At 35.5% G+C, this 72089-nt stretch overlaps 4 protein-coding genes across 4 annotated transcripts in view; 1 reads left to right on the forward strand and 3 right to left on the reverse strand.

The window, feature by feature from the left end:
* Positions 1 to 654: 654 nt before the first annotated feature.
* On the reverse strand, positions 655 to 31452 carry LOC118273472 (uncharacterized). Its single transcript, XM_035590452.2, has 5 exons — positions 31287 to 31452; positions 14212 to 14320; positions 2914 to 3093; positions 2473 to 2609; positions 655 to 1457 (listed from the first exon to the last, which is right to left on the reverse strand). The coding sequence occupies exons 2-5, from the start codon at positions 14318 to 14320 to the stop codon at positions 1212 to 1214; spliced, it is 672 nt and encodes a 223-aa protein (XP_035446345.1). The 5' UTR covers positions 31287 to 31452; the 3' UTR covers positions 655 to 1211.
* A 22829-nt stretch (positions 31453 to 54281) lies between these two features.
* LOC118273320 (NHL repeat-containing protein 2) lies at positions 54282 to 61966 on the reverse strand. The gene is made up of 11 exons (XM_035590221.2): positions 61691 to 61966; positions 61287 to 61453; positions 60247 to 60406; positions 58889 to 59067; positions 58344 to 58491; positions 57630 to 57797; positions 57111 to 57281; positions 56592 to 56711; positions 56227 to 56331; positions 55749 to 55858; positions 54282 to 55309 (listed from the first exon to the last, which is right to left on the reverse strand). Exons 1-11 carry the CDS (start codon positions 61845 to 61847, stop codon positions 54482 to 54484), a joined length of 2313 nt encoding a protein of 770 aa, XP_035446114.2. The 5' UTR covers positions 61848 to 61966; the 3' UTR covers positions 54282 to 54481.
* Positions 61967 to 62217: 251 nt separating this feature from the next.
* On the forward strand, positions 62218 to 69399 carry LOC118273321 (cysteine protease ATG4B). Its single transcript, XM_035590222.2, has 9 exons — positions 62218 to 62483; positions 62649 to 62844; positions 63600 to 63746; positions 65105 to 65184; positions 65589 to 65734; positions 66309 to 66443; positions 67048 to 67146; positions 67527 to 67692; positions 68274 to 69399. The coding sequence occupies exons 1-9, from the start codon at positions 62363 to 62365 to the stop codon at positions 68330 to 68332; spliced, it is 1149 nt and encodes a 382-aa protein (XP_035446115.2). The 5' UTR covers positions 62218 to 62362; the 3' UTR covers positions 68333 to 69399.
* A 1942-nt stretch (positions 69400 to 71341) lies between these two features.
* Positions 71342 to 72089, reverse strand: part of LOC118273250 (protein phosphatase 1L) — a 3779-nt gene continuing 3031 nt past the window's right edge. The window contains exon 2 of the mRNA XM_035590118.2: positions 71342 to 72089. This exon is cut by the window's right edge and continues 1617 nt beyond it. The gene's annotated coding sequence lies outside the window, so the exon portion shown is untranslated.

The raw sequence follows: 72089 nt of genomic DNA on the forward strand, positions 1-72089 counted from the left end.
AGTAGATACCGTACCAAAGATGTACCAAGCTGCAGTACGGTAAAACGGGGTGAATAGAATTCAAGGGCTGAATAGATACAGAAGAGGGGTAAATAAATGTTGGGAAATTGTTCTTACATCTATTCACCCCATTCCTTTATCTATTCACCCTATGAATTCTAGTCACCCCGTTTTACGGTACGGGACAGTATACTTTGCCACCATCCTTGCTCTTCTCGTGGATGTAGTAAGAGCCGACGGAGCCGACTCAGGGACTACACATGTCTGAGAGTGACCACCAAGCAGCATTCACTCATAAACCTGAAGCTTTTAAACTGCGATCTCTTACTTACTTGCTTGCCAGGTCTAAAAGAGGACGTGACGACTGTGATAGCAGCTTGCTGACTAACTTCTTTGGTTAGGATAAACTACGTAATCACAGCTATTGATTGATAGTGTTTGCAGTTATAGTAGGTATACAGGTAGGTTATAGTTTGTTAGCTAATACACTTAAAAGGGGGATGAGTCATATTGTTGACCAGTTCTTACATTTCTCTGAAAACTGTCTCAGCTTTTCTGCGAGCCTGAATATTGTGTATAGTAATGAGTAAATAGTTCGAAGGAAGGATATATAATAAAGGATATAAAAAAGGATAAATAATGAAGGCAACACGATATTTTTTTCTTAATTTTTATTTATTATGTACAAATAGAAATTCCCTTAGGTAAAATAAACTTACTTAAGTCTTAAACTATGATACTGTACAGAGTTTGTACGACGGAATACGGGCAGTGGTAGAGAGATCCCGATGTAGGAGTTATGGCAAGTCCTTATATGTGCTGGTGCTTAATAAATACGATGTAGTACGATGTGCAACCTCTATGGAGTGTAGCTTGTTAAAACCGAACGCTATATCTAAGTGTGTAGAACTTAAATTCGTTTGAAAGAACACTAACGATACGTTAGCCAATGGCATCTGGACATCATTGTGACGTCAGATGGAGAATTTTGATATGATCACTGTAATGCAGTGCTTTACTATCGGTAGAGAATTTACCGTTGATATTGACATTTTATACCAAAGAATCAGTAGAAAAATCTAGTGACAATATTAATTGAATACCAATAGTGTCTAATACTGTCGATGACATCGACAATACAGAAACTATTGATACAATACCGATAGTTAGTACTGCGGTACTGCAATGTTTGGTATGTAAAGTTAGGGGGATCACAGACGGAGACCGGGGTTGGTGCTAGCTACGTAGTTGAGGAGCTCGTCAGAGTCCTCGCAGACGATGGGCTTCTCATGGTAGCAAGCGACATCGTGCCACGCAATACCGTCATTGTACACATTGTTGAGGATGCTGAGACAAGACTCCGAAGTACCGTTGATGTCGAACTCTGCGTTGTCAGGCTGACGCTGCTTCTTGTGGCCGGTCTGAGACCAAGGGTTGTAGCCCCAGCCGTTGGGGATCTGTAAAAGGGTTTAATTTGGTTAATTCTTGAAAAACTTGAGCCATTATACTGAATTATTCAATAGGTTACATACGCCCGAATACTCAATTTTAAGTTGTACTTAAATATCGTGCTATCTCTGTCATTTAATAAAGAATTTGTAGTGACAGAACTAGTCTTGAGAGCGTCTTAAAATTGAGTAGCGTTTGAGTATTTGGACAATAGCCTTACAAACATAAAACAAGGATAAAAACATCCTAACAATAGTCAGTAATCACCTCGCAACTACTAGTCACCAACAATGGCTTTCTTACATAATTAGGGCGCGGCCATCGACATTAATGTCTACCTACCTACTATAAGTACACTCATTCAAATTACGCATCTCAGATAATCAATTACCAGTTAATTGGACAAGTTTGTTAAACACCAATCGTATTGCAAACAAAATTGAGGTTACCAATAATAAATACCTCAAATGAGTGTCGGTAGTGGAACATTGCACTTGAGTAATATAACGTAATACAAGATTAAAGTACTTCAGTGTTTGAAAACGCGTAATACCTCAGCTTTCACACAACAGACACGGACTGCACGCAGGTGTGTCTTCGAAAGTTTATGATTCAGTAAATAAGTACGTGATGATAATACCGTAATAGCAAATTTCCTCTTTACGTTGACAACCATATGAAACGCATTAGTTCCGATCGTAACAAAGAAAATTTACGAGTAACGCTTACAAACGACAATGTATGGGAGGAATTTGGTTCGCTCAGTTATGTGTATAGACGGAACATGAGATAAAACTGAACTTTCTTTTTGCGGAAAACTTGAAAAGTGTACTTGGAATTTTGTTTTTCTAACATTTTTAAAGATATGGGTATTTTTGCCCGTTCCGGAACTTCGGGCAACCTAACAGATTACCAAGTCTCGAAGCAAAAGTAGGAACGGGGTGGTTTTTAGTCAGTTAGAGTCTGACACTCTTTCTAAGATGGGAGAATGATTTTCGCAGCTCGAAATAGGGTATTACTGACCTGGGTGGTAGGAGACAGCTTTTCACGGTTCGCGGACCAGAACCATCCGAAGACGTTCTTGGGCTCGAGGTCTTTGCGGTTCTCACATCCCTTGAAGTCACAGAGACGACCAGATGTCCAGATGTAGGGCACATCATCTGCGAAAAAATATACAATATGTCAGTCAGTATTATCAACAGTCTTGTCCATGCAGATTCAAGGCATTTTTCTATTTGTTTTGACACGAGCCTATCAGTATTTAAAATCACAAGTTTAACGTAATAAAAAGCCACAGGGTCACACATCAATGTGCCAAGATTTGCCATTACCTACACATTTACAAAAATCATCTAAAGTTGTTGTTAGTGAAATGTGAAGGTTTCCAATTACGTGTCGCCTTCACGATACAAGTACTTTAGTTAGAGGATGGTCAATAATTTCACAATACTTGTAGATACTCACTTTGCTGAATGAGCTTGAAGATCAGATTGTTTTCTTCTTGCGTCTCCATGGAGACGAGGTCCATGCAGTATTCGCGGCAGATGTTACGGCCATCTAACCAGTCTACCTTCCTGTTGGCCAGGGCGGGCACGTGACCGCTGTAGAAGTAGTTGTGACCTCGGTAGAAGAACTCTTTTGGTCCTAGAAACAAAAGAAAGAGCATTGTGAATAACTAAACAGGCAGCATAAACAAAAGCATCGGACTCAAGGTTGTAGTAACAGTTACATGAGACATATCAATAATAATTTACACCATATTTCGTCTAGTTAGCGAGTCGTCGATAGGACAAACGAAGACCGAAGACCCTCAGTGAGTCAGGTCAAGTACCTAAACATCAGTGTTGTATCATGGTCGTGACATTGAGGTGCCTGCGAGCAATTGTGTTAAATTATCACGAGCCGCGTTAGTGTCGCAACGTCTCGGACGTTACATAACGATACAGGCCACGCATCGTGACCTTTCCTCCTTACATAAAAACGCAAGCAACATATCTCAACCTGCATATGGATAAAGCCAACAAAAAATAAGAAAATGTTATGATTCCTAAATTAGGAACACTTTGATTTAAATCACGAATGTGGGTCGATTTATATTGCAGGTAGATCGTCCTTCAGTTTATTTATTTTAGCTTTCAAATGTCATATAACATTAGATGCATTCCATTCCAAAATATATCTTAATAGCTATTATTTATGACTGATTGTTGCTCTCGTGAAATATGCACCTGCTAATAAATATTTTGCAACGTCCATAGAAAAGAGTTAATGATGTCAGAATCTTTTAAAGCTAGAATTTATTAAGCCTTGACAAATATCAGACTGCAAAACAGATGGTCCCTCACAATTGATAGTTCACAAGTTCAATTACTTAAATGCACAAAGGATGCAGCTAGTACCTACTGAGCACTGAGCGTTTGTATACAAACCGTTTGCACATAGCTATGTAGTGGAGCTAAAAGCATCCACGACCTACATACTTAACGCCTATTTGTCGTACTAGTAACTGGACCGTACCGTGTCAATTCTTTCATCATTTGATCAAATACTGAGCTGAACTGTTGCATGAAGTGTGTTTGTTCTAAGTATATAAGGTATGTGCGGAATGATTTTGGCAGACGGTGTTGCAATGGCCGCGGTGGTGCGGCGGTTTGCGGCTGCGGGCGGCGCCGCGCGGCGCACAGATGCGTCGGTCACGCGGCGCGCCAACTGGGCCAAGGATCGCTACCGGATGCGATTTTTATATTTAACCAACCGGCTAGTTCACGCCCATTGTCAACGCGACGATCCTAATTATCTGCATTATTAGATGCCTGATATGAAAATTTGCAATTATTTAGCGGTTCATGTCTAATTTTTACGCTACATAGGTATGTAAGGTTACATATACCAACAACAATATGCTTACAAATTTTGTGTTTATGTTTTCCTCTTGAACTTTTACGTTACTTCTGTGACGACGCTGAAAACTCCACGACCTCTATATGTCTACCTAGGTACTAAATTATCTACCTACTTGTAAATCCGAATTAAGATAATTACCGCGTCTCAGCTTAATCGTGAAGGTTCTTTATTTTTGTTTAAAGTCCTATTTGGATGGTAATTATAGTGAATTGCAGCGTTATTAGTGTTTCTGATTACAATGTGAATGTGTTAAGGTTCGCACGACAAGACATCGTACACAATGATTGTGTTACCTTGCTAAGTGACAGACAGACTGACGAATGTGCGATTGTCTTCTTAAATCCGGCACGGAGAGGCTGACATCAAACGCACGAGTATCTAACTTGCTTTATAACGTACTCGAGACCATAAACCTTTCATTAAGTTCAAAGAGCTAAGATTATTTGATCGAGGATTAGTAATTGATGGAATTCATCATTAATAAGCACAAAATTTTACAAAAAGTTAACGGCGTCATTATCCTCATCCAAAAGTTAACAATTCTGCTGATTGAAACATTAAATTTGGTGTCAATAAATTAAGCTGTGGCACTGTTCTTAAACAATCAATGAAAGTAAGGATGATAATAAGCTACCACGATGCTTAGTAACGCGGGAGAATAATGATTGGTAATTTAAAGATTTTTTTAACTCATCCGCTTGCTTATTATTCGCTTATTGTTTTGGCAATATTTGTCTTTCTATTCGCATTGCATTGTTGTCCAAATAAGATTAAGGAGTATGTTTGTGGATTTAGGTTAAAAATATGTCACTCCTAGGATTAGATTGGTACTTGTCTGTTTTTATTTCTAATGGCTATTATTTGAGCAATCTAGGAATGATAAGTGCTTAAAAACACCTATGTTTGTAAATACACATAATTGTGAAACTTATCGTCCATTATTAGTATCCCTCATACATGCAAAGATCTTAAGTTATAAGTTAGTATAAAGCCTAACTTCGTGCTACTGAGTATTTTGCAATCGAAAACTCAATAACACTGCTCGACCCGAGAATCGCAACAATCACTAAACCATTATGAATTATGATTTATTGAATCACATTTACTGTAAAATTGATGACGAAATAAGTCAATCGAATATATTTTAATATAGTGAATGGTAAGTTTACACATATTCTGTGAATATACCTAAGTTTTGTAGTAAATATTTAGGTTTTATAACATAGCCCTCCTTGATAAATGGACTATCCAACACAAAAATATTTGATCCGGAGCTGCGAACTACCTAACGGGTTTAGGTGAAAAATAGGAGTAGGAACGGGGTGGTTTTTAGTCAGTAAAGTCTAACCTCCATCTCGCCAAAAGCGGGAGAACTAATTGGATGGTTTTCCAAAAAAAAAACACAAAAATATTTTTCCAATTCGGACCAGTAGTTCCGGAGATTACCGCGTCCAAACAAACAAACTCTTCAGCTTTATATAATAAGTAATAAAGTATATAAGATCTAGTATCATTTATATCACACAGTACTTGAAACAATGTTATCTAGAAACACATTCAAGAGGACAGGAAGCATTCGCAATGAGAAACAGCTTCGTGCACTTAAAAGTCAGTAATAACAAGCTTAGCTAGTAAATATGTGATAATTTATACTCGCTGTAAAATTATGCGAACATTATTCTTATTCAAACAGTCTAACATTAAGTTATGAAGCATTTGATTGACAAATACTGAATGATTTCATCTGGGTAAAGGTCTTTGTCGACAAGTTTGTTTGGCTAAAATACATGTATTTCTCTCTAAACAACTTTTTAAAATTCTATTTCTATTTGTTCTCCACGGACTCTTGGTCCGTGCCCTTGTCATACACTCTAAAGCACTTTTGAGGCTTCAGGTGTCTATAATAACTGCACTGTTGATGCAGTGGTTGAGCAACTCGCTGTCATGTAACGGATATCGGTTCTATTCCTGCACGGAGTAACTATTTATGTGATTCTCAAATTGTTGTTCCGGATCTAGGTGTGAAGTGTATGTGATGTTTGTAAACGCACCTACAACACAGGAGAAAATTCTAGTGTGGGAGCACCGTTATTTAAAAAAAAAGGAAAATGTATGAGAATATTTCTAAGTAAATAATTATGAACTACAACCGACTTAATGGCGGTGTAGGAGTTTTACGAAGAAGGGTATAATAGCTCCACTGTCTGCTCCATAATTACGGCACCACCCTTTCCTGGAAAACTGCAGTGGTATCGTTTTATACATGTCTCTATACTCACTACGATGCAAGAAATGCATGTTTAATAAGTATCTATTTATTCAAGTATCACTTAATGCCATTAAGGTTTATAAATCTAGAGGTTTAGGTTACTTCATCTACATACGATACGAGTACCATTCGCAAATGCACAGCTGAATTTCGCCATGCAGCGCATCAAGTAAATTTAAAGCCATAATTTATCTTAATGTGCCAGGGATATAACATAATTTGAAAGTTTTACCGATGCATGTTCCAATAAATAAATAATCTGTTTATTCGAGACGTGATACCTGATATTATCTGTGGTTATGCCCATGAACTGTCACATTTTGAACCCTTGAACTTAGAATGTATTCGTAGGTTTAAATTTCGAATGCGTTGTTGCTGTTTCAAAATTCGCCGATGACTTTGACTTTGAAATGGTGAACTTAGAAATTAATTTGAGATGAAACCTACAAAGATAGATAACAATCTACAAAGAAGTATAATAAAACGTTAGGTAAGAAAAATAATAGTTTTATTTTAGCAAAACTTGTCGTGAACCGGAATCGCTACAAAAAATTCGAATATTTATATTAAGATTCTTACGAGAAAGCTCGATTTGATGTTATCAGTGATTATTTATTGTTCTGTTATTATTTTTTTCTCAAATAAATGAAGATACTATATAAAATATATCTTCGTGTAGACAAGTATAAATTATGTGTGACAATCATAAGACGATTTCGTAGTAAAATATCAATTCACATCTTAAAATCTCAGATTGAATTATAGTTTCAAGAAGTGCTTCTATCTTAGTAAGAACGATTAAGTATCTATAAGACAGAAGGTTTTTTTAAGAATAATAAAAAAGGTCGCAGTATTGTCAGTTGAAGTATGAAGTAGTTGAAGTAGTATCTATGTGAATAAATGAAGCTTGTTACATGTCTAACATAGAATAATTGATGACCCTAGCGACATACACAAAGCTTATAATAATTACGTTTTCAAGGATATACAGTGTTATGCGAGGTTTTACATAATAAGACGTACGACATGGCCTTGTACCTCTAATGAGACACAATACATCTGCCGGCTGCAGCACTGCAGAAGAATTACTGCACCAATCCACCTCAGGGTCGAATAGGGAGCAAAATGGCTGCAGCTATTCGTTATCGAAATATAACCCTAGTTACCTTTGACATAGGTACTACAATAGCTCGTGATCACCCACCCCTATCCTGCGTACGCTCGATACAATTCCATTCATGCGTATAATGCGTCACATCGCTCATTTCTGTCTGTGTGAATAGCCAGCAATGGCGACCGCAGTCCACAAAGAGCTCTTTAATATTTAGTAACATTGCCTTAGTATTCATTACACCGTCACTTAAACTCGGAATTAAGGTAGTCTTCAAAAGTATAATCATTTCAGCAAGAATCACATTATACTAATTGACTCTCATCGTCGTTTTACATCAAGTAAGAGGGCCTTAAACATTAAACTTATCTTGTAAACGAGCCACTTCTAACATCTGTTTAATGAACTTTACACAATTCTTACTAAGACGGAGCTTACAAAAATTTATAATAGACCTACTGAGGACGACCGTGAGCTCAAATTGCGTCGCATTAGTAAAGTGTACAATAATTAATTCTAGCTTAATGCAGCCCTATTAAAAGTACAGAAGGCGTAGTAAAGATGTCTGGTGTTGTCAAGGCAGTATTGCAAGCAGTCGAAGATAAACAATGTACGAGTTGTAATACACGTTTACCATATTACATACGCTTATGTATTTACCGTCTGTAATAATATCTACCTACTTACAATGTTTATAAATTATTACTATATTATCTGCAAGCCTACAAAGCTGTGGAGTACTTAATTACAATACAAGATTCTCTTGATGACAACCATTTGTAAATTAATTATTTATTGTGTAATGCGTTCTTGTACACATATTTGCTGAGTGTTTTTGAAGATGTTTGTTTTGTTATAAATATGACTATCTTTAAATTAATATTTAAGACTAGCAGGCCTGGTAAACTTTGTAAGTACCGCCTCAAACATTTTATTCTCACCTTTTAAACCTTTCCTGGACTTCCACAAATAATTCAGGACCAAAATTTCCCAAATCGGTCCAGCCGTTCTCGAGTTTTAGTAAGACTAACGAACAGCAATTGATTTTTATATATAGAGAAGAAGATATAGAGATTGTTACATGTTACGAGTACTAGTTTAGGTATTAAACTCACAAAGGACCACAGGTTAATTTACTTGTCTACAATTTTAATGACTACTTTTTTAAAGGAACAATACTTGCTCTAAAATCTCTTGTTATTCTCTGCAAAGTGAGACAACGCAATTTGTCTCAATAACCACCAACAATAAAAGCATACGTTTTTGCGAAACAGAGAAAATACTTAAGACAATGTTTATTTAGAAGTCTCAGTACTTTCACATATTACAAAAACAGATTATCACAATATTGTTCGGGTTAGTGCCTATCTACATAAAAATGTTTGCGGAAAAGAAAACTTAGAACGTATGAAAGGCGGACGGTAGGTATCTGCTCATAAATTATGCAAATCTACAGCTGATGTGATTGAAGAATCTGTACTCAAGTGTTTGAAAGTTGAACGGGTTCAACAAGTGTTTGATTCATGGAACCAACTGCGTGTAATTCGGACTTAGTGTATATAGAATATTTAAGACGTTTTTAGCTAGAACTAAATGCCCAAATCTATGCTGAGTCTACCAACTATTCTGCCATGACGAATGAGGAAAAGTCGTTACCTATTAAAAACAACGAAATGAAATGAAAATGAATGAAATAAACCAATATCAAACCTCAAGCCATCGGCTATAATTTAAAAACCAAATAATATAAATAAATAAGCGTTGAGGAACGGAATTTTCCTACTTCCTATTTTCTCTTTCCAATTGTCTGTGGTTAATATGCATTAGTCTGCTTAACCATAGTGTTTATTGAAAAAAGTAGCCGCAGAAAGGTTTACTTAAGCGAGTTGTTAAGATGAATCGGTTTCTCTTATTACGGAAGTATTTATACTGTATAATTAAATTACACATATATGTAAGAAAATATATAATTATATACCTTTTACAGTGAACTTTTGGTGTTATAGGGCCGCATTACACTTAAATCTTACGACACTCAGTTATCCAAGATATGTTGCATAAATTGTTGGATAATAAGATATGAATAATGCCGAAAATATTTCTTTTTTATACAGTACAGATACAGATACAGATGACCCTTGATTCGGGCCGTGGCCGTGACTGCTTAGCATAGACTTCCTAGTGACATTAAAACTATTGGAAGGCTAGTAAAACTAGGGCTTACTATGCTAACTAAAATCTTAGCAACTACGCCTGAGGGAAACGGACTCCCTATAATGAAATACGGACTCGACAAGGAACAGTTTAAGATATTATGTACTGGGGAATTTTTATTCTATTACCTATAATATCTTATTCTAGATTAGTAAAGGAAGGAAAGGGTGGGTTTATCCTGGATCAGTATAGGAAGGAAAGGGTGGGTTTTTGCCAGTCAGAGTCTGACATTCTTTCGTCCTCCCCAGACGACGGGGATCCATGGAGGGATTTCCCACGTTGGGGTAAAAAAATGGAAAGGAAGGAAGGTCTGGAAGAACAAGTAGAGTGTGATCATACTAGATATGAATCAAATCAAAACAAAAGCTCTTGCTTACCAGACGCTAATGAGACCAGTAAACCAACAAGGCTTGACTCGAATCAAGATTAACTAAAAATCACAGTTTACTCACGTAAATTAATAGAGAAAATCTCTACTAGTTTCGAGTCACAGAGGGACTCTTCATTATGGGCAGTGTTTGCAGGCACAGTGACGTCGCGCAGCCTACTCAACCAAATCAAGATGACTAAACTATATATAAACACAAACATAGAGATCTGAAATTCAGCCAGCCCGCTAATATTAACTTACGTAATTGGATGTAGGTAACTTAGACCTCGCCCTTGAATAACTTACAACTTAATGTAAACAAATATCACATTCCTAACTGCTAAAATGTTTAACATTTATTTACACGACCATGTTATTTGATGAATACTAGTAAAACTCAAGTTTAGAATAAATACTCTAAATATGTCACAACTTTATGTTAATCAAAAATTCATATGAAATTCAAAGGTTGAATGTCTTTGTCTATTTTTTTTATACTTGTTATGTTATGAAACGTTACGGTAACTAGTTTTTTTGTTTTAATATTCTAGTGACCTCATCTTGAAAGCAATTGAGTGCTTCGTTGCGTTTATTTGAATGTGTAGGCTGCATGTAATTCTCATTTTTAGTTTTATTCCACGATTTTTTTTAAATAATTATTGTCTTACACTTGGTGTGTTTTGAAAGGCTTGTTATTAAAGCAATAAATTAGCAAATAGACTAACACAAGACAGACGTAGATGCATACTTATAATGTAGACATTAATTAATTAAAAAACGTTTGCATGTAACTGCGTTTTAGCAAATGTTTTGCATATTACGATATAAAAATATCTGTTATTACTTAATTATTAAATAATATTATTAAACAACGTAGCATGGCTCTATTGACATTTTAAAATATTTCCGTGTAGGTACATTAAACTACTTTAAAAAAGACTCTCTTGTGAAGGAAACGGAAAAGTGCTTTTCCCAATTACGCGACCGTACTTGACAACGGACTGCGGATGGACGTTGAGGGGAGATGAGAAGAGGGGGGGGGAGCGTCCTCCAACAAGTCCGCGACCTTGCTCGGTCAATGACCCGCGGAAGGTTTTACTTTCCCTACGTAATTACGGCTATGAATCTTCATGCTTAGAAATATGAGTAAATCGTGCAATGTTTGCTCATGACGACCGTGTTCTTTTGGCCCAGAAAACCTTTATTTAAATTCATATTTTTGAAAGAGACAAGTAGTTCACAGTAGATTTGCGAAGTGTGGTATTCGTATGATATCATAAAAAAGATTTAAGTTATATAAGTAATTGGAAATGATGAAACTTATTCACGTAAATGATGGACCGGATTAATTTAAATAGACGTCTGATTCGAGGATTTGCTAGTATTTTTACTAGTTTAAACTATTTTGATGTAGATATTTAGGAATTATATTTTTCTTATGATAAACATCACGCCTTTTATCCCCGAAGGGGTATGCAGAGATATACATTATGACACGTAATGTCACTGTACAATGTACACCCACTTTTCACAATTTATGTTGTAAGTCCCATCTTTTTCTTTTAAAGAAAATATTCAGCTTTTCTATTTTTGTAAACTAATATGATAAGTATCTACTTATGGGAAGAACTTTTCCTTATTTCCTTCGCTTCACATTTCATAGACCTATTATGATAAGATTTTTCTTAGAAACCGACTACTTATTTAAGTTATTTATACAGCCAAGAATGTCTTCTTGGAATTTACAACCTTAAGATCGCGGTTTACCATAAATTAATATGATTAAATTCCATTAACATCGTGTGAAGCGTAGACTAAATAAGTTCAAGGCTCCATTTTATTTCCTGGTACATCAGGCCCGACATAATATTTATTTGATTTTTTAGATATCAGTCAAATAAAAGAAGATCATTGGTTTATTTTGTCATTTAATTTATTTATCGTCGATATAAATACGTCTGTAGAACTGGTCGAATATTTACGTTTAGACGTAGTCTCGTTTGTCAAGCTTAGAGCACAAAAATGGCGAATTTGTCAATGTCCTTTTTGTGGCTAGGTAGCTTATTGAAGATGTAATTTTTTTTTATGGAATAAGTTGGTAAACGACCAGACGGATCACCTGAAGGTAAGCAATCGCCGTCGCCCATGGCCACTTACGACACCAGTGGCGTTACTAGTGCGTTACCGGCCATTTTGGGGGTTAGGAATTTAAGGATTAGGGATAGGAAAGATTGGGAAGGGGGTAATTAGGCCTCCGATAACCTCACTCACACAACTAAATTGGGATTTCTGTGAAGCCGTGGTATTACACTGATCGAACCGGCTCATTCGTGCCGAAGTATGGCTCTCCCACACTTAATCATAAGTAACGTAGGTACGTAATTATACATTTAACGATAATATTATCATAAAAGGTAACGTATAAAATGCTAGTGCGTAATCTTAAGTTACTTCGGGGAAAAACAGACGTCACGTTATGTAAATAAAATACGATATTATAATAGATTTAAATAGCGGATCCTATAAATTAGACCTTAGTATACCTAACATAAATTAGAAAGGATATCGATGGCCCATCGCTTTGTTCACACGAGTTTTACCTACTTGACAAACTGGAAATTATTTAGGCATGGGCATAATATTCATAGCTTCTTAAAGCCGCAAGCATATGGACTGAAGGTAAAAAGTAACTGTTAGTTTATTTGATTAGATAGCATTTTTTTTAATCCTAGTCCGTAAGATTTGCTCTTGCGTCGTGGGTGCGTTTACAAACATACAAGTTCACGTCACATACACATGACACCCAGACCGGGAGCAACAATTTGTGTTCACACAAAGATTTGCTCCGTATGGGATTCGAATCCGCTCCACGTTGCGCTACATCCGATTGACCAGGTTTCGCACAAGAGAAGCTTGCAGTCAAGATTGTTTTCTTTTTACTTTAAATAAGTATTTAATTACTATATGATAAGTGAAATATTTCCCCTCAAAAATAAAAAGAATATGCTCCTTCCTATTCCTAAAAAATGAGAAATCAGAAAAGAGTTCATTTTACCCGGAAAAACTGATGCTATTTACGCAACCAGTGCAGAGATCAATTAATTCATACCTTAATCTACATCATTTCCGCCATCTATACATATTAATGAACCATCCATAATCAACATATCACATAAACCCAGAAAAATCATATCGATTCATTAATTTTTCGCAACCGAGTAGCGATTATCGATTCCGATATAATCGATTCGTTACATAAAGATAATCGGTTACTCGTATTCGAACAACATTGACATCAATGAACCTGTTCCACTATTTATATCGATTCTAATTCATTCGCGATGAGTAATTATACTGGTTTATTGATGTTGTTTTGATATAGTGCTTGACTAAGAGCATTATACGTTATTTGTGTTTCTAAGTGGTTTATTTTATTTTACTTTATGGGTAAAGAAGGACAATATCTATATCTGGTATATTATATCTGGCTCGCATCATAACGAAGTAATACCTACAGAATAAAAAGTAATTTCAAAATATTTTTACTTCTTATCTACATATATTATAAAAGTAAGTCGGGTTTTTCTTCCTGACGCTATATAACTCCAGAATGCACGCACCGATTTGCACGGTTTTGAATTCTTTGGAAAAGTCTCGGGTTCCGTGAGGTTTATAGCAGCAGAAGTTCATGATAAAAAATCACGAAAAAAGCAGGAAACCAGGGAAACTCATTGGTTTGCTAGTAATCTATATAAACCAAACCAATATTTGACCAGTGAGTATCCTTAGATTTCATGTCACGACAATTTTAATAATAACATTTTTTTGTAGGTCTAGAATCTTTGTGAACTATTTTGAGTCCTAATCATATGGTATATAATCCAATGTACTTACTGCTAGCGCATTTCTGGGGGTTGGGTAGTGAGAGGAAACGTCCAGGTTTCTGTGCTACTGCGAGCGTCGCAAGCGCAGCCGCGCACGCCACCAACAACCACGCCTGCATCTGGAACAATACAAATATTACGTTAACACATGGTTTTCAAAGAACAAAAAGTACCTTGAAAAGCTGTTTAACTATTTTCTTGGACGTAAAAATATTAACGGAAAGATTAATTGTTATTTATACATTTAATACAAGTAAGAAATATTTTATATTGACAAAAAAGCGCGCCAATGACATCATACAGATAAAATAAAATTAAAATTGTTTTTATTCAAATTTTATGTTCTGTCAAATTATTAGTGGCCAGCATTAGCTGACTACCGAACTAACTAATCATAAACGAAGTTTTTGCTATTTCCGAACTGGTTTTTATATTTATTTTTAGTGATTAAAAATAACTATAAGTTTCCTTCTCTTTTTATTTAGAGTTAAAAGGTTAAACATCAAAAATAGGTTTGTAATTAGTTATATTTAAAGCTATTAAACTTATGTACAAACATTATACAATTTTAACATTGTTCTCGAAATGGTAACAACGAAAAGAATCTAAAGAAACACGAACTGTACCTACATATCTAAAATTTCGTAAATATATCTTAGAAAAAAGCTACAAACAGTCGAACAATAGTCTATTCACATTCACAGTTAATTACGTTTGTCGGCCTATAAATCTAATTATGACGAAAACGTGGCAAGTTCTTTATCTTACGTGTAACGCAATCAGCCAGTAATGCGGGGGGCATAAGTGTGACATGCGCAGTAACACCGGTCCATTGGGTTATGGCTAAAGAATGTATTGCATAAATAAGTTCTGTTGAATACAGACACTTTTGTTTTTTTTTTAATTTGCTGCAATATCAAATGCAAGTAAGCGTGGAGATTATGGTTAAACTCTTCTTAAGTAGAGGAGACCCATTGTTCAGTAGTTTTGTTTTAATAAGGGGGGAAAATCATCCAATGACTTCTCCCGCCTTGGGCGCGGCGAGAGTGTCAGACTCTTACTGACTAAAAACCACCCCGTTCCTATGCCCTTCGAGCTGGATCCCCGGTAAACGCGTTAGGTAGTCCGCAAATCCGGATCAGGCATCAGACCTACTGGGCCCCATTTACTTTTAGTAGTGCCAATACCAGGATTAGCATTAACTGGTCATTCACTAATGCAATCATCCACAGATTAAGAATCCAGGAAAAACATTGCAATGCAAATAAATATGTACTCGTACTGTTAATGAGTTAATCATATTTCGACTGTTTGTTAACGCTTTTAGTGGGTGTGTTACGTTCGAGTATTCTGAGTCAAATGACATAACGTAATATAAACATAGAACCACGCCTGTCTTCTAGCGATTTTAATATGATTATGATATTTTGCTCGTGTACAACCTTAAACTATTCATAACTAAATACTTATTACTAATATTGTACTTTTTATGCTATAAGCCGGTAAACGAGCAGACGTATCACCTGATGGTAAGCAATTGCCGTTGCTCACGTCGGTCTTATGGGGGTTAGGTATTTAAGGGTATAAAGCCGTGGTACGACTATCAAGCCGGCCCATTCGAATGTCTTCTTTTTTAATGCTCTATGGCACAAACAATTTGTTACGAAAGTTACTACGTAATTAGGTAAATCGTGTTCCATATTTAAAGATTCGCTGTAGGGTAGACTGGGGGCAGTAGTAACAGTGGACAATTGTAACATTGGCGATATTTTGACTATTAAGCCATTAACGCACGTGTGCGTGAGCCTGAATACGCGCAGGACACGTCCCGACCTGCTCACTAGCCAGCAGCGCGCGAGCTGCGAAACTGACGTGTTAAAGACGAAATTTTATTTCTGCAGCACCAAAGTAAGTATTTCGTACTAATTAATTGTGTAATATCTACTTAAATTATCTATATTCTCTCGAGATTTTTCATTAAGTCGCCTTCTGAGCTATTGTATTTTGCGTAGCCTAATGCTTATTTGATAATATTTAGTATAGTATTAGTTATTTTAATTTTTCCATAGATTGTGTATTAAGGACAGTTGTACCACTGACGACGGGGACAATTGAAACGTTACAATTATCCCCGTGTTACAATTGTCCACGTGTCCAATTTCGGAAATTGGAAAAAGAAGACTGCAATATATAGATACCCCAGAAAAAGAAGCTATACGTAGAGAAGCAGAAACAAGGAAAAAAGCAAAACAAATTAAAATTAATTTTAGTGCAGATAGTACAAAAGGTCGGGATAAAGGAAAGGTCAAAGAAATACGAAAAGGAGAGCACCAAAAAGAGAAAACTAAAAATATTATTGAATCTGACGAAGACCTACACTACAAAAGAGTGGTTTTGTCTTGTTTGTATAGAACCTTACAGCGCCAGCAGACCGTATGAGATCTGGATACAGTGCCCTCAGTGCAAAATGTGGGCACACGAGGAGTGTACAGCACAAGAAGCAAATTATATCTGTCACACTTGCGAAAGTGTTTTTATTAAATTCTCTTTTGTCAATACTTTTTTCAACTTGAGTTGTTATGTTTGTTTTAGCAGAGTTCTAGTTTATTTCTAGATCGTAATAATTTATTGTGCCGAAGAATATGAGTTACGCGGATGGGGATATTTGTAACAGTGGACAATTGTAACACCATACAAACAGAAAAAAGTTGTTTATTTCGTATTTTATAAATGTTACTGAGTTATTACCAAACTTAAAACGAAAAGTAAGGCTCCTAAAATTAATTTGTCAAAAAAACATCGTTTTTTTTTGTTGAATAAAGCTAGAATAGCTATGTGCTTCTAGTTCAAATATAATTGTGTCCAGTTTAAATAATTAAAGAAATATCTTGTTTTTGTGATTAAAGATTGATTCATAACTGATAAGACTGCAATTAAAAATTACTTCGAGTATTCTTACTTAACCCACTTGTGTTTTATTTCATAAAAATCTTTTGTTACAATTGACCACACGATGGGTACAATTGTAACAATCGCCCTCCTTAGAATAAAACTCAATTTTTAGGCTTCTTTTATAACATTAGTCTACTACGAGTAAAAAATACTTTAAATGAATAACCAAAGTCCCTAAATTCACTTATTAATTTTATAAAAAACAAATAGATTTTACACCAGAGCCCGTCAAACAAAATGTGTTACGTTGGCCCCCAGTCTACCCTAATGAACTTGAAATGCCAACAAAACGCTATTGAAATATAAATAATCAGCTGATTAGTCTAATGCCACTTGACCTTAAACATCTCAACGTCTTAATTACACGTTTTTAATCCAAACATTAATTAGCTATGTCGTCATTTGATATTCTAGCTCTCAAATATTACCTACAAGACTTAGAATTTCGTCACTTTTATTCAAAATATTCGCTTAATATTTTAAAAATGGAAATTCTGCATTCTATGCATTCGATTTGTATTCATTTAAAGATAATATTACATGCAGCTGGTTAAAATAAAATATTTTGTGCATAATTTTATACATATATTTGTTTTGTTTTTTTAATAATATCTCTGTCAGTCTGGCACAGATCCTATTTAACAGGTCCTACTTAATATTTGTACATAATCTTTGCCAACAGAGGTTGTATATGCCAAAATAACAACACGGGCTTACATAAGAGCCTTGTCTCCAAAATTCAGGCTTTAATTCAGGTCTGACAGTGAGTGACCGGGGCACTGGACCGCATTGCGTGTTCTGTTGAGTAACCGAACCTTTTCGATGCAACGACATGCGAGAGTACTTTCCTACAGTACGTATAATTACATAATAAGTAGTTCACTAACCTTTATTATTCGTAAACAATATGTTTGTTAAATATCCTTGTTCGCTGTCGGTTACCGTGCCGACTAAATACGTGCCTAGCCTAAAGTTTACTCAATGATGTCATGGTATCGTTGTAAGCATGTACTCTATACTACCGAACGACACACAGGATTGTTTTAGTGAAGCCCGCCAGCTGTCACATTGGTCAACCATGTTGTTTTCTTACGTAAGCCAAGTATGCTGTCTGACTAGTCTCAGTGACATCGGTTGGCCACGGCAAAGTATGCATGCCAACGAAAAAAACGCAAAGAATCTTTGACCTAATAACTACTGCCCAACATACGTTTATATGGAAAAGCCATTAAAGGTTTTCTCGAAATAACAAAACAGGATATTCGTAAATCAAATATACCTATCTAGTCGGAATATACCTACCTATTCGCGATTAATTCTCGCTAATTCTTATTAACATACGGCGTGTTGATGTTGAATCAATGAGGTAAAGTCTTTTTAAATAGTGTTGAATAGATCGTGCTTTGTACCCGGAATCGTCGGTTGTCAGGCAGTGCGGGGGATCGCACCGCGCAGACGCCCAGCGTGACATACATCTGTATAGCTAGACGTACCTGATGTAACCTTGACACCATTACTGCCATGACCGTAAGCAGTAATTGCAATCTGATCTCATCAATACATTGTAGGACGCGTCATCACGATCAGTAAAGGCAAGGACCGTCATGCACTCTCAGGGTTCCACTTAATTAACTTCCTCAACCTAATATGGATTTTACGCATCATAAGCATTTTATCTCTGATGTGCAATTACCATAAAAATAATTTTAAAAGTTTCGGAATGAATTGAATTAAGCAATTTTCAATTTAATTAGCATTAAAAGTATTTGCGATGCGCACTTTAATGTAAAACCGCTAAAACGAACCGAAATAAAAGCGAATATTCCATGTTCTCAAATCAACAAGTTACCAATAAATAATGATGATTCCTCCGTAGACACAGTTAGCGTCTTAAAGTATTATGAAAATCCGCTTACATATGCAACAACTTGCAAAGATAAAAAGGTAATTTATTCCACGAAACAAAGCTGTTTGTATACAATACTTAATAGCGTATCATTACAGATAAATAAACGTCTAAGTGATATTAGATAAATATCAAAGACCTGACCTCAGTTGGGCAACACACACTTATAGGCAGAGACTCGTGTGTAATACCATTATTACATACAATATAATACGATGAATGGGGAGTTCACAAAGCGCCGAAGGTGTTCGACTACGATCGCTAACAATACCTGTACTATACAACAGTTGAATGGTATTCTTCGCGAATCTGTGTCCCAATCGCGAATTTAGTGCGAGACTTGCAGCCACAATGTTTCTACGAGATATTTCGCAATGCCCGAGGCCGATCGTCCGTCAGTTTCGGTCACGATCGTGCACCTTCGTGCATCTCAGCCGCGTCTAGCTTCGCAAGCAGTGGTGTGCCCTCCACTCACCACTCGCCTCATTGTTTCGTACTCACGTCGACTTAATTTGGTTAATGACAGCAATAAATAATAACGTCGGCGACATGTGCCACGACTGTGTCGTTACAAAGCGCAAATGTTTGCCTATAAATTCAGTATTAACTCGAGAACACGCAAAAAGCAAAGGTTTACAGTTATTAAGCAAATAAATATTGGCCTTGTGGTTAATTCATACGATCTGGAATTAGTATTGTTTACTAATGCGAAATCACACTGGAACGTTAACATGTTAATTTAGTTGACATTTTTAATCAATACATCCGCGCAGTTGGTCTTTTAGGGGTCAGTTTAAAAGAACACGCTTGTGATATAAAACATGTATGCGCACTTCACCTAACTTATACTTTAAAGGCTAAACAAACAACTGTCTCATATACACGGAGGAAGTACAAAGAACAATAGGAATGATGACGGGGTAAAAAAATCAAAAATCTATTTAGTCCGTCAGGTAGGTAATTAAAAAATATTAGAAACGTATTTTTTATTTTGTCGTATAAGATAATAATGAGTAGATAACACGAATCAAAGTTTAGGAGTGGGAACTAAAACGTCATTTCTACGTATAAAACGTAACTAGAAGTGACGTCACATGATATTTCAAATCATTATATATCGTCATAAGTAAGAAATATAAGTAAGATAATAAACAATACGTGTGTCCAAATGTTTTCAAAATATAATCTAACGAAACGGACATTAAAATAAAAGTTAGTGTCTACCCTATTGCTTAAATACGTATCGCTATTTAAATTGCAATTAAAACCAATTTCATAAGCAATTCCCATTAAAATCAAAATAAAAGCGAAAGCCTAACACCACAAATACCTACGCTTTTCGTATTCATATCGTACCGGCCTCGTCTTTACACGTCGCACTTATTCATCATTCATCGAAGTGAAATTTTTATTGCTAACTACGTAACAGACATCCTTGTCTCCTCACAAAGCTTTATATAATACAAATGGACAAGATATTATCATCGGAATTATCTCTGACGTATCTCTTTACTTTAGACATCTGACTATTTCTGTGTCTAGTTAGGATAGAACAATCTTACACTGCTTGCAAACTGCACGTAGCATACTAAGTATGTACCTATTTTGTTTCACTTTTATTTTCGTTGAAGATAGTCTACATAGCTGAATCTCCTGTAACCCAGGAACAGCAGTTGAAGCCAGACACGCAACGAAGCATTAGTAACTAGGGAGGATTCTGAAATAAAAATCACGGTTTACTCAGGTACTTTAATGGGGCAAAGCTCTACTAGTTTCGTGGCACAGAGGGACTCATCGTTATGAGCAGCGTGCGCACACGCGACGACGTCGACGTGAGTAAACCGTGATTTTTAGTTAATTTAGTATGTCTCATGATAGTTATTATAAAAATATAACAAACAAAATTAATGTAAAGATTTCGTTTAAAGACAATACCAACAGATGATCAAGGAAGATGACTACATCGAAAAATATTCGGAAAATAAACAAATTTTGAACTCAAAGATTGATATTTCCTCTATTTGTAAATCGGATTATGTGTGCACTACCTATGTATTCAATTGTAATATGTAAATGCGAATAAATATTCGTCCATCTTGTGGTTTTCCTAAGCACATGTTCCTTATTTTTTGTGTTGGTGTCAATAATAGTTTCCTCATTCGAATATAGACTAGAACTCAAATAGTATGTGATAAAAATTTTAATGATATTGTCAATGGACATTCCAATGAACAAATATTTGTTCTCTTTGTTTTAATACTATAACATTTTTAACCTATCTACAACAATTTTCCTCATTTTGATGAATGAAAACATACTGACGGAATTGAGAACCACCTCCATTTTGGGAAGTCGGTTAAAGTCTAAAAAAATTGCGGCAGCACTAGGCAAACACAAAGACAAAGAAAAGTTTTAAGTGCGGGAGAGCTATGCTTCAGCACGCATGGGCCAGCTCGACCGGAGTGATACCACGGCTCCACAGAAAAATAACGTGAAACAACGCTTGCGTTGTGTTTCGTTGTGTGAGTGAAGTTAGCGGAGGCTCAACAATATATCTAGACTTCAATTGGCCTCGAGCCAATAAGTGCTAATTTCAAAACATCCTCCTTACTTCTAGATAACCTAACTAAACCTTTTAGTATTCACAAAAGAGGTTAGTAAATCATACATTACTGGCTGGTTTGCGCAATATATTGCCATTCAGAGTGAGGCAGCCATTTGCAAGTGAATTAAAATCGGTATCGTGCTCATCTCCATTAGGCAGTACAATTGCAAGACATACTAATGCTGAAGGTGTCGACATGGCTTCGCGTTCCGAATGTAATCTAGGTTTAAATAGCACTCGGCACCTCGCTAATAAATGCCCTTTACTTGAAAGTACAGTAATAACTGATGTTCTATGATTAGAGGTTTGTTGGTAAAGAGTTTGAGGAAGAAAAAAGGGAGTAATCTGCAAATGTAGTCTGAGAGTAATCTGTAAATGTTGTAAAGTAAGAAACAATCTTACTTTAATTAGGTCGTAGTATTACAAAGTTTGGAATGCGCCCAATATATGACTATATGCTCACCTCGATACCATATTACATGTGATATTACATTTTGGTACATTTAGGCTTTACTCTTCGGGGAAAGATGTTAAATAATGCAATTCTTCTTCGTAAATCTTCTGTAACGCTATTTTAATTTGTATGATTGTTCAAATGCTCATCATCTATTTATTGCTGTCTAGCCGCATATGATGATTCAAGTTAGTTTGAGTTAAGTTCCCAGTTGTCATCATGCCTACTATTCACACGGAACTAGAATGATTAAATCAGGTCTCCTACTCGTACCGAATGCAAATCGTCAATTGTTTTTAAATCACTATGCAAATTATATGTTCCCGTGATGTAAAATTATGCATCCTTGTGGCCTATGTTATGTTTGATGAAGCCACTTATAATCTGCTGTAGGCGTCGTAAAAACAAGTAATAGTGGGTGGGTAAGGTACATAAATTATATCTAAAACTACCTTTATTAGTTTAGTGTGGGTGTAATGCTGGAAAATCTTAATATTATCTAACAAAATATTAAGACATTAATTCGAAGCTTACGTTACGCTTCTCGTGCTTTACGTTTAAAACCGATTGCTGTGATCGTAATCGTAGTTATAAGACTCATAAGCAGACTAGAGTCAGCTTAAAAATTATCTACGGATAAATTTACCTATGTGACATTGCCCGAAATTGTTATATGTAATTTTTTTTTTTTTGCATATCCGATAGTCACGTAGTCTATTTTTATAACTACAGTATTCCAAAGAATCTTCTACAGCATAAAGTAAATAAATAGTAGTAAACCGTCGTTTACGGAATGAACATAATTCGAAGGCGACACACGACGACAAAGATACAAAAGAGGGGTAAATAGAAGTTGGGAAAATGTTCTAAAATCTATTTACACCATCTATTCACCCTTTGAATTCTATTCACCCCATTTTACGGTACCTAATGATCAAATAGAAACACATATTCAAGCAACTTATGTAGGTATATCCAAAACTAAATCTCCACTCATCATCACACACGTAAACAGCAAAACATTCCAAGTTCAATGTCACGGTATTTTGGCGCAAACTAACAAGAGCGGCGGTGTTGCCATTTGCGAAAAATCTTTGTGATATTTGCCAGTAGTTTGTAACTGGTGGAACGAGTTGCGGATTTTTATTTGATAATTAAAAATATTTGTTAATTGGTTTTGGTTGGTAACCGGACTTCTGAGATTGGTCATGGCTGATAGAAAATTATTATTATAATAGATTTTATCGATATATCGTTTCCAAGTACTCGTAAAACAGGATCCGAAGAAATAAAAGAGTTTTTAACGTTATGGGATATAAATAATGACTTACAAATAGAAAATGAAGCGAATAAAAAATAAATTGGATTAGGTATCATAAATATTGGGTTACATTAATGGTGTGTTCTATTTCTGTCGCTTTGTAACATATACATAATAATTATGTAACTTCTTTTTGTCTCCAAAAGCTTGTTTAAATATTAAATACATTTTGTGTGACAGAAAGCAATAACCTCTGAATAACATATGAAAACGTCTTTTTTATGACAGCAGGAAGCCTTTAAAAGTTACCTAGTTTTTGAAGAAAAAGACTACGGAGTATGAGAATTTTATCTCACTAAAACTATCCTAATGGTCATCATCAGCCCCTACGAGGGTGTACTCGATCCTCTTAATGGTCTAAATAGACTAGCTTCAGAGACTGTCCAATATGCCTAGGTACTAGTAGCTAGTACTGGTAGTAGCTACCTAGTAGGTATGCCTACTAAACTTTAACCACAAATCGAACTCGAGACACTCAACCACAAAAACTTAAAACATTACCAAGACAAATATTACTTTTTTCCATATAACACCTTCTCGGAATCTTCAAAAGAAACACCGAAACATTACCTCACACGCGTTACACTGAACTTTAACGAGCTAATAAATATGGCCTCGTGACCGAATAGCATTAAAATTAACAGTTAACTGACCTTGAGATGACACTAACAAACGTGAACCCTGATATACTGCACGATGACTGAAACCGACGTTTGACCCTCAAAATGTCAAACACATGTACCATTTTTTTTGAGGAGATAATCTTCCAATATCTTCTCCCGCCTTTGGTAAGGGAGTGTCAGACTCTTACTGACTAAAAACCACCCCATTTCTACTCCTGCTTTATGAGCCGGAGCGGTAAAACCGCTAGGTAGTCAGCGACTCCGGAAAACACATGTACTCATACAACTTTATTCCATTAGTTTGTGTGTTTGAGAAAAGGTATAAATTGGAAGCGAGCGACATGCAGACGATGTGTTGTCGCTTCATGTCGCTACGACACGTCATTATGACTTGTCACTACAGTCATGATTTCAAACTACAACAAAGGCTCTACTCATCCGCGGTCGGGTGACATTGGCGTCTGCTGCTCGACGACGCGTCGCTAACTACGGAGGCAATAGTAAAGTCATAGGAAAACATAGAAACCTGTAGCTTTGCCGCGTCTGCGCACGCTGCTCATGATGAAGAGTCCCTCTGTGACTCAGAGCTAGTAGAGCTTTTCTTTAAACCGTGATTTTAGTTAATTTAGTATGTCTCACAAAAATAGTATAGTATGTTACTGTATAGGCAGAGAGATAGTACAGACACGTACTGGTTGAAATGTTCAGTAGGAACATAAAGTTTCTAATCGTGTTCGTCGTTTAGTCAAAGGGTCATCTCCTACCACAAGTAATTATGTGTTAAGTATTCTGTTACATTCGTTGTTTTAATTAACAACATCTTCAAACAATCTTTATTGAAAACTCATAAAATTACGAAACACCAATTAAAACGAGCCTACAGACGAACCGACCTCACATAAAACTTGTATTTGTACATCTTATCCGATATAAGGTTTCAAAACTTAATACACGAACACGAACGTAATATACACAGTCATTTGGGTAAGTGGCGCTGGCGGTGACAAACTGGGAGGCTTTATCGATGAAGAAAGCCTCAGAATAGATAAGTTGATTGATTACATTCACTTGTGAAACACTACTTCATTAGCCACGCGTTTAAAGTACACAAGAAACGAGCGCGGTTTAAAAGACATCAACGCGTTTATTTAAACGAAAATTTTATCATAAACAAATACGGTGATTCTTTGTTTTAGTATTATCTTAGCAAATAAGGAAATGATGACTACCATTGCCAGTCCTGTAATCACACGATAAGTCGGCACTAAGTTCGCAGCGGTTCCTGATTGGGTATATTAAGTTTAAAAAGTAATAAAATGACAATCGTGAATATTCATAAGGCAGATTGCCGTTTCGCGTATAAAAACATCAAGTTGTAGCCTTGAACCATTGCGCAACGTGCTGGCATTTGTCCTAACGCGTCTACGTCAATTGTTAGTGGTCGAGGGTCCACGTACCTTTCGAAATGGTATACGAACATCCGATTTGATTACATGTAGTACATAAGTACATAGTTGTCCGATTCGTCGCGATAATATCGAGTTGTCGAACTAATTCGTTATTACCCAAGACGTCCTTCGCTTGACGTGATCGAGTGGCGGCGGAGCTTAATTGTGAGACACAGAATCCGAGCCATTGCATTGTTGTTACTTGTAACGAAAAACAATCCTTCGTGGGATAACCTTTTTACCCGATTGCATTAAGACTTATCGATTGTTAAAACGAGTTAAGTTTGCGTTTGCTATCTGTCCTTCAAACCTATTGGTTAAGTTCGTAATTATATTCAATTATTCTTTAGTTAATATTTTAATGGTCCGTCACTATTAAATTGTTGCGATATCCGAGACGGATATAAAAGTTAATGAAAAGTGTTTTTTAATTAACAGTTTTTTACATTGTAATGTTACAAACTGTTGTTTATGTGTGGCAACTTGTAACCAAACGATGTTTCATTTGAAATGTCAAGTCCACGACCATAGAGAGATGGGTCGTTTTGAAATTTATCTGTAGTCTCTGTAGAAATGCCTCGTTGGTCAAGTGATCGCAAGTGCGACTGCCGGATAATCTCGGGTTCGATTCCCGGTCGGGCAAAGTATTGCTGGGCTTTTTTCGGTTTTTCCAAATATTTCTCAGTAGCAGCACGGAATTATGGATGTAATTATGCCCGATATGACGGAATGGAATTATGCCCAGTATATGGCAATAGGCTGACCCACTATTACATGGGACTTATAATACAAATGGTGATAACTGGGTGTACATTGTATAGCGACATTACGTGCTGTAATGTGCATCTCTGCCTAACTCTTTAAGAATAAAAAGGCGTGACAATGATATCTCTGTAGAAATTGAAGGTACCTCTTTGTAACCTGCTTTTATAAATAGTACAATATATAGCTAGTTTAGAAATACGATGAGAATCAACAAGAGTTATGTATTGTAATTATTATAATGCCTTCTTTGAAGTTACTACTCATGCCTGCAGGGCTCCCGCTCTTTCAACAAAGCTGCGGTCATAAGGTCTATGCAAAGATTTATCGTCCATTAGTTCTGTTGAAATATTACAACTATTTCAATACTATTACAGTTACATAGTTAGTTTAAATATGGAATGTGTTAACTACATAATAAGAAACGTACCTATGTTATTGTGGTCGAATTAGTTTTTATATTTTGATAAGACAAATAGTTCTCGATGTATTTTTCAGTGAAATTTCTTCTAACGATATGCTTTAAAGTTCACAAACACAAGATTGTTTTAGTAGTTTCTTTTTAATACATATTTTGGTATTGGTAGCAACTAAGCTTACGGCCTGCCTGATGTTAAGTTATCACCATATCAAGTAAAAAAAGCAGTCATGTTATTTTATTGAAGTTACTTATTGTGTTTACTTTTAAATTTCATTAAATTTATTATTTTTTCTAATTTTTCGCTTGATAAATGGTGGAATGTATTTGGAACTAATCAAGTTTGTAACAACTCATCTGTGTACCTACATTCAATGCAAATAAATGATACATCTGCAACTCAAGTTTTCTTTATGAAGCTTAAAACATGAGCATATTGCCAGGCATAAATAGGTAATCCACACATTCTAAACTCATCATTACACGATTAAATCTACGACATAATTAGTAATTGAATGTTAGAATGTAAACATGTTTCCCAGCATAACTTTGTCGTCTAATTAAATCAAGTGAAGTTGACTAATTGAATTGTCGCGAGTAAATTGATGCATCCGTCTTATAATTTAATTTTTTAAAGGAAAACCATTAATTTAAAATAAGCAACATATTTTATAGTTGTGATTAATTGATACAAACGGGATTAGGCAATGTTATTCGGTCAAGCACATTGTACCTAGTCTTGTTTCTTTACACAACTGTTTTTTTATCATTATTTTATTTATAAGGTTTATTCTATAAAGAAATTGACACTCCGATTACTGCATACAATAGATACTCAACATTAAATAATTGTTAACAATAGGAAAAATCAATCTTAAGGGTACTTTTCCACCAGAGATGTGCTATGTTGTTTAGGATATGTTTGGCTCCCACCAATCATATTCATTGATACACATAACTTAGCATTGGTGGAAACGGTTACTATTTTTTATATGGAAAGATGCATGCTATGGATGGCTTCCCTACTTTCTATACATCGTATACACAAGCTGCGCATCTTCCTCGCTCAGCTTAAAATAGGTTAATTCTTTAAGAAACAAATCACTAATGAATTTACGAAAAAGTAATTTCAACTTAATTTTCATTCACAAAGGGACTAAAGTCCGAACGTTATTAAAAACTTACTTGAATACTTGGCGAATTAACAAAAAAAGGATCATAAATTGCTCTCCATCCGTCTTGTAGGACGATCTACGTAAATAATTACTTAAGTAGCGACAGAGAACTAGTCACGACTTCTCAACATAGTAACAAAACATCAAAGTTAAAGTTTTGTGGTTAGAAGTTACTTAAACCAAGTTTGACTACTTGTCTGGTGTACTTAGGAACAAGTACTTAGAATTGTGTTCTAGAACTGGAGAGCCTCCTTCTTTTTTGAGGTCATTTATTAGATTTTCTTGTTGTGAAACCTTTAAAAGCCTTATAGGATTGCATTTTTGTCAACGGAAAAAAAGACGTTATGAATTGGTTTTTGATTGGTTCATCTCATTAAAATGCATACTGATGATGCGACATTTGACTATTTAACGTTTGGATGTGATTTTTTTTTAATTGTCATGTTTCCTCTGCCTTTTCCTCGTTGGTTAAGTGTTTTCAAATAGGTATGACTATCGAGAGTAGCTATGGGTCTCTGTAAGAATCTCGCATTAGCTATTACTAGCAAGCATTAGCTATACTTTTTACTCTTACTAGATTGTGCGAAACTTCGTCCGTCCTTCGAAAATTCAGCTAGATATCATGATATCAATATCAATATTCGCTGCACAACTAAATAAATGATCAGTTTAATACATCTCTAATACAATAGGGACAGATAAAGTAACTGGTGAAAGAAGTCACAAAAAAGTTTTCATCTTCAGCAACTTGATTCAAGTTAGATACTTAGAACTTAGTTCTTTGCCGTTAAAGTTCGCAAAGGAAATAAGTTAAGAGAGATAACCTCGGGATATGACGGTTAAAGTATTGTTCTCAACTGATTCTCATTAGCATTAGTAGATGTCAGCGGCAGCACTGTACGTTCGAGGTCGAGAGTGCAGGTTCAATTTCTGACAGTTGCAATAATCATTCTTTAAAGTTATGCCAGTAAGCGATTAAGGGAGAGAGAATACAGATACAGTTATTATTTTAATTTACTTTTAATAATAATTATACATTACATTTTATTCTGATTAAAATAACTGTACCCTCAGTACGAGTATGTTTTACGTTGAACGAAAACGAAACGAGAGCGCGAAAAAAGGGAATTAAAACTTTACCCTAAATCAGTCTTATTTCTAAATCTTGTTACAAATATTGAAATCTAAGAGCTTATTTTACCTCAACATCGACCCAAAGCCCTTGTAATTTGATGTCACACTTTTAATCACGAGACTAAGCCGGTAGTCAAAATTAAAATTTAAACGCAATGAATAAATAAATATATTATTATTATTTGAAAATAAGTTATTTAACTTTAACTTTGATATATGATATGTCATAATACAATAAGTGTATACCAACTTCATTTAAGATTTATTTTTTTCTATTGTATTCTTTAGCTACTTATGTAAATTATTTTTTCATTGAAGTTATTTATAATTTATTATAGTGTCATGTATTTTTATGTATTTTTTATTTTGACTATACTTCCTTGAAGGATTAAGTTACTTGTAAATAGAAGCTCTAGTTCGTAATTTCCAAGTTATTTCTGATAAAAAAATGATTAACACACTAACTACCGTACTCAGAGACGTTTAATGTTTACTTAAACTATTCCTTAGCAAAGATTTTGTTCCAAAAACAATTGCTAAGAAATGTGTTTTTCGATTAAATGATTCTGAGTGCATCTGTCAATAACTAATGTCTTGATAGCACCTATTGTTTGTAACTATCGCGGGAAAAAGTCGCGGTAAATAAATAGATTACATAATATAATATTCATAGTTACATTCACAGGTTTAAGCATTAAGCTTAATAAACAAAGGCTACAAAGAAAACAAAAGCGTGTGATAAAAAAAAAGTAAATAAAGCAAAATGAATTAAGAATATTATTAAAAACTAAATACATAATACATCTAGATATATTTTCCTTTAATTTTGGACGCAAATGTATTTCTAATTTTACGACCAATCATAGGCATTTATAAGCTCAATTTAAATTCGGACATTTATATCAAACTCCTTCGATTTCAGCTGATGACGTAATTAAAATCAAAATAATGATGAAGATGATGTTTCTTATGTATTAACACACAAAATTATACCTATTGCCTATTAAAATAAAATTCAAATTCATAATAATATGTGTTATTTTAGTGCGTAGGTTTAGAATTAGGCTAAACATTTATAATAGAAATCTAGATTTTGAAATAGCTTAATATTATTATAAATCAATTTATAAGTTTAACATCAACTTTATTATTAACATAATATAAATATTCTGATCTACATTCCGATCTAAAATGTCAAACTATGACGTTTTTATATGTAAATGTGACTCGATATTTTTATATAGTAATCTTCCTAATATAACTTTTCTCACGAAAAACAATTCGAAGTTTGAATTAAGATAAAATTGAGCACACAAATGGTAAGCCGTTTATTAAAAAAAAACTATTATTAAGTTATTTTTATTGTCACGTTTTTTATGATATTCTAATTCGAATTAAGTATAGAAAGACTGGCACGAAATAATGTCATTGGACTTTATTTTTAAACCGCCTCCACGAACACGCAGCCGCCTCTAGAGTCGATCGTTTATCAGTAATGTTAATAATCAGAAACAGGTTCCATTAGCTTGACACCCGAATATTACTTAACTCACATATTTTCGTGTCGCATACAATAAATATTTGAAAGTCCACATCTTTCAGTGTTGTCGACCTCCACAGTCGACAATGTTAAATTTTGAAACACTATTTTGATGTTTAACATTAGCGAATTATTTAAATATTCTTAAGGTTATTTTAAACCACAGGACGAAGTCGTCGCGTCGTCAGTGAGTTGCGGTTAAGTTATTCGCGCGTTTGATTTTGATTTTCTTCGGGCACCGCATTGTGTCCTCGAGTGTACCCGACGCGGGCGCAGTAACCGATAAGTCTCATCAGTTTGAAAGTCTAGCACGTGACGAAACTTCATAGAAAAGGGCTCTCAGACATGTTCTCAGCATCAGTGCGATGTGTTGCAACTGCGGCTTGACACACATACTGTGTACGCCTGTAACCCACAACAGTCTGTACTCTAAGGACACTCGCGGACTCAGTAATTTTCGCGTCAAATTTGACGAGAGCAATCATCGCATGAATGAATTGCCGCAACTCGACTCGTCTGCGATAACCGCGGGGTGCGACTCTAAATTAACTTTAAGCTCGGGCTTATGCAACGACGCATTATCAAAATAAGATGCATTGAGTTGTTTGTGCGTGAAGAAATATTTTTGAAGCCGACTTGCAAGCTTAATTTTTGTTGCGCAAATTTTTTGTTGTATTTTTTCCTAAAGGTTAATCTATCCTTGAATGTTCCCATATCATCCCTGTACCCTTAGCCAAGTTCACTTACCTTTATTGTTGATTTAAATAAATACACGGCGGGAAAAATCACAGAGTCACTGTTGTAATAGCGCGCGGCAAGTTTGGGCTTGGTCTTTTATAGTCGGCGTAGCGGGGATGCGCCGCGTGCGCGCGCGCTGGGGGGACGGCGCCGACACGTACGTCCACATGACTGCTAAAGGTGACCTCACACCTCACTTACCTGTCTTCTTCTTTACATTACAGACCCTTGCTGAATTAGTTTCAGTAGATATTTTACTACTCTCGTTGACCAAACATTTCTGCTATCTATCTACCTCTACAAGTTCTAAACTATGTGTTATTTGTGTAATTTCACACATGCTTACATTTATTGAATTATTTTAAAATAATCTATAGATACTTAACTGGATTAAACTATTTAAACGATTGATTTCGTGGCGAATGTTTTTGATATGAAGAGAATATATCGGCGGCGTAGCACCTTCGTAGCTACCAATATTTCAGTTTTGAAAAACAATTAGATCAAATTATTTCTATATTAAGAAGAAGAACGTGACAAAACAAGGCCTAAAATTAATAATACAATTATTATCTATGACATAAAACACATCTATACATATAATAAAATCGTAGAAAAGTGCTGTCTGTACATTGAAAATAAAAATAAAAAAAATAGTAGGGGTTATTGTTATGTCGATGTCGAACCCAAAAATGTAATTAACTTTTTTTTTGTCTGTTTGTCTGTTTGTCTGTTTGTCTGTTTGTCTGTTTGTCTGTTTGTCTGTTTGTCTGTTTGTCTGTTTGTCTGTTCGTCTGTGCGCGCTAATCTCAGAAACGGCTGATCCGAGTTGGATGCGGTTTTCACGAATATATTGTGGGATGCTTAAATTTACATTTAGTGTTTGTTTCATGTCAATCGGTTCATAAATAAAAAAGTTATGTCAAATTAAAGAATCACGTCGAACATTCTATGCTTATACCATTAATCTCCGCAACTATTTGACGGATTTGGTTGAAATTTGGTACAGATATAGTTTAGAACCTTAGAAAGGACATAGATATATTTTTATTTCAAAAATCAAAAAATAAAAATAAGAAATAAATTATTTATAAATAATTCTATGTCGATCGTTACACGACTTCGGTTCATGTTATTGTTTTAATTCATCGAAAAAAGTAAATAAATAGTAAAAAGGTATGAAAAAAATAATATCAATATAATTAAAATTTTAGTACAAAGAAAATGCCCGAACGGAGTATAAATAAATAATCCAAGTTGTCTTTATCCTCGATAGATCGAAATAGATCGCGCTATGGTTTCGTTACATTCATTTGGTTGGGTATCGGCCGAGCGCTTCGGTACTATCGTAGAAAAAGTGTATTATCAGTCGTATGATTATTTGTCTGTAGTGGTCCTGCTGTTTCGTATATTCTAAATTGGTTTCGTTGTATTTGTCAATTAATAAGTTTATTTGTTGGGTTTTCCTGGTTTTTTGGTTAAACTATTTAACGTAGGTTTAGTTTGATATCGATTATTAGTAGTTACTGTAGTTAGTTTTTTTAATAAAATTGTAAGTCTAATTTATAAATTAATTAGATTAGATTTAAGTCGTTTCTTTTAAATTATTTAGTTTAAGCTTGGTTATTATAGCATAGAGGATAGGTTGTAATATAGTTTCTTTTTTAATTGTTATAATTCGTAATTCGTAGCTTTCTTTAGTTTTAAGTTAGTTTAAGTCCGTTTTTAAACTATTTTTTCAATGCCCTAAGTGAGTATACATCTATTAAATTCAAACGCAGAGCTCATTATGTTGATTTTTGAAGAGTTCCCTGGAATATCTTCCACATCTCATTTTTGAAGAGATCCCGCGAGATCGGGAACTATGTGGTTAAAACCAAAAATTTGCCGGAAGTCACTATTCCACGCGAACGAAGTCGCGGGCAAAAGCTAGTCATATATATATCGATAAATCAACATAAATATTTAGATTATTAAGTTCGTAGCGCGTCTTATTGAGCCCATAAAACCTGATTTCACACATGATCCAATTCAATCGAAATTTTAGAAGACAGGTCTAGATTTTTAATAACTTCCTCGGTTTTAAAAGAAGATCAGGAAATAACAAATCACTTTGATATTATTAGATTAACATAAAATGCTAAGTATCTAAATAAGTGCAGGGTCAAATATCAACACTTAATTTTATGGCCCATAAAAGCCTCTATTATGACGATTTACTTTTCATAGAAGACTATTAAATACCTACGCATGTTAGAAGCTTCTCATTTGAATAGGTATAGTCATTAAATTATACAATAGATAGAGATATTCCTAATGAGGGAAGAATAAAGCTGGGTTACCGGAGGCCAAATGACATCCAACCACCCTTAAATTCCTAACCCCAAAAGGCCGGAAACGCACTTGTCATGCCTCTGGTGTTTCGGGTGTCCATGGGCAGCGGTTAATGCTTACCACCAGGTGATTTATCTCGTTTACCGGTTCAATACACAAAAAAAAATTCACCACAGGAACTACGTTTCGCCAATATAATTGCCATAAATACGATTTTGTAAAAACATGTCATTTGAAACACACTTACTTCTAACTCAGCAACGCACTGATAACTGTATTCTGGAGTTATGATGTCCATGGGACTCGCTTCGCCGATTGCTACCATCTATAAATCTACTCGTCTGTCAATAATTTAGAAATACGTGGATAGATTAATCAAAATTCTGCGGCAGAGGCCCTAAAACGGCATAAATATTCAAATCTAGTAAGCAACTACTGTTTTGAGCCGTTTGGGGTCGAAACAGTTGGGCAAAGGGGTCCCAGGGCGCATTCTGTTTTCAAAGATGTTCCTATTCTAGTATAAGGCATAATGTTTTAAAGAATGTATGTAATTTGGCATCATGTTTATTACTAAAATGTTTGTGTAATAAGTCAATAACTGTAGTCAGATTAGGAAAACTGCTATAACAGTGAAAAATGTTGATCTTTTTAAATATTTATGTAACAACTTTGTATTTACCGTGTTTCTGGCAAATATATCGACTCTACACGTGACCAGAAGGCTGGCTATTTCTTCGGTCAGAAATTAAGTCATTCAACGTGGCAATGCGGCCAGTCTTCTGGGAACGTTTACCAGTGACAGTGATGCAGACGAGTACTTTGACGCATAGAGGAGGGAATTTTTGTTTTTTTTTTGTTTTAGTATTTTTATTTCTTATTATTTAAGTTCTTATTTCATAAATAAATAGATCAAAAAAAAGTCTGCCTGTACCTAGCTACTTATTATTTTTTAAACGTTGCCACACTCTAACATTTCTCCTGTGTCGTGGGTGCGTTTACAAACATACAAGTTTACAAACTCACAGACCCGAAACAACAATTTGTGGATCACACAAAGTATTGCTCCGTGCGTGTTTAGAACCCGCTACACGTTGCACGGCAGCCGGTTGCCCAGCCACCGCACTAACCGTGCAGTCGAAGTCGTCAGTCAATAATATGAATAGTAAACGCTGTGAGTCAGTTATTGACCGCGATATTGAAAGTAAATTATGCAGCCACCTACATATAGTTTTACAGTGTTGTATAAAATTAAATATGTTTTAAGTATTTTACGCAAAATCAGATGATTCAGAATTTATTTGGAACTGATTAAATTTTCCTATCGTGACCTTCCTCTAGTTTAACATGCCATGGTTTTATTTTTTTAATTACTAAAGAGTTTAGTTTCTCATATTTTCCTTTGCTTGACCATAAGTGATAAAATCTGTCGGTCTGCTTGTTTGTTTTTCTGTCACATCAAAATTATAATATAATGATTTACATGATGATGTCCCATTACATTTAGATTAAACTTGTTCAACGGGCCTCTGCGAGTTGGCTTCGGGCCCTCGTACGCCTTCCAAAGGTCCGGGACCCTGTGGTCCCGTGCAAGGTAAAGAACATATATAATGATTTTGTAATACACATATAATATGTAGGTCATGTGGGTTCCTTTATTGCCTTTGACTACGTGTGTAAAGCTGAAGATAAAACATTAAGTAACTATCGTAAGACATACTAAATAAACTTGAACGCATTACGTCAGTAGGGAGCGCGAGGTGTATCTCCGCGTCCGTGCACGCTGCTCGTGAGGAAGAGTCCCTCTGTGACCCGAAACTAGTAGAGCTTTTCTCACTATATTTACGTGAGGAAACCGTTAGTTTTAATTAATTTACGATTTACTTATGAACCTAGGTGTCCACTTATGAATGAATGATTAAATTACTATGAACTAAATTCAGTGCAACGATACGCCTTTTATCCCCGAAGGGGTAGGCAGAGGTGCACCTTACGGCACGTAAGCATGAACTAAGATTCGTTATGAATATCATCCAAACTATACTATAACATAAATGTAAACATACCTACTTAGCTTGGACGTAAATACCAAGAATACCAACACAGTCATTGATATGGGTCCCAAATCCCATCCCATTCCCCCAAGGGGCTCTACTACAAAGGCCTTCCGTACATCCACCCATCCGTTTGTAACAGAGCTCTCAGATACCTCTTGAACCATGAACGTGACACTTGAGAACCCGATACCCAGTGTGCGGTTTGGGCACCATAGGGCAAATTATAAGTTAACATTTGGATTCGGAATTTCTTATAAACACGGAGAATCTGAAATTATCTAATAATTAGCTGATGCCTGTGGCTTATGGACACTGTGACTAATAAAAGTAGCCTAAGTTACTCCTTAGTACATAGGCTACCTGCCAATATAATTCTCGTCAAAATCGGTCCAGCTATTTCAGAGATTAACCAGAAAAAGTAGACAGACAGACATACATTGTAAAAAATATTATATATTTTGTTGTATACATTTATACGAGCGTGTATGTTGATATGCATGTAGGTAGTAAAAGGCAGTTATTTCAATATTACAAACAAACACTCCAATTTGATTTATTAGTCTAGATAGATTTCTTTGTGTTCGTGTTAGAAGATGCCTTTACTTGGCAATGGGTTAGTTACAGACTGAAGAGGACGATATATGTCAAAATGGCTTATTAAAAATCATCCTTATATTTTTTCCAAATATGTAACAAAGCATTAACGGTAAAACAACCTAAATCGCAAAATAAGAATCTCTATCCTCCCACACAGTAAGTAGTCTACTTCTATCACGTCTGGAAACTTACCCAAGTACCACTACTTGACAATAACCGCGATACGATCAGAACAAGACTAGAATACTTTGACAGTAGTTTTATGACCAAACTAGTAACCAAACCCGACTTTGTACTTCATTCAGAACAGAATAGACACTAAAACTTTATCGTGAATCGCCACGAAATCCATTCAGCAGTTTTTGTGTTTATCGCGTCCATGTATGTGTACAGACAGACAAACAGACGCGGCGGTGAACTTTGTTCTATACATACTATAAGTGTGGGAGAGTCATGCTTTGGCACGAATGGGGCGGCTCGAGCGGAATGATACCACGGCCCCACCGAAAACCGACGTGAAACAACAACAAAACAGCTTGAGTTGTGTTTCGTTGTGTTAGTGAGGTTAACGGAGACCCAATTCCCCCCTTCCCAATCTTTCCAATCCCCGATACCCCAACAAGCCTCAAATTCCTGACCCCCAAAAGACTGGCAATACACTTGTAATGCCTCTGGTGTTTCAAGTGTCCATGGGCGGCAGCGATTGCTTACCATCAAGAGATACGTCTGCAAGTTTACCGACGTGTTCCATAAAAAAATATCCAAGAAAATAAAAATATTTTTATATTTTTTTACAACAAACAATTTGTATTTTTTTTCAAGTTCAGTGGCAATTACAGCCTACGATCATTTCAATATCTCTCCCGTTTATCGCACTCGTAAGATCGAAAAGTTCATTGTTCTTTACCGAAAACGTGAATTTTCGAAGAGGAAGAGTTTGTAAGTTCATGGGAGTTCGACATGATGCACTCCCTGTGTCCATAACGTTACATTTTTTGTCACTATTACAACAATACGTAACTTATATAAATAGACTGATGATAGTCTTGCTTGTGATGGCAACTGCACTTTGATACGATAAGAATATACATTGTGGAAAGCAAATAAATGAATAGGAATATGTATATGATACATGTCCATAGCAATTAATTCGCGTAACTATGGTCTTAGTCTTACCGGCGACTGGTCTATTAGACACCCTTTAAGTACTAAAAATCAAAGTCAAATCATTTATTTTAATGTAAACTTTTTAAATATCAACAAATAAAGAAATAATAGTCTGTTAGTCCGTCGGTCAGTGAAGCTATGTGCTCGTAGTACTAGGATAAGTAGGATAAGTCAGATCTGCTAAGACATGACAAACGAATCGTCGTGCCTTTACTGTGAAAAGAAATCTTAATGGGAAACCACAAGACGAAAATCTCCTTAAAGGAGAGGAGGAAATATTAGGTGCACTTTTGAAATCCCAGAATCAACGATAAAAGTAAAAGATAACAGCACTTCATACTTAGAACTCACTCAGATAACGAGTATGTAAAAAATTGGAAATCGTCAATTAGTTTTAAGATGTAACAACGATGATCTCAGATACTAAGAAATTTTAAACCGAACTTCAATTACAATGGTTCTGAGAAAAAGTTAAAAAGGTGACGTCGACCACTGGCATTGTTCAATCGTATATTGGTAAATTTTATAGGCAAATCGACGTCCAACGGGCACTAGATGATCAGCAAGGTTCCAACGAGTAAACACGTCCTACAGTTTTTAAATTACAGTGACATATGTGTTATCCACGAAAAAGTACACCCTGTGCCAGTCTTTTGACTCTTGTTGCTACAAATCTTTATTTTTTCGTCTGCAGTCTTCCTTACATTATCCTGAATAGTGCTCCATTAATATGGAATCATAAATTCCTAGCCAACTGCTTTAGATTTGAAAACATTGTTATACACAACAACTCCAGATGAGTTACAAGTTTTTTTTTTCATGTAAACGAGCAGATGTATCACCTGATGGTAAGCAATCGCCGCCGCCCATGGACACTTGAAACATCAGAGGCGTTACAAGTGCGTTGCCGGCCTTTTGGGGGTTATGAACTTAAGGGTTGTTGGGGAATCGGGGATTGGATTGAGATTTGTTTCACGTCGGTTTTCGGCCAGTGGTATCACTCCGGTCTAGCCGGCCCATTCGTACCGAAGCATGGCTCTCCCACAGTTATCCTTAAGTCCGTTGGTGGATTTTTAGAGCGCCTTCAAATTGAGCCCTGTCCAGCGTAGGCGTTCGATAATGTATGCGCCGTGCAGACGCCACGCTGACGTCGCGTTGTCGCGGCGTCAGTGTAGTGTAGTAAATGAATAAGCGACGTTAGCGTTGCAGTAACGCATCTTACTGCTTTCTCGAACGCCTACACTGGACAAACGCCCAATTTGAAGGCGCTCTTAGAGATTAGAGATAATATCGGATTTGTGAATGGGATATTAGGATTGAGTAGGGTAACCTCACTCACACAACGCAATCTTCGTTTCACGAAACACTTAAACAGCTACCTCTCGTGATAAAATCATTGCTAATTGTTTGTAATCGTTACATGATCCTCACGTAGGTATTGTTATCATGTTTTTTCATCAGCTACTAATGTGCAATTATCATATTTATACACTTCAATGACTGGTTGTAACCTAGGCCTACGCGATGCAGTGTGACGAAAATAATTGGCTGTATAAGCATGTTGCTTTTTTGTTAATTAACTTTTAGTTAAGTAAGTTATGAGTTATGAGTTATAAGTATTGATATTACTGGGAGTTTGAAGGTTTTAATAAAAAAATATCTTACTATTTACTTAACGTATCTTTATTATACATATAAAAAGGTCGTCGGTCTTAAGGAAAATGTATCTCGAAATCTTACTTAATCTAAGCATATTATAAAAAGTTAATCAAAACAAATAAGTATAAAAAAGTCGTGGTAGCCCGGAGGCTTAAGACGCCTAGGTTAAGCGCATGAAGCAAAGTCAATGTTCACTACAAACTAAACATAAATCAAGGCTCTAAATTACTACTAAGATATTTTGAAAAATATATTAAAGTATACAGTTTCTATAAGCAACTGCGGAACCTCAAAACTCTTACCAAGACTGCAGATTAGAAGTCGAAAACCAATAAGCCACGGAACCCTAACAAAACGTACTTATACATATAGATATCCCGTCGGTTTTAGCAAACCCGGCGAACTCCGTTTCGCTACCAATATTTTCGTTCTGGTTTTCTGCTTTTCTCTTGATAATTTTTTTCCTGCAATTTTCAGTTTGTTATAATACCTCACGTTGAGCCCGAGACCTTTCTCGAACGAATGCAACTCCGTGGAAATAGAGTTCGTGCATTCTGGAGTTATAGCGTCAGGAAGGAAAACCCAACTTATTTTTATATTATAGATATATTGTATATATACATAGATTCTCATTCAAGATAAGTACAACACCTGTAGATACTCAAAATATAAGTACACCTATGACAATGTGATAGGTATGGGACTGTGACGAGAATAACCCGTTAAGGCTGAGTACTAATCTAATTTTATCGAGTTATGAAAAAATAATATGGGGGTTGAACCCCTAATTGAAAATATTGAAAAATAGTGATTTTTTCGGTAAAAATAATTCACAAATTATCTCGAAATTTTTTCTCACCAAAACATTATCAAACATATGAAAAAAGTAATGAATTAGTTAGCCAAGGTTATTCAGCTACCGTTTACTCTAAGATTTGTTTTTTGTTTCTACGACGCATACAACCTTTGATATCAATAAAAGTAACAAAAAAAATATTAAAATAGCCATAACTTTTAGCTGGGAGTTTGTTTGGTTTGTTCGACCCTTCGACCCCGACTTTTGTCGATAAAATTAGATGTAGTACTCAGCCTTAACGGGTTAGAAGTCTCGCCCCTATCACATTGTATACTTACCTATCATAGTTTTTGTAACAATTAGAGCGAAATACTGACGTCATCTAGTATTTATTTTGGCGTGATTATGAGAAGACATCTACTGCCCTTGCCCCGGGCAGGTAATTATATGATTACGGCAGGTCAATGAAACTATGACACATTATGTCATTAGTCCATAACGTCTGCTGAATACTTGAATCCTGTTTGACAAATTAAATGGATACTTGCTTAGATAAATCTTTAGTTAAACGGTCTGCTTGTAAACATGGTTGCTCAATGTTCTCGGTCATCTTAGGTTTAAAATAAAATATCTCTAAGTCTACCAAGAATGAAGATTACGGTCACGCTTCCTACGAGTATGTGTATGTGGCTTATATGAGTACACTTATCCAGTAATAGCGATGGTCTATCAGGAGCTTACTTATTCGTTGTATAAATATAAAAAGAGAGGCTTTTTTTTTGTTAGTCATAGTATTGCCAAAAGCATTATCTTGAGTGCTTGAGTTTATTGTAGGGTTAGATCAGTGGTTCCCAACTAGTGGTCCACGGAACACCACTGGTCTCCAGAAGACAAAATATGGTCCGTTAAATGAAAAAGAAATACATAAGACAATATTATCATCTCATTATCACTGTCCGACAAATATCACGGATAAAGCTAGAATTAAACTAACATTAAATTAGAAAACTGAGAGATGCAACTGATGAATAATCCAAAAGTTTTATGAATATAGAACCCACGACTCACGATCCTGGAGAAATCTTAGTGTGGAACCAGTCATGAAAAAAATAATAGCGATAGTGGTTCCTACCCCAACAAGAAGGACATAAATTTGGTACTAGATCATGAAATGTGTTGGGAAGCCCTGGGTTAGATAGAGGATAGATAGATAAGTAGTTAACAGAGTAGGTACGGTACCTATGCTGTTTGTACCTAATCAAATATTATGGCTTCGAAGGAAATGCCATGTTATTAACTAATGAAGTTATTGTAGCTACCTACATACACACGATGGTCATAAGCCCTTTGCAGGCGCGATTAAATTAATAATAAATGCCAAAGCAAATATGGGACAGAAATATGTTTTATGATACCTATATCTAATTAATATGTTGGTATTTTTTAATAAAGGTAATATGCGATAAAGACATTTTGCGTGTGTGGAATTGTTTAAATTGTGTAGGGCTGTTTTTATGTTGGTTCTCAGAGGTAGATAGAATATTTTCTTACTACATATTTTGTAGAAGGTACCTTAGTTCATATAACGTAATTTTGTGATATTTATAGAATTAATATTGTGATATTCATACAATAGACTGCCTCGATGACCGAGTGTTCGCTAGTACGACTGCCGGGTATGGGGTGTCGGGTGCGATTTCTGGATCGGAAAAAGTATGGGCATTTTTTGAAAATTTCTCAGTAATAGCACGGGGTTTGGAAATGTGCCTGGTTTATGGTGGTGTACATTGTATAGTGGCATTACGTACCATAATGTGCCTACCCCTTCGGAGATAAAAGGCGTGACGATATCATACAAGAGGTATACCGGTATAAAATCTATTTATCCGATGTCCAAATTCTCACTAAATTATTATAGAAACGCAAAACGAACATATCTCGAAACGACATTTTAAGAAAAACGATCGATGTTAGTAGAACATTTCTTTGGGCAAAAATACGTCATTAAAGAAGGTATAAGGTATGAGAACATTCCAATTTGTGCTACAAAGTCACTCGTGATTGGTACACCATGCACCTTGCACTACGCAATCACGTTTCATACGAATCGTAAGAAAATGATCGCGCACTATGATTGTTAATTGAAATGATTTTTTGCTAAAGAATTTGAAACACGCGCCTTATTGCTTAGGAACTTAGGTAGCTAATTGCCTGCTAATTATTACAAGCTTTTTTTTAACTTGTCATGTATGTATGTATGTGTGTGAAATTGAATCTTGCAAGAAAATTTTCAAGTAGACGACTTCAACCGATTGAGCCAAAATTTTGTATACACGTTTAGTTCTCATGACTATAGATGCTGTTCAATTCAATTGATGCAAAATTTTGTCTAGAGATGAGGTACCTAAACCTAAGTTTGGAACACATGAAGTGACAATAGTATTTTTTATAGTATGTGATACCGATCACCTGATGGTAAACAATCGCCGCCGCCCATGGACACCAAAAACACTAGAGGCATTACAAGTGCGTTGCTGGCCTGTTGGGGGATAGGATTTTTAGGGTCGTTGGGGAATCGGGGATTGGGAAGGGTAGGTAATTCGGCTCCGGTAACCTCACTCACACAACGCAGCCGTTGTTTCACGTCAGTTTTCTGTGAGGCTGTGGTATCACTCCGGTCGAACCGGTACATTCGTGCCGAATTATGGCTTTCCCACACTTAAATCTATGAACAATCTTTAAAAAATAAATTGATATTATTTTGAACCATATTCATATTACCCTATGACATAACAAAACAATACGCGACAACACCACACGTGTTTACACCGTTTATGTTACGTCAACAATAACCAATTAATTTTATAATGGCGAGATGATTATGCACATTAAAAATATGTATGAGTCTCTAGCATGTGTTTACTAAGAAACTACTTAAACGTAAGCCGGAGATCCGTGAAGCATTATGAATGGATTCTGTGATAGTACACGTTTGGAGACTGGATTGTTCTCATGTACCTACTGAGTTCTTGCTCATCACTGTTTAAGTACCGTGTTACCTTCATTCCGTCCTATAAATGTACCTATCGTCTTATGTTTTTGTGCACTGTTTTGACAATGCCCGTACTTAAACTGATTACACCAGTAGGTATGTGATTCGTAGTTTATTTATATTTACTTACTCGTACCTTTAATGACTTGATTTTATGTTTTTTAACTTAAAACAAACAATGTGTATTATGAGTAAGTATAGGCGGTCTTTATGCTTAAGACATTTTATTTGAAGACCGTAGCATTTTATAGCAACTAGACAATAGGGATGAAGACAGGGTATGAAAATTAAATATGTATTTAGTCCGTCAGTTAGGTAATGAAAACATATTAGACACGTATTTTTGTCACCTAAGATAACAATACTTAGATAAAACGAATCCTAATTTAGGAGTGGCAAATACGTCACTTCAAGCATTACCTATATATAGCGTTGCCAGGCGTCTAGATAAAGCTGGCCATGGTCAGGCTTTTTGATTGAAACACGCTTGGTCTTTACATTCCTTTTTCTGTCCTATTAATAATAAGTCGCGAAATCCTCAATCTTGTAGGGTTTCCAGCCTATTTTAAAATCACATGTCCGGCCAAACTGGCTGGACAACCTTGCCTATATAGCAACTAGACAATTGTTTGGTGCCACAAAAATCTATTTATAGGTATTTTATTCTTCGCTAAATATTTGTTAGGAGCTTATTCAATTGCTGTTTGTAACCTGCAACACGTATTTATGTTAAAATTTTTTAATTCGATTGTTTGCAAATGAAACGACGAATAAGCCGCGTAGTGCTGTACAATAAATCTAGGTGTTTACACATATAACTAGATATTAACTTACCGCTTTTTTTTTAAGGGGAAAATCATCCAATGACTTCTCCCGCCCTGGGCGAGGCGAGAGGAAGTGTCAGACTCTTGCTAACTAAAAACCACCCCGTTCCTACTCCTGCTTAACCGAGCCCCGGTAAACCCGCTAGGTAGTCCGCAGCTCCGGGTCGTCAACTTACCGCCGCACTCAGAATTATTCAATGATTACTTAACCCAGTCTTTAGTAATTGTTTCGGTACTAAATCGTTACCAAAGACTAGTTTATGTAATCATTAAATGTCTCTGAGTGTGGCAGTAAGGTTTTATATAGAGGAGACTTATAGTCCTATAGTGACCATCACTGACTTTTGATAATAATGATCAACAGATTCATTATTGAGACTGGTCTTGGTCGTTAGAGAGATTTTGGCAATCAATACTTCAATAGTAGGCTGGTAATAATACATGACGACATAGGTAGATATTTGTATTTTTTTTTAACTTAAACCTGTTTTTATTAACATCAAAATAGTCAATGAGTAACTATAGAAACTGGAATTGGGATTATCGATTTAATCTCCTTAATAACTTAATACAATGACTTATGACATAAATCGATCTGTTTTTATAGCTTAATGTTTAAATATTGAATAAAAAAAACATCGAGCTATAGCTTTGATTAATCTGTTAAGTAATATCTATTACTTTCTGTTTTTACCATTAAAGGTCTCAGAATAAATTAACTACTACTGTGTCAAAAGTGATCAAAATATACAAACTTTTTTACTTGCCTACTAGACACCACTTAAAATGTATATGTTACAGTCATAGTGATTAAATAGCTATTATACGTAATAACATACATACATACATATCGTCACGTCTTTAATCCCCGAAGGGGTAGGCAGAGGTGCACATTATGGCATGTAATACCACTGTACAATGTACACCCACTTATACGTAATAACTGACCATTTTATCTGGACATTATTCATAATAGCGTGTCAAAGTTAGTCAAAGTAAGAATAAATAATACTTATGACATGGTTACTCAATGTCAGTTCGTTTTAAAAACTTTATTATGTTTGTCTTTATTGTGTATTGATCTCTGTGTTTTATTTTTTTTGTTTTATAGCCAGTAAAGGGAAACCTTCTTTTTGCATAATGTTCTTTGTCCTTCGGCAATATACTTCGGCATATTTTTTTTTGCTTGCATGCTACTGTTTTATTACATTATCCAAGTATTCGAAGATTTTATATAAAATAGCTGGTTAATGTGATTAATTTTATGTCATATACCACTTTATCTACATTGAGTGGACATTATATATAATGGCTAGACAGTATATTCAATATCCAGATTTATTACCTACTTTGGCTGTAACATATACACTTTTGTTTAATTATTATTTTATCGATTTACTCACTATTCATGAGCAGCATTTCGCGACGCATGACGCGGCGATACTACTGTGAATATAAGCCTCTAGCATGGCTTGAAACTAGTCGAGTTCCTCGTCAAACAGTTACGTGAGTAAGCCGTTAACATAATAATTAATTTAGTATGTCTCACGATAGTTATAATACCTTTGTTTTGTCATATTTTTTCCTGTGTTTTGTATGTTGTGTAAATAAAAACTTACTCCTGCGTGAGTTAAAACAAGTCTAGAATTTACTATGCTGAAGTCCCATAGCCTTACCAGATAGATGATCTTATTACATTAACAATAGTTCCATTTAAAATGACACAATTAGAATGATTTAACGAGTACCATTAACTCGAGTCACTTTAAACAAAGCGTTTAAAATGCCCAACTTAAATAAATTAATGCGATCAACATCTTCGAGTGTATTCATTTCAAACAATTGCCAAACGGCGCCATTGTATTTCTATGTAAGAGAAATAGCATCACGTGGGAATGCATTGTTTTATGTCGCGAAAATGCAACGATACTATGTCGTACTTACGACGAAAGAATTCTGAATTAACTGTCTGACATTACAAATTAAAAGGTAACTAAACAAACTAAAGTTTGTAAAAGACAATCTCAGTAGCCGCAAGGGGAATAGAAAACGGGTCATGAGTCTGATTCCCAGATGGGTAAAAGTATTTATAATACCGTACTCAAAAACTAATACAAACTCGAACTAAGCCTTCAGAAAGCTGAACGCGCTCTCGTTTCATCTTATTTAAACGTAAAGCAAACTCGTTCTAAGGGTACAGAATTGGGGCTGCGGACTGAAATGAAATGAAAATTAATCGCCAAAATGTAAGTACGCGCATAACTTCTGAACGACTGCACCAAATTGGATGATTTTTTTATTCGTTATTGTCAGGTTAAGGTTTGTATAAAAAAATCTAGAACTGCTGGGCCGATTTGGCAGATTTCGATCTTGAATTATTTGTTTAGGTACAAGGAAGGAAAAATTTGTGAGAAAAAATTTTGCAGGCTATACGAAGTTTGCCGGGCCAGCTAGTAATCAATCTGGAGCTGCGGACTACCTAGCGGGGTTTATCGGGGCTCCGGCTCGAAAAGCAGGAGAAGGAACGGGGTGGTTTTTAGTCAGTAAGAATCTTAAGAATCTGACACTCCCTCTCGCCTCACCCAAGGCGAGAGAAGACATTGGATGATTTTCCTCCTCAAAAAAAGCAAATAATGCAACAGTAGCAGTTACGTCAGAGACTAAACAAAAATCAAAGATCGAACTCAATGCTACGACATCTTCCTCAATCTATTTATTTAAGGATCCGGCAAACAACTGGTTTTCCGAAGTAAAATTTAGGAGGAAATAACACCAATATATTTTAAATGTCTGTCATGTCATATAGGACATATTACATAATTATATTATCTGTGCTGTGAAGCTGGCCACTTATAAGAGTGGAAACTATTTATGATCTTCTTTTGTTTTTATGAAATATATTCAGTGTGCTTCTGACTATTTTTTTATTCACATGTAAAATTATTTCGGCTATATTTATTTAAAATATATAACAGTAGGTAAGTTTGAACTATAAATAAATAGTTATAATTACGTCATACAACAAGTATATGTTTCGTTAAATTTACAAAATTTTCAATATTCCCTAGTACTTAAAAGATAAATAATATTACCTATTCAGATCAACGACCTATCAGGATCTACATCCCTTCTATGCCATACGTTTGTTAGTATGCAACGTCACGCCTTTTAATCCCAGTAGAGATAGGCAGAGGTACACCCACATTTCACGTTTTGTGTTATAAGTCCCATATAATATGGGATGAGCCTATTGCCATTAGGTATACTGGGAAATTTTCGAAAATCCAAGAAAAGGCTAGTAATACTTTGCCCGACCCGGGAATTGAACCCGAGACCTCTTGTACGGTTGTCGCACTTGCGACCACTCGACCAACGAGGCAGTCTTATATACGTTTATTATATGCATAAAATAACAATAAAAATATTAGATACTCTTTATAGATTGCTTTCAACATTGATATTTAGTTCACCTTACAAACATTATTAGCCTTCACGACCATCATGCCGAATTCACATTAAAATAACAAAATACATGTTTATTGACCAAACTAACAATTATATGTGCAATGAGACCATGAAGTGTGTATTTAAATAAATGATGAGTTCATAACATAGGTATCTATTGTTTATCGCCGCCTGTAAGGACATATAACTGTGATCTAAGTTCTAATAGATCATCATGTTTATATTTAAATACGACATCAAATTAGAGCAATCAAATCTTTTGTTTAAGCTGAAGCTTCAACTCTTTTTTCATAGTCTATGGTTTCCATAAATACTCGTTTGTTTACTAACCTCCTTTAAACAAATGTCAAAACTGTCATGTCAAAGGTATTTCGCGCCAATTTGTGGAACTTCAAACGACCATAGAGTTCCTAATATGAAGATTGCGATCATTACAAGAAACTGGTGAGTTTACATTTAACAGGGCGCAGGCGCAGTAGTCACGACTAAACACCAAACCTATTTTCGCTTCAATCACGTGATAACCAAGGTTTGTTTGGCTTACTTTTTAACCGATCTAAGGTGAAACCAAAAGGCAAGGCTAAGCGAATATCTCAGGTTTAATAGATAGTTTATTACATAGTTTAAAATAAACGACATAGCAATTTCCGCCTTAGTAATAGGCTATCTACCTAATTAAATTAATATCTTTTTGTTAAAGGGGGGGGGGGGAATCATCCAATGACTTCTCCCGCCCCGAGAGGAAGTTTCAGACTCTTACTGACTAAAAACCATCTCGTTCCTACTCCTGATTTTCGAGCCGGGCCCCGGTAAACCCGCTAAGTAGGTAGACCGCAGCTCCGGCCCCGGCGTCAGCCCTACTCGGCCTCATCTGTGGTAGAACTTAATATCGACTTAGGTATTCCTCTTATTAGGTATATCAACTACACACTTATATTTAAAAAAATAAAAAGGTAAATTGCCAAAATATTTTTGTCATACGGAAAATCCGTAACATGTTTAAAAAAAGAATACTAATTTTCCCCTTTAAGCGCCCAATGCAATATCAATTAGGTACCATGCTCCTAGCGCGCGGCTACAAATGGAAAAAAAAAGATTTATACTAAAGGAAGAACAATAGTGTAAATACTCGTAGAAGGAAAAAACAGCATATTCTATGCCGCGATAATGACATGCAAATATGTGACATGTGTCACGTTTAGGAAAATCTTCCTTTCGATTTTTATCGAAACCAATATTTCGGAGCTGCGGACTACCTAGCGGGTTTACTGGGGCTCCGACTCGAAAAGCAGGATTAGGAACGGGGTGGTTTTTAGTCAGTAAGAGTCTGACACTCCCTCTCGCCTCGCCAAAGGCGGGAAAAGTAATTGGATGATTTTCGCCCCTCAAAAAAAAAAAAAATAAAAATAAATGTATACATATTCCCAAACATTTAAAAAATACATATTAAATTTTATCTATTTATCTAACAACTAATAATAACATTTCAAAACATTTCAGTCTATTTCATTATTAGCTTAGATATATGCAGATATAGCTATAACGGTCAAGGCCCATTTCGGCAGGCGTTCGAAAGGCCTGTCAATTGTGGATTGGAAGAATTGATGGTTGATAACTTAATTAGAACATAAGATAATTTGTGGTTAAACAAAGTATCTGAACAAAGATCTATGTAAGTGTAAGTGTGATGAGTGATACCACGGCCTCATAAAAAATCGACGTGAAACAACGCTTACATTGTGTTTCGTTGTGTGAGTGAGGTTATCGGATGCCCAATTACCCAACTTCCCAATCCCCGATTCCCCAACAAACCTTAAATTCCTAACCCCCAAAAGACCGGCAACGTACTTGTAACGCCTCTGGTGTTCCGATCCGTCCAGTTTTCGGTTGTGCGTTGGTAGATCACTATGCCAGTAAGTCAGTCCTTACCTTTGCGTTATATATAATTAGATATCATATTAGGTACTTTCGATAATAAATAATAAGTATTAATAATAATGGTAACTTATTACCTAATAGTTAAATAATTATTGTGTGTGTTTTAAATAAATTATGGTCTAGCAATACCTACTTATGCAAAGTTTCTAATTAAATAGGTAAGGAAAAAAATATAGGTAGCTAATCACAACATATGAAATAAATACTTGACAAATTAATCAAAAGAACATCGAACTTTAACAAAAAAAAATGGCAAAAAACTTCTAATAAAATATAATTATTAAACAATTATGTAAATTGAACGATCCGGTTTAATATTAATTGCCCAAACTTCCTTTAAAAACTATCTATTATAAGTTGTATTATATCAATTATATTAAGTAATTGAACTTACTATATAAATTAAATATTAATTATTTAATAATTATAATTATTATGTGATGTTAGTATGTATTTCTTTTCAACGATAACCGTTACAAATGCAATTATTTACGATAAAAAAACCTGTCATTTTACGAATTTTCCTGTTGTTTAAAAAATACTGTTTTACCTATATACATAATATTGCTATTAACATATGGAGACGCAGCCGCAATAACGTGTCTGTTACTAATGGCGCCCAATCACTTAGTTTTGGCTAAGTAGCTACTAAAAATAGAAATTTGACACATACAAAAAACTACAGAGCCTTTGAGGATTATAGCAAATAGCTTAGCTTAAGGAAAAAGGTAATAAATAGCCAAAACTACCGTAACAGCGGTACACAAATAAGAAAACAAATTTTAAAATTAAAAAATTCGATGACACTAGACTTTCGTGTTTTTCGGGCTTATCCGGAGCTGCGGACCATCTAGCGGGTTTACCGGGGCTCCGGCTCGAAAAGCAGGAGTATGAACGGGGTGGTTTTTAGTCAGTAAGAGTCTGACACTCCCTCTCGCCTCGCTCAAGGCCGGAAAAGTAATTGGATGATTTTCGCTTTTCGAGCTTACTAAAGTATGGAGAAAATTGGGCCAATCAGAGAACCGGCCATACCATAGCACTAAAAACAACCTTTTTCACAATTTCAATTGGAATTCCGTACATAGTCTTCAAAGCTCAGATCTCAAATCTTCAAGGGACTAATTGTGTATCCACGACGCAATTGTTATGGGACGCGGCCTGATGCTGTAATGATGTGGCCGACCTTAGCCCCTTTGCAGCAGTCACCTGAATTTGAGTGCATTATTATTTCGTTAGTCTTCTGCATTTAAACGTTAAATGGTTGCACGCTGTCCGTGGCTTGAGAGGAGGTCAAGTTATCGTACAACTTTTGTGATAGGTGCTTAGACACTGCATAAGTAGATACCTACGTATTTAGTCTCTTTTATGTGGATGAATACTAGAAGTTTGAAGTATAAGTCTAGATGCCCAAGGTACAAAAATACATAAACTAACAGTTTTGTTACTGAGCCAGAACACAGTTGGTACGTACGGAGTTAGTAGGTCGTCCTTACAAAGCATTCTTTATTTACACTTCTGTTTAAGCCATGTGATAGCGGACTTAATGCCGGATGGTATTCTCTAACAGTCAACCACACCATTGGATGATGCAGATGTCACAAGAGTTATGAGCAGTTTTTGATTTCTACCATATTGTAGGCGTAATATTTATGAGCATTCTTTAGCTTCCATAATATTCATCAAACTGGTCAATGGTCATAAAAGCAAGCTGGTTGCAAATAAGAAAAAGTGTTCGGTGAATTGAAGTTCCGTTTGCTAAGCTTTAATCTCGGCTCTGCTTACTTACCCTTAAAAAAAATCAGTACGTGATGTTATGTCCATTTTCAGTACCTACCACCTAAATCAGTTTTGTATACATGTGCAAATGTACATTAAGGTAATTTATGTCATACTTACTGCTTTTAAACACCTGCACAGCTGCACATATTCATAATTGATATTTAATGTCCTATTCAGTCAGTATTTTATTATTGTTTGGAAGGCTCTAAATACGACGAGACGAGCTGTCCATAAAATGCAAGGTTTCAAAAAGAATACCTAACTTTCATGTTCAACTTAACCAACATTGCTGAAAGAATATTTGTAACGTGTTTTTTTTTACGACTTTTCCGCTCTTACTGACTAAAAACCACTCCGTTCCTCCTGCTTTTCGAGCCGGAGCCCCGGTCAACCCGCTAGGCAGTCCGCAGCTCCGGATCATTTATAACGAGCTACTTCCGCGCGGTTTCACCCGCTCTGCTTGGCTCCTATTGGTCATTGCGTGATGTTTTATAGCCTAATAACCTTCCTCGATAAATGCACTATTCAATACAAAAAGAATAAACTAGTACATAGTCCGACAAAACTATTATATATATAGTTTTGTCGGACTATTTATTATAAGTTCATAACATGTACCTTTTAGTAAAATAAATAAATAAATAAATAATATAATAATAAATAATTATTCAAATCGGACCGGTAGTTCTGGAGATTAGCGTGTTCAAATAAACAAACAAACAAACAAACAAACAAACAATCAAACAAACTCTTTAGCTTTATAATATTAGTAAGTATAGATGTATAGGTATTATTATTATTGCCTATTCCACATTATTCACTCATTTATTATATAGAAGGTTCATTTTTAAATAGCTACATAATCTCAGCTCTCAATAAAATACAGTGCAACTTATCTAAATTTTAATTAGTTCAGTCATTCAAGTGAGGTCAAATAGGTACAATGAACGACAGTATCTGTTTGTATATTGATATTCCTTTTATTTTCTGTAGTATATTGTCTACATAAACGTAAAATAACAATAGGAAATGTCTAATAATCTGGATCTAGAATGTGACTGTACGGTTGGTGCGGCTGGGCAACAGGGTGACAAACAACGTGTCGAAAGTTCGATTCTCGCACGGTGCACGGAGCAAATCTTTGTATTTGTTCCGAGTATGGGTGTGAGGTGTATGTAAACTTGTCTATTTGTAAACGCACACATTACATAGTAGAAAAACCGAGTGTGGGGAAAAAACAAAAATAATCCCTTGGAACAACGGAGTATCTCAATGAGTTATATAAGTTAGTTTTTTGAAAAAATCCCCTGACTTTAGGTAAATAAAATATATTGATTTTTGTAGACAAATATACATGGATACGTCTACGCATCCATTTTAATTTCACAGTCTAAATATTTATTTTTGTTCTTTTCGTAATAATCAATGAATTAATATCTAAATAAGCATGCATAGAATTCAATTTAAATAAATTTTGTGCCAATGGAGAAAGAAATAGGTTATCGGAATAAATTATTTCATTAAAAAATGCACTTCGTAAATTAATTTATCTAATCACTTTTGTATTTAACATTACGTACGATACTTATAAGTATCTAATGCAAGTTATTGCTGTGGATGCGTGCAATTAATATACCTAGTGGGTACATAACTTCATAGCCTAATCACTGTGATTAGATAGTAAGGCCACTGTTCTAATTTGTGGCACTTACTAATGTAAATGAGATGGATCTCAATGGAATACATCGCATAATATTAATAATCTCACGTGCATCATAGAATCGAGATCGGCCATCGGTATGTACCTTTCTGAGACGACCTTCGGGTTTAAAACGTCAATATCCAATATCTTCCTTATTATACGATGTTTTGATTAAATTGCTAAATAAAAAAATATGCTTAAAGTGTAACGTTTTGGGGAAATACCTACGTTCACTTTACTGGAACGATGCTATAGTGCTTTGTAAGTGGAAACTTTATAATTCAGAGGTCTGTATGAGTTAAAATTGTCGGAATTATCGTAATTTTTTTTTCAGTAGCAGCGTGATAATCGTCTTTTGTCGCGGAATGCTGCTTATTAATATGAGCCTCTAGCATGGCTTGAAACTAGTCGAGTTCCTCGTCAAACAGTTACGTCTCACGAAAGTTATAAAAATATGCGATCCGAGCTTTAAGCTATAAGAGTTATTTAATTGAAAGAAAACTATTTTTATAAAAAAAAATGTTGCTCCATAAGGAAATACCTACAGATGAATTTCTGCCATCAAATATTGCTCAAATACTTTTATCAGGTGGCGGGACGTGCCGTAAATACTCCGGCGGGTCAAGGGCTGCCGGGTGTGGTGTTTCCGCAAGGGCGACCCGGGTCATGGCCACAGACAAAGGAGGAACACCGTGGTGACTTTACCCGGTTAGAGTCCAGCCCTACCCCTAATCGTTCGAACGAGGGAAATTAATGAGTATTTCCTTATTTAATCGTTTTAGTTTTCGTGTTATTCATGCAACATCAGCTTTAAGCAGTTGATTACAACTATTATTACATAAAATAAACAATGAATTCCTTAATTTTTATACTAGGTAACTAATATTAGAAAATACCGACTCGTTTTTTACCATCACCTTTTGCGACGTTTGAGAGCGTTCTGTGTATAGTAAGTAGGTACTAAAATTTAATTCAAATAAAAACAGCTATAGTATTAGTTTTAATTTTCATATCAGTTACCTTTAAGTGTCGCGGTTGGCGGCAAAATAAATTGCTTCTATATAAGGTCAGTACCGTCATGAATTCTGTATCAAATTGTAATTGAAATACTTTGGGACGGTATTTCCTAGTGATGGATGCCAAATGTCATTGTCACTTTCCTACAACACATCCGGGGTATGTACTTGACTTTTTGATCATGTATTCGAGTTATTCTACGAAAATAATAATGTAGGTATAGAATAAGGTTTTTTAAGTAGGTGCCTAGATCCTTGCCGTGTACGTCTCTCTGGGAATGTGCCGCAACAGACGTTGCATCATAGGGGATCCGGAGCAGGTCTCATTATTGTTTAGAATTCATAACACAATTATGTCGTATGAAAGGCGAGGTTTGTTTTATTAAAGTTATAGAGGTTTTTTAACATAAAAAAAACCGCTAGTGGCTCCGTTTTTTTGCACCCAAGTGTATATTTGTATACGATTTTGATGCAAATATCACAGTATGAATCTAGTAATTGGAAGTCTACAATCATTAGCCAGTGTTATAAAAGCATCCATCGGCGAGACTGGCAAGTACGTAAGACGTAAAACGTCATTAAGGATCATTATCGTAAAGGGATTACAATAAAAGACCAACATTTAGTAAAAAATATTTATCTCAATTAACAAAACTAAAAATGGTAGTCAAATCAAAATATAAATAACAATCTCTGTTATTAATTAGTAACAATTACATTACACTTAAAAGTAATCAGGTTAACTTAAATTATAATTTGTCCTCATGCAAACATACATTGTGCTTCAATTATCAAAATAAACATTTTTTTTTTACTTCTAATTATGCTAATACTTCTTTATCTTTATCTTTATCCTTATTTTGTTTAGAATCCGGTCTATTAACAGGATTCACTTTACAAGTAATTTTATACGACTCAACCATTTTGACTGAATCCCGAACTAAAATTGTCGATCGGATCGTAAAAGAATGTGAGAAACATACGGCTGCGTCACACAGCGCCGTGTGAAAACTAAGGTACAAGCGATAAAGGAACTTATCTGTTCGTTGCTTAAGCTTCATTTCCACTCGGCCAGGGAGCTTGTTACCTTTGTTCGAAGAACTTATGAACTCAAAATCTTCTTGCGTCACATCCTTGTTATTCTCATCTCGTATGCAAACTAGCCAGTTTTGTGGAGCTCCTGGCGTGAACTTGACGTTCTTAGTGTCGGCGTCTAAACTGACGTTGAAATAAATGATGAGATTACCACATTTCCTATTGACGAATAGGTCATTCTTGTACAGAATCAAATTGTCTGGTTCCGTGAACTTAGGTTCTGTTAATTTCACTTTAAAGTCTTGGCACACGTTTTTGGTTAGGTTAAGGATTTTGATACCGTGGTTGTTTGTATCTGCAATGTATAGGTATTTGCCGTCGGCTGTGATGGCGAGCCCTGAAGGTTCGTTGAACAGCGCCGGGTCTGTTGTCTCTATCATAGTTGGGTTTAGAGTGGTAACCTTTTGCGGTCCAACCTCGACCTTTTTTATTTTGTGGTTGTACGTGTCTGCTACGTAGAGGGTCTTTGAAGATTCGCAGTACGCCACGCCCAGAGGATGCTGGAATTTAGCGTCGACACCCGTGTCGTCCACATCTCCGAAAGCGAAGAGATTCTGCACAGAAAATATAAAACAATTTTAATAGGGCTACTGTATTTTTTCACACTAGATGGCGCCAGTGTGAAGCTCTTGTTCTTCGTCCAATAGAGAATCAGCTAGTGTCACGCTAATGGACGTTCAATATTTGACAGCTGCTGTGATTGGACAAAAAAATCCTACATTTGCGCCATGTGATGAGCAAAAAGGGTAGCCCCCATTCTATGTAATTATTACACGCTTTCGATGTTTATACGCAAGTCACACAACACAATCAGGTGGCACACAGCACATTTTTAATTAATATTACACTATCTACAATATTAATACAGGCATAAATTATAAAATATTCATAATTATGTGTATTAGCAATTGTAATGGACGCCATAAAATGTAGTATTGAAGTATTCGTGTAATGTATATGTGGTTAATAGTTATGTTAGTTATGGATGCATACCAAAGGGTTACGGTCACCGCCGCAGAGCGTGGAAACCTGTCCCGTCGTCAGCGCTAGCCGACGGATCGACGAACTTTCTGAATCCGCTATGAAGATTTCTGGACTCGATCCTATGGAGAAAAATGTATGTGAATAAATTAAAAAGCTCACATTAGAACCTAGAGTATTTCCTATATGATTACTTTTTTATGGAATAAGTCGGTAAACGAACAGACGGATCACGTAATGGTAAGCAATCGCCGCCGCCCATGGACACCCGAAACACCAGAGGCGTTACAAGTGCGTTACCGACTTAGGAATTTAAGAGTTGTCGGGGAAATACTCTGAGAAGAACAAGAAAGAACAACGAATAAAGGTTGTTGGGGAAATACTCTGAGAAGAACAAGAAAGAACAAAGTACACTGAAACAAACTCAGGGTTCTCTGTCACGTCACTTTAATAAGAAACCGAACCAGTAACTTGTTATCGATAAACTTACCCATTCTAAGCGTAAGTCCGGAAGGCTGCGCAAACGCAGCAGTGTTGGGATACGCGCTGTTCCTGGCGGCCTCCGCGCCAGTACCCGCGATACACACGCACGTACCTACAACATAGATTTTGTTGACACATATTTCTAGTAACTGATATACAGCAAAATATAGTAAGGAATAAATAATCTGGAGTGATATGTTTATGAAATTCTTAAGGTCTGTTCTATAGCACATTTTTAACCTGAAACACAGGTTTATACCTAGTTCAGGTTCTATATACATTAGACTTTATAATAAGATTTTCTTTGTAATCTGGCTTTTTACACCAAACAAACATTTTATTATAATATATAAGTAAATGTGTCTACGTTACCTTCAGTAAACGTCTTGTATTTCCACCAAATAGTAGTGTCGAGGAAGAGAGCCCATATCTGATGAGAACCAGCGCAAGCAATCAACAACACTCGGCGTTTCTCATCTTTCTTCTCTTTTTCTGTAACAACAAATAATCAATTTATTAAGTCTTTGACTGCCAATAGAAATCTGTTGAATTAACCACCATGGCGTTCAATGTGTTAAACAAAGCTTTGTACCCTGTGGGGTAGAAAGTACTAAGAATTTCAATGAAGTCAAGTGACACTTAACTTGTAACTTTAACAGCTGATTAATTGATTTTAGTGTTGATCAGCTTGACAGAAACTGGTAGTAAATGCTTCCTTTACATACTCTTTTCACAACCCTATTTATAATATAATAATAGTAATAAATTCGTTTATTTCAGACTACATTTTGTCCATACATTATAAGTACGTAACAAAGATTTTAAACGTTATGTTAGTATCTATTTAGATTATACTTAGATCGAATAAATAAGTGTTAAACCAACATTTACCTTTATTTTCATCTTTAGCGTTTTCCTTCTCCTTGTCAGGCGCAGCTTGGCTGTTGGGTGGAGGGGGTGGGGGAGGCAGCAGTGGTCGCACTGACATGTCCATGTCGGGAGTCGAATACAGGAGCACGTCCCATGGAGACGCCAGCGCTTGCACGCCGAGGCATTTACCACCTGTTGTAAAGGAAGATCACAATCAATTTAATGATAGTCTAATCTTTGAGAGGCCTTAAACACTTTACCCAGTGATACGACTGAATTTGCAATTTTTTTCGGGTAATAATTATTATAAAATAAGGCTAATAATAATTAAAAGGAATGTTTATGAAATAGGCCAAAATGTTTGGCCCAATGAAACTTCTTAAATGAGGCTATGAAATATATATAAATGACTTTAAGTATAGAAAGTACTCAGAAAATCTATAGTCAATTTATAACTCTCTTACATTTATTTAAAAGTAGAAACTCAATAAACTGCATATTGCAATCAATTATTATTTGTTCAAAATTCGAACTCCATACCTAGATCACCAAATGCAGACTGCTCTCCAGTCCCCGCCAGTACCTCGACGGTGCCCTCGTCCAGATGTATGGCGCGCACGGCGTGGTTGTTGGTGTCACACACCGCCAACACGTTGCTGGACAGCCAGCACAGGCCTTGGGGGGCGTTGAACTGGGCCTCCGTCAGCTCTGGGTGGGAGAAAGCAATTGTATTATTTGTAGTGACAATAATCAGCAGACAATTGATTATCCCAAGATATTTGGGCCTATACAATAGGTGTATTTTAAAAACATTTATTGAAACAGTTATATCGGTAAAAAACAAATTAAAGTAACATTTACATGAAACAAGAACTGTAAAACGCATCGCACGCACCGCTTGCAATGGATTTTAGTTTGTTTTGTATAGAAACTCATTCAACTGCGTCCACTGATCCGCATTGTACGGCCGGCATCATCAGCAATGTCAGTACTGATAATGTCATACGGAATGCGTACGATGTGGGCCTGTGGACGCTCACCTTTATATTCCATCCCTGATGTTAAGGTAAGCGCGTATTTTATTTAGGTGAGACACGTAATCAAATTGATAAATAACTGATTGCCGTAACTACTGTCTTAGACGCCTGTATGACATTAAGAGTAATACACAGAAATTAAATAACCTCTCATGGAAACGTCATTACACAAACGTTACGGTATTTAATGCGCACATCTTCATGTATTGAAACTTACTGCCATCCTTGAAGCCAGCCTCCTTCCCGCCGACGATCCGGACGACGGCGCCGGCGCAGTCAGTGAGCAGCACGCGGTGGTGGCCCGTGTCCGAGATGGCCAGGAACGGCTCGTCGCCGCGGCCGCGGTAGAACGGGTTCAGGGCGAGCTGTGTAAAGTATACAAATATTTTATTACTAGCTACTTCCGCGCGGTTTCACCCGCTCTGCTTAGCTTCTATTGGTCATAGCGTTTGTTTTATAGCCTATAGCCTTCCTCGATAAATGCATTATTCAACACAAAAAGAATTATTCAAATCGGACCAGTAGTTCTGGAGATTAGCGCGTTCAAACAAACAAACAAACAAACTCTTCAGCTTTATAATATTAGTCTTCAGGCCTCGGCCGCATTAAAGCGGCGGCGGTTTTTAAAATAGTAGTAGAATAGTAATAGGTTTTTAGAAAACCGCAGGTGCAGCCGCTTGTATTCGATTTCTTGCTTCACAAAATTCCACCCTAATACGGCCGGGTGTATAAAATGTGTATCATGTATAGTCCAGTACAAACCTTGCTAGGAAAATACAAGATAGATTCCTCTTTGCTTTTCAAATGCTTTGCCAGAGCCATGGGTAAAGGAGTCGTAGATATGCGACTTCCGAAGTGCGCCAGCGCCATGCCCACGTACCAAACCAACTCATCTTTGTGACCTTCACCCGTTAATATGAAGAGAGGCTTGTTGCCAGGACCTGTAAATAAATACATACAATTAAATCCATAATATAAAAATAAGTCGGGTTTTGCTTCCTGACGCTATAAGACTAGAATGCACGAACCGATTTCCGGTTTTGCATTCATTGGAAAGGTCTCGGGCTCCGTGAGATTAACAAAGAAAATCCATAAAAAAATTTAAGAGAAAAATCAGAAAAACGGAAAATCATTGGTGGCGAAATGGAGTTCGTCGGGTTTGTTAGTACCTGTATTATGTAAACAACTAACAACCACGGTTTGCTCACGTAAATTAATGGAGAAAAGCTCAACTAGTTTCGAATCACAGACGGACTCTTCATCAAGAACAGGGTGCGCAGACACGGCGATGTCACGCAGTCAGACTCCATTAATTTACGTGAGTAAACCGTGATTTTTAGTTAATTTAGTTTGTGTAATGTAAAAATTTCACATCTAGGAAGTGCATATACTTATAATATTGACAGCACCTATACTTACTAATAAAATAATTAATATGAAGAAGTTATTTCTTCATAGCTTCAAGGAATTTGTACTTAACTGAAGAGCCACTTTAGATAGAATTTTAATAAACCAATCACGTTTAGTAGTTAGCATACTAACCATAGAATGTGATTACTTAATGGCATGAGTTAATTAAGATGGCAAACATTGCATAGTTGTATGTCATTATGTGCAATTTTTATAATGGACATGTCAGCACAAATTATGATAGGAAATAGAGTAAACACATTGCATAATTGGCTGCCTTGGGTCAAGTGAGTGCTTAGTCTTTACTTAACTATGGTATGGAGCAAACTAAGGTACCTATTGTGTTATCAATATTCCAAACGAGTTTAGTAATTAACTAAAAAAACGGTTACTCATATACATTAAAGGACAAAAGCTCTACTAGTTTTGAGTCAATTTTGTTAGTTAAGTATGTCTTTAATATACATATATGTCATGATATTTAGTATGTTTCACAATAGTTATTATTAAATTATAACGAACCAAATAAACAACATTACAAATAAATGTAAAGTAGGGCAAGTTAATTTAGTATGTCTCACGAGAGTTAAATAGTTTTTCATTGAATTCCCTTTAATTGAAACATCCAAAGTTTGTATACATATATATTAATTTTAGCTCCAAATATTATGATATACTCTTTATATCAATACTAAAACATAATATCATACCTAAAATAAGTAGAGTGGGCCAGCACTTTATTCCGAGCGCATCCCACATGCAGCTGTCAGCGTCATTCACTACAGGATGATGTATATTGTACCTATTTACAGCTGCTAGCACATTGGCCGATTCCTTCTCATTTGAAAACTTGGCACAGTGGACTCCTATCTGGAATAAGAAGCAGGTTTGTCATTAGTTTCTTGCGTATTATGTAAGTCCAAAGTGTGTGAGATAATATAAACAAATACATATGGGAGTAAGGAAACTGAGCCACGGACCAGTGTTTATTCTTTTTCATTTCTTGATAAATATTATTTTTTTATTGGGCAATGTTTGTTGTATGAAAGGCAATTTAACTACCATGAAAAATAGGAGTATATTTTTGTAAGACAATTATTTTTTTAAGTTATAGAGTGTTCTTTAAAATGTAAAGAAAACACACTGGTGGCTCCATTTCTTTGCTATCAAGTGTATTCTAATGTGTATCTTTTTATTAACACGTTTCCTGTCCTATGAGCCACATATGGTTCAGGAAACGTGCGCTTGAAAAGTACTAATACGTTCCTGAGCCATATGTGCGTCAGGGCACTTATACAATTTCAATTGTGAATGTTTCTACGGGACGTGAAGGGACTGTACTCTTTCTGCACTGGACGTGTAGGTACGATCATAAAGTATAGAAAAACGCCGGGATACGAGGGATATCTATGACTATAAAAAAACTAATTATTCGAAAAACCCAATTGGATGTGTAGGTCAATTTTGCATTTTTGTATGAGACAGGAAACGTGTTAAGTCTTTGACTGTCAGTAGAAAACTGTTGAAGGCAAATCCTCCGCTAACGTCGGTCACCTGAGGTGTCCCCCATGGTGTTTAACGTGTTAGGTTAGGACTTTGCTTTCAATAGTTCCATGTGGCAGTTCAAAATTAAATACCACACCACATAAATATTTTTCCTGGTCATTCTTTGCATTCATACTTGTGGTAAATAATACCATAATATTACAATTCCATAAACAACAAAAAAAAATGTTTGTTAAAAACATACCACAACTAAACCGCTTTCAACAGAATGCAGTTTCTCAATATGAGCCAGGTCGGGCAGCACATGGTAGCAGTTTATACAGCAATAGGTCCAGAAATCCAGTATCACAACTTTGTCGGAGCAGTGTTGGGATAATGATATTGCTTCCGACACATTCACCCATTCTAAATCTGAAAAAATATATTATCCGTGACATAAAAAAGTTCTCATACTCGTTGAGGTCTGTTTTCCTTACATAGAGCTACTAGTTTAATTAATGTATATTTTATTCATGCAGTTTAATACTGTTGTGCCCTGATAAGCAAGAAATTACAGTTAGTTGAATTAAATTACTTGGTACTGTTTAGAAAACTTGTTATGTGATTAATAAAGTACCTAGTCGTTCTATATTTTCGCACAATACTTACTTTTTTTAAAGTCTTCAATCGGGGTTACTGTAGACCAAACTTTCTTGATATGGTTTGTAATTAGAGTATCACGCTCAGTTTCACTTTGAACCTCCTTTATTGCCTCCGTTAAATCCAAACAAGATTGCGCAACAAAATCCAGCGGTGATGATTCCATTTTAGAAGCTAAATTTACTAAGATATACGTAAATAAATTGTTTTTCTAATTTTATTTTGTTCAAATCGCCTTCACCCGTTCGCAGTCTTCAAAAGTTCAAAATAATTTTCCCGTAGATGACATTGAGATTTGGCATTGACAATGACATAAATATGAGCAATATTTTGTATTTTTGTGGCAACATTTCGTCTAAGTTTCACAAAAATATAAAACATAAGCTTGTTTAAAAATTGGAAAAAAACACAAGGAAAATGTTATCATTTACTATATAAAAATCTTCCTTTCCGTAAAATTTACTAACCTTTTTCAAAAAATAAAATATATGACCTTGTTGTTGACATTAAAAAAATGAACGAATGAGTTTCAGTTTTCATTCAATCACCGTTCATAGTTCACCTCTTGTGTTTATTTGTCGGAAGGCGTACCTATTCGTGTTTATTTTTCTCGTGGTGTTTTTCTACTAAAACACGTTAATATTACATTTCTTAGTTATTTTCGTCAAATTATGATCGAAAATGGATGCCGTATTTGATATTTGTTATTTATCGTCAGACGGGAATAACGTCGAGCCTGATGATATTCCTCAGACAAAGGAGAGCGTATGGATCCTGGGGAAAAAATACAGCGCTATTCAGGGTACGTAACATTTCAGCAGAATTTCTTAAAGTAATACTAATGTTTTATTCAAAGAAGCTAATTATTTGATAAGCAAAGAGATTCGTGGCTATTGTTTATTATTTTTGTAGACTGCTGTCATAATCATCTGTGCAAAACAATGATGTCGACGTATTTATTTTGCAGATTTGGACCGGATCAGGCGAGACATCACTTCTATAATTTGGTGTACTTATAGAAAGGGTTTCATTCCCATCGGTGACGAGGGTCTTACGTCTGACAAAGGATGGGGTTGCATGCTGCGTTGTGGCCAAATGGTGCTCGGGGTCGCGCTCGTCAGAGTACATCTATCAGCTGACTGGGTCTGGACGCCAGAGACCAGGTAAATTCATATTAAGAATTCTTTTTTTAAAAAGAAAAGAAAACTCTTTGTTCAGAGCAAAAAAAATTTTTTTCCTGTTACTACATAAGTCGTGTTTCCTTAATAGTCTGTAATCGGATTTATTGCACATTTATTTATGCACAATTGCCTATAACACAATGCTTAGTACATTGAACGTAATGAATATTAATTAAGTTATAACATGAATGAGCCAACCATTATGCCCTTATCAGTAATAGAAGTAGAGCAGAGCTAATCTGTTGTAGTAATATTTTTATATACTCTTTACGGTATCAAAATGAGTTTACTATTGATTTTTTACTGAAGATAGCTTATATTGCATTTGATAACCTTGTTAAATCATTAGTATGTATGTTATGTACAACTAAAATTATCATTGTAACTGTATTGCAAATCTTAGCCCATTCAAATGCATGTTTCTGTGAAGGATTGAATCTGTTCACCTGATGGTAAGCAATCACCCGTGCCTTTAAGCTTTACAAGTGTGTTGTCGGCCTTTCGGGGGTTAGAAATTTAAGGGTTGTTGGAGAATTGGGAAGGGGGGTAATTAAGCCTCCGGTAACAGAAAAGTTGTTTCATGTCTGCTTAGCAGCTGAAGTTATCTACTCTGTTTACTGAAATGAAAACCATATTCAGAAGTATGCCCTTTAACAGAAAATTATAATAATCATTTAATTTCATAGAACTGACATACAACAATAAACTAACGTCATCATTTATAATATCCTTTTCAGAGATCCCACCTACCTGAAGATTATTCAAAGATTTGAAGAAAGAAAGCAAGCTCCCTACTCCATCCACCAGGTGGCGCTGATGGGAGCTTCAGAAGGAAAGCAAGTGGGCCAATGGTTTGGGCCCAATACTGTTGCTCAAGTTCTAAAGTAAGTCTTATTTAATTTAAAATTTGTAATCAAGGTAAAATGTCACCTACTTATCTGTTTTGATTACTTTAACAAGGTCTTAACAGGTTCTGTCTTTGAACTTGTATGTCACTTTACAAAAGATAGAATGTTTTACATAAAAGACAATACACTTCAAATAATAGACTTATTTATGTAGAATAGTATTTTAAAATTGATTATGCAATATTTGACATTTTATGAATTTGAAACAGGTTTTGTAAAAATTCCTTGCTTTATATTTAAAACGGATACACAAAATTTGCAGAAACTTGCCCTATGCAAATAAAAATCTGCAGATCATACATAGGACAAAAGATAATAATGATCTACTATCTGATGCCCTTGGCTTCGCTCGTGTAGATGTTGTGATTAATAAAATTATCCTATGTTACTCCAGTACCTAAGCTACCTAAGCCCCATAAAAATTGGTCCATCTATTTCAGAGATTGGCTAGAACAAACAGAGACAAAAAATGGTGAATAATGCTATTTTAGTGTATGTATCATATGTATATTCATAAGCATGTAGAAAAAAGCAGTTATTCCAATATTACAAACAGACACTCTCTCTTCTAGATGTCTAGATATTATGACAACTGAATATTACAATACTTTGTTTACAAAGAACATCTTTCACAAACATTCTGTTTACAAACTGACCTGAATGATATGTGCAGATGTCCACGTTTATGACAAAACAATTGTACAAATACATATACAAACATTTTCTTTATCCAATTTTCAACTATATTGTTTTGATATTAAGTTGAAAATGCAGTGAAAAGTATTGACAGATTGCAGCTGCGTGTAGGTACTTACAATCTGTTGTAATGTTTGTTTCCTCATGACTCAGCACTGTCTCATTCACTCCTTATATGTTTTGCTTGGAATCCAGCCAGTGTTAAAGTATGCCTCGGTATTATATCTGGAATCTTGTACTGGCATAAAAGAACAAAGAATTTTATGTTTTTCTTTCTTTTGTATTTCATAAAAGAAATATTAATTACCTATGATTATTCTTTACTCAGTTAATTAAAACTAACTGATACTATATGTACATTTGACTATAGATTTCAATCTTTAATTTAAGAATTATGGTTTCATTATTCTTAAATAAAAATCCTATAGATTTTCGTGTTTGGTGTCTACTCACATAGCCTTATTTCTCTGTGAAACAGTATGTATTCCATAGTTAGTATTCTGTGCCATACTTATTCTTTATCAATCAGGTTCACAATACAATTTTTCTTCCACCTTTCTAGCCCCATCTCATGTTGGTTATCTAATTATTGTTGCCCTAGTTACAACAAGTAATGGTTGCATTTACTTTTATTACAGGAAGCTGACAGTTTATGACAAGTGGAGTTCCCTTGTGATTCACGTGGCTTTAGATAATACCGTTGTTAAAGAGGACATATGTAAGTATCACATTATTATTGTTTTATTATAATTATAGCACCCATCCATAGCACACATATTTCCATATAAAAAACTTAGCTTAGCTGTGTCCGTTTCCACCAGTGCTATAAGCTATGTGTACCAATAAATACCTCATCTAAGATTTTTTTTTATATTTATAATATACAAAACATTATTACTATATATTTTTGACGTGTAAAAGTGCTCTTTTGTAGCCTATTTACAGAAAATAAATTCATTTCATTTCAATATGATAGGTGGAAACTAGCAACATAGCATATCACATCTCTAGTGGAAAAACACCCTTAATCTGAAACGCTTTGTGTTACAAACATATTATCTAATTTATCTTAAATAATAAAATTTTAATACAATTATGTATTGTTAACTTTCTTCTTTCCAGTACAGCAATGTGTTGTGAACAACGACCGAGGTGATTGCTCAGCGGCCCCAGACAGTCTGGTCACCGACTGGATGCCGCTACTGTTGATAGTGCCGCTCAGGCTCGGACTTAGCGAAATTAACCCTATTTATATAGATGGATTGAAGGTAAACTTTATTTTAGAATTAGCTAATTCCGCGCAATTTCACCCACTCTGCTCGGCTCCTGATTGGTCATAGCGTTCAGAGTGATTTTATAGCCTATAGCCTTAACCGCAGATAAATGCACTACCCAACAGATAAAAGAATTATTCAATTCAAAATCAGTAGTTCCGGAGATTAGCGCGTTCAAGTATCTCACGATAGTCAAACTTATCAGCCTTAAAATATTATAAAGTATAGTTTAGAATTTCCCAATTTTCCGCTCTTTTTACTGCCTGTTCTGCCATAATTAGTCATTTAATAGATATTAAGCCCAGTGCTTAGCAATAGTTTTTGATACAAAATCGTCACTAAGGAATAGAAGAAACTCGAAACTAGTAGAGCTTTTCTCCATTAATGTACCTGAGTGATTTTTAGTTAATTTATTATGTCTCACGATAGTTATTATAAAAGTACATATATATAAATAATTATAATACATAATATTCCAAGCACAATTTTACCTGTTACTATCAGTGATCACACTCTTAGTAACAGGTAAAATTATGCTATGATGATATCCAAAGCATTTTTCTTTCAGATATGTTTTCAATGTCCTCAATCGATCGGCGTGATTGGTGGCAAGCCCAACCAGGCTCTGTACCTGGTGGGCTGCGTGGAAGACGAGGTCATCTACTTGGATCCTCACACCACACAGAGATCTGGACTAGTTGAGGTAAATTCTCTTGCTTCCTTAGGTTCAGCATGTTAAATTTATATCTATTTTCTTGATATTTAAAAAAAAACGTTGCTCCACACTAGGATTTTCCCCTGTGTTGTAGGTGCGTTGACAAACATATAAGTTCACATGCACATTACACCCAACCCCGAAACAACAATTTATGTTGTTCCATGTGGGAATCAATACCTATGCAATGTTGTAAATAGTCTTCTATACCGATGAACAAAATACATAAAAAAACCCAACCTATGTGTTTTTAAATGGTGTGTTGTACCTGGTGGATTGGGAGGTAAAGAAGTGTAATATCTGCCTACGGGACGATGGCGTGAGTTTTTCTATGTATTTCTGCCTCACACCGCAAATCTGTAGAATGAGCTGTCGTTGGAGGTATTTCCGAACCGGTACGACCTTCAAAACTTCAAAAAAAGGGCGTATTCCTTTTTAAAAGGCCAGCAACGCACCTGTGACTCCTCTGGTGTTGCAGGTGTCCATGGGCAGCGCTGATCGCTTACCATCAGGTGATCCGTCAGCTCGTTTGCCCCCTATTCCATAAAAAATATGTATAAATATTATAATATCACTTATATGTTTGTTGCAGACCAAAACGACAGACGAACAAAAAGAAATGGACTGCTCATATCATTGTAAATATGCTTCCCGAATACCTATGTTGGCGATGGACCCGTCCGTTGCTGTGGTGAGTTATACCTTGAAACAATAAAATAAAGCTTAAATTGTTTTAAAATCCAATGCCATAAAGTCCTATTAATTTGTTATTTTACTTAATTTTAAGTTGTACTTAAATATCATGCTGTTTCTGTCATTTTATACAGAATTGATAGGGACAGAACTAGTTTTGAGTACGTCTTAAAATTTAGTAGCGTTTGAGTATTCGGACATTAGCGCATGTTTCACCACCTTCATATAAGTGCCCGATAAACTTATGTGACAGATAGTGCATACAAATTACGTTCTTAATTCAAAGTTATCTGATACATAACGGCTATCCAGACATTAAGAAACAAGTTCTTAATACTCGTCTGTTAAAACTTAAAATAAATACTTTCGACATTCCAGTGCTTCCTGTGCCGAACAAAAAGTGATTTTGAAGAATTATGCGCTACCATAGAAACTAAGCTGATGTGTGAAAGCCAACCATTATTCGAAATATGCGAGAAGAGACCGGCCCACTGGGGGCCCATGACTTCCGACATAGATCTACAGAATACTACACTATTCACAGGTAATTTTGTAATGATTTTTTTATTTTTGCACTTCCTAGGTGGCGCTACTGAGCATAATGATCGTTAAGGCAGTTATCAAAGCTATTATAAGTTAATTTACAATTCAAATTAATAAATATTCAATAGTCTTTACGGCTCTAGTGGCATTGACACTGTGACACCCCTTTTTTCACTAAATCGACGTATAAAACTGTTGAATGTAGGTAAGGGTCGGTTCATATTTGACGTAAAATACGTCGAGCGTATCATCGGTCGTACTGACGTATCATCGGTTGAGTGTGAACGGTCAACTGTTTTTCTATACATTTGTCTGTTCTGGCGTTACGCGACCGATGATACGGCGATGTACCGTCAGATATGAACCGACTCTTAGCCCACTGCTAACGTGACTTATGTGGTGATTAAAATTTTAATCACAAAACACACTATGAATATGACTTTAGTATATGTTTTAGCTACTAGTTATCTCAGATTGTATGTACACCAATCGTCATCAACAGCCGAGAGACGTCTACTGTTGAACAAAGGGCTCCCCCTTACACACCACACATGATAAACTAATTGTTCCTCTTTTTTTCAGAATTCGAAGACGTAGACAGGCAGTTTGACGACTCTGACGACGAATTCGAGATTCTGTGAAAGTTCTAACAACTGAATAAAATGCAATTCATCACACAAACGTCTTTATGTAGATAATTATACTTTAATGTAATGTTATATTGCGCAGATACTCGTACTTATGTACTAGTAATAACTAACTTGTTTAAGTTACCTACATTAGACTTCATACGTTAGAAATAGTGCCTACGACTGGATAGTGTAAGCCGATACATTATTCTTTGCAGTGCCTTTACATTTTATTGTGCAATTTATGTAAATAAACGCTACGAAAGTAAACTAAAACTGGTTCAATTGACATTCCTGAGGAAATTTGTGATAATCAGTGCATCTTATAGGCAACTTGTAGAGGTCAGGTTCATCTAGTCATAATTTAGATAGACTCGAAATATTCATGCTGGATATGATACTACAACAAAACAATCATTATGTATTCTATAATCATACCGTTTCAATAAGAGAATGGATTCAGTTTAATTTTCACATATAACAGTCATTCTCCCATTTTCCAGTTTGACGTTTCCTGTTTCTAATTACCGTGACCATCATTTTTAAAGATCTTAGAAACATTATTTACAAAACCGCCAATGATTGTTACATGTTGCATGGATGACTGAATTTATATCTTTTGATTTGTCTGTTTCGTTTGGCGTGCCATTGGAGAGGCCTATGTCCAGCAGTAAATAGGCTGATGATGATGATTTGTTTTATATCTTAATATGTTTAGGTCAATATAAATGGTCACGGTAATTAGAAACGTCAAACCGGAGAATAACCGATAAAAGGTCCAAATAATTCTTACATTAATTGCATAATACCTATATTCTGAGTAGATTTAGATTTTAGTTATTAACACAGAGCCAATTATATGCCATTAGCATTAATTAAGTAAGCTCTAGATCTTAGTATAATGTATCATGATGATAATGTATTTAAATATTGTGTTTCTAAGAATTTTGTAACGAGAAGAAATAACTATGTGTTGAAATAATTTGTGTTATGTGTTTAGGATAATGTTTTGTTACGAATTCGGCTGGAAGGTGCAGCCTACCCAAATATTTTATATAAATAAACGTGTTTAAAATGTTTGTGACTTGTTTTAATTCAGTACTGTTATACTACTAGTCTAATTACCCACAAGGTTTATAGAGGGCGGTTTGAAGGTCGCAGGTAGGTTATTAAAAAAGTACGACTTTATTTTCTTACGGCCTCGCATTGTGATTACTGGGGAGAACGGTTAGGTAAACAGATTATTTGTCACCTTTTGACCTTGGGGACTTGATAAACTTAGCATTTGTAATGATGGGAGGCACTTCTATATCTATTCAATTTACGTCCAGCTTATTGATTAGTAACACAAGTTCTGTGCCTGTCCCGAAGTTCCCAGAATCCCGTGAACTTGTAAAGTTCTATTCTCTCTACAACGGGGTCCATAAATTACGTGAGGTTCATAGGGGTCCATAGTTACGTTTCTGTCCTCCCTCCCCTACTGGTGAGATGTGAGATTTTATTTAACCCCCACCCCTCATCCCCCATTCCCTCACGTGAGATTTATCTAAATGTGGGTTTCTTATTAAGCGTGTTTATTTGTTATTGTAAAAAGAAAAGGAAAACGAGTTATAGGTGAAATAAAAATTCAACAATAGAATGCTTAAATCGTCACTACTGCAAAAAGAAGAATATTTACTCTAATTCAGTTCATGGAGAATCTTGCGCAGTCTCAAGAGAGACTATTATTGGAACCAACATGTCCATAATATCATTGTCAGTAAAATCATTTGCTCCTTCAATTTCGTTCAGGTCATTCCACTCTAAAGATAATGAACCAAAATAATTTTCTTTGTATCAATCAGAAATAAATTGCGTGATATTTGCCGAGACCCGACCTTTTGGGGATTATGAATTTAAGGGTTGTTGGGGAATCGGGGATTGGGAAGGGGGGTGATTGAGCCTTCGATAACCTCACTCACACAACGCAAGCATTATTTGACGTCGTCGGTTTTCTGTGAGGCCGTGGTATCACTCCGGTTGAGCCGGCCCATTCATGCCAAGCATAGCTCTCCCCATTTGTAATAATTATGTATCTATCAAAATATCACAAATAGCTACTAGAGAGCTTACCTATCTGTTAGTTAAAATTAACAGTAGGTACCTAACTTTAGTACAGTCCTATGAAAAGTAAAGAATATTTCATCATAGATGTTATTTAAAACGTCTACACTGTAACGAATATTTCATTAACAAATTCAATCATTTTGGTAAAGGCAATTAATGTACCATTGATAAGGTACGTATGCCGTATAACTTCATCAACATCCAACATAACTGGTGAAAAGCAATTAAATAGTTGCCCTAAGTTGATTTCACGTGCAAATAATTATATAAGCACAAAACAATATTTTTAAAATAACAAAAAACCACGATTTACTCACGTAAATTAATGGAGAAAAGCTCTACTAGTTTCGAGTCACAGAGGGATCCTTCATCATGAGCAACGTGCGCAGACACGGCGCCGTCGCGCAGCATTCTGCCACGATGAAGTCCCTACAATTTTTGTCAGTTTGGTCTGGCTAATCTTTGAAATGGCTGGACCGATTTTGACGAGACTTTTATTAGAAGGTAGCTGAAGTACTAAAGAGTAAATTAGGCCCCTTGTATTTTAGAAGAAAAATCTACAGTGATTATTCTACTTGAACAAAGTGGCGGGCAACAGCTAATTTGTAATTAATTAGGGGTCTTTGTTCAGCAATGCATTGCCTAAGTGCGGAGTGACGATGATGAATTAGCAAACGCACTCTATCTGCGTAAATAATTACGTACGTATCGTTAGTTTATATGTTTACATTTTGACGATTCGAACCCGCTACATGGACAGCGCTCTGCGGTTGGCACAGCTTCAATTGGTGACGTTGATACAAAATTAATACTGACTTCACGTTTTTTCTTGGAATTGCTGTTGATGATATACGCAGACAGCATGCAGCGTTAGCGGAACTTAAAAATTGCAAAAATGTTGTATAAATAAAAATATTTTTTTTTACGATACCATTTATTTTAATATAAGTATTACGTACAATATTGTTATACTTTGGTAGGTACATCGGAGGCAAGCAGTAAGATAATTGGACACCGTACATTAACAAACCTTTAAGGTTTTGGTAGAATTACACATATAACACTGATTATGTACAAAAATACTACCTATAAATATGTTAAAATCACTACAAAATATTGGGTAACACAATAAGGGCTTAATCCTTTCATTTGATAGAGTTTTAGTAAACAACCACGTTGTATGTCCTCAAGAAAACCAGATCATAACAAACTATGATAAATTCCAAACAATTTTGGCACCTCACCTATTAAAATACAATGTTTCATTACCTGATCAATAACATAGGCTTCACCTAAGTCGAATAGACAGTAGAATCTTTTGGCCCCAAAAACGTGTAGTTTAAAAGATAGTAATACGCCATAGGCCGATAGGTATATCTTGTAAACAGTTTCTTTGTACTTAAAATCGAACCTTATCGCTTTCTGTATAGATAAAATTACAAAAATATTTGAATACACAAATCTGGTGAATATGTTAATAAAGACTAATAAATTATCTTTACTACGGTTCACTAATGTAAGTATGTAACATGGTTATGGAGAGAAATAAAGATATAAAACTAAGATTACATGACTAGCACCACAGGCAAATATGAACCAACAACATTATAAGAAGTTTTATTATAACTTTCGTGAGACATACGAAATTAATTGTTATGCTATC

This window comes from Spodoptera frugiperda, chromosome 1, assembly GCF_023101765.2.
Source record: "Spodoptera frugiperda isolate SF20-4 chromosome 1, AGI-APGP_CSIRO_Sfru_2.0, whole genome shotgun sequence".
In the NCBI taxonomy this organism is placed as follows: domain Eukaryota; kingdom Metazoa; phylum Arthropoda; class Insecta; order Lepidoptera; family Noctuidae; genus Spodoptera; species Spodoptera frugiperda.

What these genes read in the sequence shown, in the direction of transcription:
- LOC118273472 (XM_035590452.2), bottom strand. Translation starts at nt 14,320, where the DNA reads ATGCAGGCGTGGTTGTTGGTGGCGTGCGCGGCTGCGCTTGCGACGCTC. An exon ending in CCCCCAGAAATGCGCTAGCA is followed by an intron (nt 3,094 to 14,211) that starts GTAAGTACATTG and finishes TTTTGTTTCTAG; the next exon opens with GACCAAAAGAGTTCTTCTAC. An exon ending in AGCTGTCTCCTACCACCCAG is followed by an intron (nt 1,458 to 2,472) that starts GTCAGTAATACC and finishes ACCCTTTTACAG; the next exon opens with ATCCCCAACGGCTGGGGCTA.
- LOC118273321 (XM_035590222.2), top strand. Translation starts at nt 62,363, where the DNA reads ATGGATGCCGTATTTGATATTTGTTATTTATCGTCAGACGGGAATAAC. An exon ending in ACTGTTGCTCAAGTTCTAAA is followed by an intron (nt 63,747 to 65,104) that starts GTAAGTCTTATT and finishes CTTTTATTACAG; the next exon opens with GAAGCTGACAGTTTATGACA. An exon ending in AGAGATCTGGACTAGTTGAG is followed by an intron (nt 66,444 to 67,047) that starts GTAAATTCTCTT and finishes TGTTTGTTGCAG; the next exon opens with ACCAAAACGACAGACGAACA.
- LOC118273320 (XM_035590221.2), bottom strand. Translation starts at nt 61,847, where the DNA reads ATGGAATCATCACCGCTGGATTTTGTTGCGCAATCTTGTTTGGATTTA. An exon ending in GATTGAAGACTTTAAAAAAA is followed by an intron (nt 61,454 to 61,690) that starts GTAAGTATTGTG and finishes ATATTTTTTCAG; the next exon opens with ATTTAGAATGGGTGAATGTG. An exon ending in GCGGTGACCGTAACCCTTTG is followed by an intron (nt 55,310 to 55,748) that starts GTATGCATCCAT and finishes TTTTCTGTGCAG; the next exon opens with AATCTCTTCGCTTTCGGAGA.